The sequence below is a fragment of the Caretta caretta genome, chromosome 1, assembly GCF_965140235.1.
Source record: "Caretta caretta isolate rCarCar2 chromosome 1, rCarCar1.hap1, whole genome shotgun sequence".
Lineage (NCBI taxonomy): Eukaryota > Metazoa > Chordata > Testudines > Cheloniidae > Caretta > Caretta caretta.
The window spans coordinates 30,859,163-30,931,251 of NC_134206.1; positions in this window are offsets into that span (position 1 = coordinate 30,859,163).

Below are 72,089 nucleotides of genomic sequence, written 5' to 3' on the forward strand. Positions count from 1 at the left end.
GGCTATAGATTCTAAGCCATGTATACGTTCACAGGCAGCCAGGTATAGACCAGTGTTTCTTAAGCTTCTCAACACGCCATATTGGAAGTAATATTTTCATGACCTCCTTATATTTATTGTAAGAGTAAGAGTAAAACATTTATCAATGAGTGAATCATTTACCTTTGTGTGTGTGTGTGTCAAGAGACTGGCAGAGAATACTTGACCTTGAAGGGTAAGGGTGTACAGGGAATGAGATTTTCTCTGCTTTAGATTATAATAAAGGTGTTTAACATGTTAGCCCCCTACCCGCCCTGGTGATTGTGACCCACCTGGGTGTTGCAATCCACTCGCTGAAAAACAATGGTCTAAAGAAATTAGTACAAGGCTGGAGCTAGTAGCCCCTCAGTGTCTCAGTTTCCCCATCTGAGAAAGGGATATTGTGATGATGTAGTATCAACCCACTCTACAAAGAGGAAAGAGGTTATTTACTATTTGGTTAGCACTGAGGAAGTTAATGGCACTGTACAATACACCAAAATAAAGATTGTCCCTGCCTACCCTGAAGTACTTAAAATCTAAAAGTTAGACACACCACAGGGTACACTGGGAAATCCAGAGGCGGAGTAGCTTAGTGTGGTTGTATTCTTCTTCATGTAGGCCAAGCTATAAACTAACTTTTGGTGGGACTTGGTGAAGAAATAGGTTTTCACAAAGGATTTGAAGAAGAGAGTATTGAGATAGCTAAATTGCTTGAGATGAGACAGCATGGAAAGATACATGGAGATGGCAGTGGGGGAAACATATGAAGAAAGTGATGAGTGGTATCAATGAAGGCGGGGGTTAGAAAGGTCTCAGTTTATATCTGTAAATGCCTAGTGCCTTTGGGGCATATACAAATAATAATTAATGTGACCACACCAGTGTTTTGAACACTGGGGCATGGCCACTAGGTAACTCGAGGGGATGGAAGACCACGAGTGTCGATGAAGCCCCCTCGCACTAGGCCCCGGTGTCCTTGGCCCCCCTCCTCCTGCCTGGAGGCACTCGCAGCAGCTCTGCGTGCTAGGCCCAAGTGTCCTTGCTCCCCCCCCCCCCGCCTGGAGGCACACACAGCAGTTATGCTGAGAATCTGCAACAGTATGTTGCAGAGTCAGACTGCCTGAAACTAAGCAAGGCCAAACAGGGGAGATATGGAAGAACAATGCTGAATAAAGCAGCTTTATGTATAGTTTAACAAATGATACAGAGAATCAGGGAACTAGCTGGGAACTGGATTGGCTGGCTATATGGATACTTGGAGCAGCTTGCTATTGGATAAGTATGCTGGGAAAAAGGATGTATAAAAGCCTGTGTAACTTCCTGCTCTGTTGTGCAGGATTTGAGATTTTATTCTCCCTGTACCTTTTTGCAGCTGCAAATAAACTTTTCTGCTTCTCCACCCCGTTGTGATTATTGGGTGTAGCGCACCGGGTAACGAACCAACTCAAGCTGTTGTTCAGCCTCTCGGCACTGGGTGCCGGCAACAGCTTTTGGCGTCCCTGGGTGGGCGACGAGGCTGCAATTTAGCCTTGCCCGGACCCCTCCTGGAGGTCGAGGATTGCAGCGAGAACCGACGCCCAGCGCGCACCGGTGAGTTCATCGGGGGCCTCGGAGGAGACGCGATTTGATCGACCCCAGAGGGCACAACGGTGCAACGCACTCATATAGTGGAGAAGCTGTTGTGGACGGCGGTGAAGAACCGGTCCCTTAGACGTGGGGGAGGAGCAGCTGCAGGCCACGGTGAAGAACCGGACCCTTGGATAAGGTAGGAACCTATTAAAATCCGGATTATATGCTCTGTTGGAACCTGGGGACGCCCAGAGTTACCCTGTAGGTATGGGACAGGGACAGAGCTCAGAGGTTAGGGCACGGTGTACGCCCCTAGAGTGCATTCTAGCAAACTGGAAGGTATTTGGTGCGGATCCGATGACTAAGAGCCAATTAAAACGATTCTGTACAGTTGACTGGCCTCAATATCAACTAGAGGACCAGGAGTGGTGGCCACCAGGAGGGTCAATTAATTACAACACGATCCTCCAATTAGTTTTGTTTTGTCAGTGAATGGGTAAATGGAATGAACATATGTATGCGCATTTGTTTCTGACTTTATGTACTCGACCAGATATTTTACAGCGCTGTAATCTGACTCCGACTGGTTCGGTAGCAGCTAATGTTAGTTCCCAGACCCCCACCCCCACTGTAATGGCAGAGCCGGTGTCCCCTTCGGCCCCTACACCCACACCTTGTAAGTCCCCCATGGTTGGCCTATACCCCTTAATCACCGAAACTAAAGTCGCCCGGTCTGGATCAGACAGGCGTCCTGCCACAACTATGCAAGTTTAAACCCATGTGCCATTCAATCCAATAGACTTAGCAGCTTTTAAAACACAGGCTGGGGAATTCTCAACGAACCCAAGCAGGTTTATATCAGTCTTTGAGGGGTGCCTCAGTAGTCACAAGCCGATTGAGACGACTGTAATATCCTCCTGAGAACCCTGTTGTCTGAGGTGGAGAGGGATCAGGTTACAGCTAAGGCAAGGGGAGCGTCAGCTTTCAAGCGAAAGAAAGGAAGCTATCTGTCAAGTTCCTACCCCAAGTAACCGTAAGCGGCTCAGGGCATTTCTGGGTATGGCAGGCTTTTGCAGGATATGGATCCCAGAGTTTGGACTGTGGGCTAAACCCCTGTATGATTGTGTAAAAGGAGCGGATCATGACCCCTTCTATTGGACCCCAGAGGCTGACAGGGCATTTAAAATTCTGAAAAGAAAATTGATGGAAGCCCCGGCTCTGGGCCTGCCAGATCTCTCTAAGCCGTTTCAGTTGTATGTACATGAACGAAGGGGGGTGGCCCTAGGAGTGCTTACACAGCTGTTAGGAGCATGGAAGCGTCCTGTGGCTTATTTTTCTAAGCAATTGGATCAGGTTGCAAAGGGTTGGCCGGCATGTTTACGGGCGGTCGCAGCTACTGCCCTATTGCTTGAGGAAGCCGAGAAGCTAACATTGGGAGGGGTTATGCAAATCTATACTCCCCATATGGTCCGAGCCTTATTGGATGCAAAGGGAGGGCTTTGGCTCACCCAGGCTCGGATTGCTCGGTACCAGGCTAAGCTGTTAGAGAACTCTGAAGTCACCCTACAGCCTTGCCCCTCCCTTAACCCAGCCACTCTCTTGCCAGAAACAGAGGAACAGAAACATGACTGTTTAGAGATCATAGATGTCCAGTACTCCAGCCGTCCGGATTTAAAGGATGTACCTCTCCCAAATGCAGATCATGAGTGGTACACTGATGGTAGCAATACTGTAATAGATGGGCAAAGGAGGGCGGGTTATGCTGTTGTGACCCTCCATGACACTGTGGAAGCTGAAGGTTTGCCTGCTGGGACCTCTGCCCAGCTTGCCGAACTAATAGCCCTGACCCGTGCACTTGAACTGTCAAAAGGAAAGCGGGTCAACATTTTTACTGATTCAAAGTATGCTTTTGGTGTGCTGCATGCTCATGCTGGCCTATGGAAGCAAAGGGGAATGCTGACAGCCCAAGGCTCCCCAGTCAAGTACGGGCCCCAAATCCTCCGGCTCCTAGAAGCCATACAACTCCCCTCGGAAGTGGCGGTGGTACACTGTAAAGCCCATCAAAGGGAGGATCAAGATGTGGCCAGAGGTAACGCCCGGGCAGATAGAGAGGCTAAGCATGCTGCCACCCTGCCATCCCCTCAGGCTGAGAACGCCCATATGCATGCCCTTATCCCATCAGAAAGGGAAACTTCCAACCCCTCATTACTCTGCGGAGGAGAGACAGCTAACTGACAAACTCAGTCTCCGGGAAAAGGAGGGATGGCTCCATTCCCCAGAAGGGAAGGTCCTCTTACCAAAGGGCCTAATCCGGCCAGTGCTGCAGAAACTACATCAAACCACTCATGCTGGCAGGGAAACACTTATCCAGCTAATGGGAAAATACTTTATCACTTCCGGACTCCGACCCCTGGCTGCCCAGGTACAAGCGGACTGCTTAGTCTGCCAAAAGAATAACCCCCGACCAGGACATCCTGTGCCACCAGCTGCCCTAGAACCCACTCCAGGCCCCGGACAAGTGTGGCAAATAGACTTTACTGAGTTTCCCCGGACCCAAGGGTTCAAATATCTCCTTGTTATAGTGGATCGGTTCAGCGGATGGCCAGAAGCCTTCCCATGCTGTAACTGCACTGCCAGGACAGTGGCCCTCAAGTTTGTTAAGGAGCTCATTCCTCGCTTTGGACTCCCCCTGTGGATGGAATCTGACAATGGGACACACTTCACGTCAAAAATCATTCAAAGCATCTCACATGCCTTACAGATCCCCTGGAAACTCCATACACCCTGGAGACCGCAAGCCAGTGGTGTAGTGGAGCGTACCAATCAGACCCTTAAACGGCATCTCTCAAAAGTGTGCCAAGAAGCCTCACTGCGATGGCCTGATGCTTTGCCCCTCGTCCTACTCCGTATCCGCGTTCTCCCAAAGGGTAGATTAGGGCTCAGTCCCTTTGAAATTATGTTTGGAAGGGCATGGCCCATGAATGGCAGCCCGGTTCTGTCAGGGGAATGGGAGTTGGGTAATGTTTTTTTGTCACAGTATATGTGTTCCCTGTCTGCTGTTCTCTTGTCTCTTCACAGGCATACCAAGGATTCCCAGCCTCTCCCGTTCACTCCTTACAGCCCGGTGACTCTGTGCTTGTTCGTACCTGGAAAGACGAGCCTCTCCAGGAAAAGTGGAAAGGACCCTATACCGTCCTGCTGATCTCCCATACAGCGGCAAAGATCGAGGGACACAAGAACTGGATCCATCACTCTCGTCTGAAGGCAGTACCTGCCCCCTCATCAGCAGAACAGTGGACCGTCCAACCTGCTGACTCCTCATCTAGTGAAGATCTCGGGCTAAAGCTACTGTTTAAAAGACACAAATAGCGGGCACCTTAATGCTAAAATGGGCCCACCCAGGTATTGGAGACCTTGGGTTGGGAAGACTTTGGTAATAATTAATTGGGTAACATTGTTATTCTTTGTATTGGTATTTCCAAACTGTGCATATCGGGAGCATAACTCCTTTGTTTTGCTTGCGCACCATGTTGCTAATTTAACAAACCAGACTGATTGCTGAGTATGTGCTCCAACTCCACTATCCCCCAAGACGGGAATGCCCCTTGACATGCTGCCCTTGACCCTAGCAGAATTAGCCACCACCAAAGAGCAGGAAAGAACGAACTCACCGTTCTGGAACAAGACCTCTTTACAGCAAGCCACCTATCAGGACCAGGAGTATTCAGTTGCAGTACTCACTGAGGGAGTGTTATGTTTTACCCGAAACCAATCTGATCCCTATGGGCATCCTGTGGGAAAGAGCTCCTGTGTTATTACACAGTGGGCTGATGGGTATTGGATAAAGACCAACAGGGGAGGCCAACAGTGTGGGTGTAATGGTTGCTCCCCTTTTAGGGAAACACTTACAAATAATCTTACCACAAAAAAGGGGTTTGGAAATGTAACTTGCCGTCCAGTTAATATCTCCAATGTAGCAAGCCAATGGTGGGTTTGTAGTGGTCCCTATGGCGAGTGTAATTTGAACGGGACAATTAGAAATGCCCCCACTTGTACCCAATCAGGAGGATGGGATGCCCCCCTTTGGGGCATATAAATTATTTAAAAAAAAACAGCCAAAGCAGCCCTAAATATCCCAGGAATCCCCTTAAGAAACAGTCCTTACTGGGCCCTACAGGGTCACTATTTTGTATGTGGCCGAAAGGCTTACAAGGTGCTGCCAGCCAACTGGACAGGTAGCTGTTATATAGCTCATGGAGTTTCTCATCTTTCCATAACTGCCACACTGCCCAAAGGAAAGATTAGAAATGCCCGAGACACCTCTGTTGAGTCACGAGAAAAGACCCTGCGGCGACTGACTAAGGCATTGGAGGGCAATATGAAAAATGCCCTCACAACCGAGAAGCTGGTAGGGTGCTCTGTCCTGGGAATAGCGCCACTGTTTACTGGGCCAGCCATGGCATGCATAGGCCGCTATACTATAAGGCTGCAGATGGTACTTGAGAAAGTGGCCTTAAAGTTAGAGGACTCGGTTAGTGATTTAGGGTCAGCAGTAAAAACATTAAATAAAGAGGTACAGCAGCTCAGGACGTTTTCCCTCCAAAACAGGCTGGCTTTGGACTATCTCTTGGCATCCCAAGGAGGGGTTTGTGCCCTCATCGGGCCCCGATGTTGTGTATATGTAAATGATAGCAGTTATGAGATCTATGAAAAGGTGGTACAGGCTGAGGCCCATGCCCGAGCCGGAGCACAGGTTGCCTATACTGCCCCAGAGAACGATTGGTTGCAGACCTTGTTTTCAGGCTGGGGTTTGTCGTCTTGGCTTGGTGGTTTATTTAGCCTGCTATTGAAATTTTTCTTTACTGTATTGATTGTATTACTGGTATTATGCTGTGCAGTATCATGTGTTAGGGCCCTTTTGCAAAAGTTAATAAGTCATTCTCTTCAGGGCTATCACAAAGTGCTTATGCAAAGTCATATTGTAAAGAAATAAGTAGCCCAAGTGAGAAAACTCAGAGCCAAGGCTGTTGAGTGTTCTCAAAGGGGGGAGTTGTTGGGAACACTGGGGCATGGCCACTAGGTAACTCGAGGGGATGGAAGACCACGAGTGTCGATGAAGCCCCCTCGCACTAGGCCCCGGTGTCCTTGGCCCCCCTCCTCCTGCCTGGAGGCACTCGCAGCAGCTCTGCGTGCTAGGCCCAAGTGTCCTTGCCCCCCGCCCCCCCCCCCGCCTGGAGGCACACACAGCAGTTATGCTGAGAATCTGCAACAGTATGTTGCAGAGTCAGACTGCCTGAAACTAAGCAAGGCCAAACAGGGGAGATATGGAAGAACAATGCTGAATAAAGCAGCTTTATGTATAGTTTAACAAATGATACAGAGAATCAGGGAACTAGCTGGGAACTGGATTGGCTGGCTATATGGATACTTGGAGCAGCTTGCTATTGGATAAGTATGCTGGGAAAAAGGATGTATAAAAGCCTGTGTAACTTCCTGCTCTGTTGTGCAGGATTTGAGATTTTATTCTCCCTGTACCTTTTTGCAGCTGCAAATAAACTTTTCTGCTTCTCCACCCCGTTGTGATTATTGGGTGTAGCACACCGGGTAACGAACCAACTCAAGCTGTTGTTCAGCCTCTCGGCACTGGGTGCCGGCAACACCAGGGATTCTGTGTTGAATTCTGGACAGGAATTAAATGAACAACAAAGATGTGCCCAGACCTGCAGCACATACTCAAGTGAGTAGTTTTGCCATTTATGTTAATGGTGCTAAATTCCTTGAATAAAGAAGGGCTGCAGTATCAGGCCCATAGCTTGAAAGCCTGAAGGAACGACTGACGGGGAGACTAACAGAGTGAAATGTTCATAGGTTGTAAATAGCAACAAAGGGAGCATAATCATCTACAAGTATTCGATGGGAAAATGGCTAGTGCAAATATAAATGATTCGGGTTGGTACAATGTGCTATAATGGGATGAAATTAAGGAAAGGAAATATCTTCTTAATACCAGGAAAACTACTTGACAGTGAGATACTGGATTATGTAAAAGTCTCCCAAGGGAAGTGTTTAAAGCCCCATCACTAGAGACATTTATAATGAGAATAGACAAAGCACTACAAGATATAGTGTAGGGAACAATCATGCACTTGTCCCAAGGGGATGAACTAGATGACCTAGTAGATCTTCTCTATTTCTAATTTCTTTTATTTAGAGTCCAGGGAGCTGTAGAAGGTAAAGTACATGCATGTCAATGACTTCTACAAGATTTGTGCTTGTGTGCAAGATAAAGTTCAGGGTTAAAAAGGAAGTCATGCAAATAGGTAAAAAAAAAAATCTTTTCTCTAATATATAGATTTAGGTCTTTGAAACATTCAGGAGGAAGAATGTATGTGGTGACCTAAAGATGAGTGAAAGTAAACACAGCTAGTTCATACAGAGGGATGAGAAAATGTTAAAAGGGATGAAGAGCCCCCATCATCTGTGATAAATTGATGTACAATATTAAAGTTACCAGTGAGATGGTCCAGAGAAAAAAAGATATGATTAGATGATCCAGAAAGGAACCTGGAGGGTTAGTGGGTGAGTAAGGGGAAGATATAAGGGCCATGATCCTTAGCTGGCTAAAATCAATACTGCTCCACTTAAGTGAATAGAAGAACCCCAATAAGAACGAGCTGAGGATCTCACCTAAAGCTTTTATTTAAAAAAAAAAGAATGTTTAAATAAAATGCCATAAATCTGAGTATCAGTGATTATATAAACACAAATAACCCTGCACCATGACACCAGGGCACATTTCTAGGCTAAGCCCATACAGTAATAACATTGTATATAAGTGGCAGTGAGAAGGGAAACACCTCCTAAAGCATAGCTGTAAAATCTTATCTTTAGTCTGCAAAGTACAAATTCAGCTGTCATTAATTATTTGGACAAACTATAGTAAGTGATATATTTCTAGGTGTGACAACTTGTTCTTCAGGGTCCAAGACAAACTACAGTGCAGACTCAAATGGGGTACAAAAGTCCAGGAAGTTTATTGAGACAGTTCCTTTCCTCCTGGCAGAGATTCTCCTTTACAGTCTCATTAGTCCCTGCAGTTCGATGTCAGATAACACAGACAGCCTATGATGCTGTATGATTGAACCATGACCATTTATATCATTAATATTGCCACAATTATTAGATTGTGACTATTGATAGACAATTGCAACACATCTTGTACAAAATATATCATGTAAGGTGTCAATGGAAAAGTTTGATTTGCTAAGTATGATTATCCTGTTTATACTCATGTATCATCACTGTATCTGAAGTTGTGAATATTGACTATGTACTGTGTAGAGAGGCTAGCCGGGGCTCAGCTCTCTCCTGGGCGGCAGGGAACCACACTGCCTCACTCCCTTTGGGAATAGCTTTTGTGGGGAATTAGTCCGGCCGCAGGAGTCTTCCTCTACAGCCTTGGTGCAGGTACAAATAAACACAGTGAGCCCAGGCCCTGGGTCAGGGCAAGACACTGGTGAGTCAGGTGCTCAGGCCCTCAGGCAGGGGCTGAGCAACAACAGTATAGAAACAGTAGACCGAGGCCCTAGGTTCCAAAGGGCCTGGGAAGGGGGGAAGACTGCCACCCACAAGTTGGGTGGCACAGGGGACGCAGGCCCTCCCACTCCACTGCATCCCAGCCCGGGGCCCTAGCAGCAGCAGAAGACCTGCTGCTGAGTTAGTGGGGATCCTGGCCACAACACACTGACATGGGTTCTGGCAGTGCTGCAGCCAGACTAGGGTCGGCTGCCCCCGGGCTACTTCCAGACTCCTCCTCTTGAGGTACCTGGGTTAGGGTGATGTCCTCAGGAGGGTCCAGCACCATGGGTTCCTCGGGATAGCTGGCCAGGGGTAGACTCGGCAACTCTTTCTGGTAGCTGGTGCAGGGCAGGCTCAGCAACTCCTCTGGGTAGCTGGCACGGGGCAGGCCGGGCCAGTCCTCAGGTTTTCCGCAGGCCGCTGGGCTTTCCCATTCGTGAGCTAGGCCAGAGGTATCTGGCCTCCCCGGCAGCTGCTTCCCCAGCGAGCCCTGAGGTCAGGCCTTTATACTTCCGGGGCAGCGTCTGACCCCTTGGGGGGGCGGGCTCAGAGTTCCCTGGCTCCGCCCACTCTGGTGTCTGGAGGGACTCTTCTCTCTTCGGGGCGGCAGGGAACCACACCGCCTCACTACATACTGGCATCCTACATATGTGCTGTATTCCTGAGTAACATCCAGCAGCTAAAATCTACACTAAAGCAAGACAGCACACTGCGAATGAACTATTCAAGTTGATGGCCCATGAAAGAACACCTAACTCTCATAATGGGCCATAAAGAAATTTGTCCCCACCCTTTGAGCCTTCCTGTATACATCTTAGCCAAAGTATGGGTAATGACTGCTCCTATGAGTCATCAAGGCATGCAAGGGCATGTGACTTGCTCATGTGACCCTGGACTCCATCTTGTGCCTGTAATTTTCCACAGACTAAGACTGAGAGCATTCCCTCAACATGGGAGAAGGTATAAAAAACTCTGGAAACACTGACACTAAAAGGAGCATATTGACTATGGACTGAGAACCTCCCAATCTTTGGGAAGTTACCAGACATTTTACAAGCCAACAGTCTGTGACATCACTGCTACAAACCCAATCCAAGAACTTTGCAATGATTTGTATGTACATAATTTCATTGACCATTATAACTTTCTTCTCTTTCTTTTCTCTTATAAATAAACCTTTAGATATTAGATACGAGAGGATTGGCAACAGCGTGATTATGGGTAAGATCTGAGTTATACATTGACCTGGCTATGTGGCTTACCTCTTGGGATTAGAGAACTGGTTCTCAAACTTTTTTTTTGCGGACCACTTGAAAATTACTGAGGGTCTCGGCAGACACTTAATGATCTTTCAAATGTTGTTTGTACCATTAGCTAACTATTGTAAAGCACTTTGGATAAAAGTTATATATATATATATATATATATATATATATATATTTATATATATATATATATATATAAAACTTAATAATTAACATTTTTGTTCTACAAATAAAAGCACACAACTTATTTTAATATATGTAGTCTTACCTTTCTAATGTGATGGATGTGCCCCTCTCTCCCGCACTGTGGCAGCCTCCAAGCTGGGGCTGGGAAGGAGTGGGGTCTTTCCCTTTCTCCCCTGCCACAGCAGCCCCCGCGATAGAAGGAGAGGGGTCTCTCCCCTGCCACAGCAGCCATAGAGATGAGGCTGGGAAAGAAGGCTGTCTCTCCCCGGCAGCCACAACCCTGGAGCTGGGGAAAGTCGCCTCTTTCTCTGGCCGCCATGGCCCTGCACTTCCCAAATTCCTCCCACCCCCTCTTCTCACCCCACTGCCCCCTCCCACCTACCCCCTATTCCCCACAAGGCCACCACCTCACCTTACATGTGCATCTTCTTCAGGGTCCAGGCACCTAATTAATGGAGCCACGCCTGCACGGCTCCACTAATTAGGTGGGTGGCCCTTCATTCTTTCATGTTCAGCTGCCCAGGCATGACCTTAGAGGGAACTATCCATGGACCACCTGAATGGAGGTCTTGTAAATCAATATGTAAACCAATGTGGTGAGACAGAAGTTTACTTTTGTTATTGACTTGGTATATTTTATGATAGAATAACCACCAGTTCAGGGGAGAGAATGCACTATTTCTCAAGGGTTGTCCTGAATCTGGTATTCTCATCTGTGAACTACTGAGGCACAGTAACACAGCCCAATAGTCCTCTTTGTATTCAAGCAAAACCAAACTTAATAGTCTTGGGCCAAGCCTACCTTTCTCTTGAGGGCTCTGCAGAGGTTCTGAGCTGTCCTTTCCTCCTTCCTGGTCAATTCACTAGTGAGCTGTCCTCCCCTTTTAAGGGACCCTTCATTACCAGACAGTGAGTGCAGGTGTAGTGGGGCCCACAGCAGCAGCACTAGGTGCTATCCAGCATCAATGGTGCTGATCTGTCACCATTAGCTGAAGCAGGGAAAAGATAGAGATTTGGGCTCATATAAATTAGTGAAATTGGAGTGGTGACAGTGAAACATAATGATAAGGTGCATAACAATATGTAATTCAGTAATTATAAAGATTTAAATAGTTAATAAAGATTGTTTTAAGTGATCACAGTTAGGGAAAACCCTCTAGGTCAGTGGTTCTCAAAGCCGGTGTGCCGCTTGTTCAGGGAAAAACCCTGACGGGCCAGGCCGGTTTGTTTACCTGCTGCGTCCACAGGTTCAGCTGATCACGGCTCCCACTGGCCATGGTTTGCCACTCCAGGCTTGCCACATCCCTCGGCCTGCGCCACTTCCCGCAGCCCCTATTGGCCTGGAGCAGCAAACCGCAGCCAGTGGGAGCTGCAATCAGCTGAACCTGTGGAAGCAGCAGGTAAACAAACTGGCCTGGCCTGCCAGGGGCTTTCCCTGAACAAGCAGCGGACCGGCTTTGAGAACCACTGCTCTAGGGGTGGGCCATCTCCTGTTACATACCAAAACAGACCAAACTAGGTTATTAGGGTAGGAAGGCCATTGTAGGGCGCCTTAGGTCTGAATTTTGGGGTAACATAGAATTCTCCCTGGCTGCCTCCCATACAAAAATTGAAAGGGGGAAATTCCAGTTGATGATTGGGGCAACTCCCTCACAGCACACAAGAGGAGGGGGGAACAGTTAGTCCCAGTGGCAGAGTTCCATTCCAATACATTCATTTAGCATATTTTTTCACAGTCTGATTAAAACGTTTGACCAACCCATCTGTGTAGGGTTGGGACGAGGAGATCCAAATGGATTTCATTTTTAACATGCCATACCTACTTCATAAGCCATGACAAAGCAGGTTCCCTGATCTGGAAAGGTCTCCTGAAGCACCAGGACCTATGAGAAAACTTATATCAGTTTAGTCATGATGGTCTTTGCATTAGTCAAATGTAAGCCAGCTAGGTACCAAATAACATAATTCAAGATAACCAATATATAGCAATATTCCACTGCACTTTTCTTGATGGGTTTTACCTGGTCATCCCCTAGCCTCTCAAAGGAACAATCTACCTATCTTCAAGGACCTTTGTGACCAAGCTGGTAAATGTTTGCCCCTTCATTACTTGATAGCAAGTGTAAGTGTATTAGGATGGGGCTGATTGTGCCTACAGCAGCTTGTTAACTCTTGCTGGCTTAGTGTGGGTCGGAATACCCCATCACACTAAGCAATTATTGTATTTCTCAGGGGTTGTTGTTAAGCATAATGCCTAAGGGTGAGAGACTGTAATCATCCTAGAAATGAAGTGCCTGGAGTATATTACTGTTATTATGAAATGGAAATTATAAGGGAAAGAGTCTTGCCTGCACATCCTTTGGATGTTACTGACATGGATGTGACAAAATTGACAGCCATTTTCTGAAAGCCTCATTTGTGTCAATTTCTAAGGTCATTTCTTAATGGAAGAAACAATCTGCAGTGTTAGCTTCTCAAACTTTACTCGGAAAAGCTTTTCACACTACATACATCATTCTATGTTTTTTATTTGCAACTTTTATATGAGCTGTCTGATAGATATTCATTGACAGTAGAGAGTCCTCTGGACTAACACAATAGGTTGGATCTTCCCCAAACTTTGGGGAAGTTATTTCTGAATCTGAATCCAAAATTATAGTTTGAGTCCATCTATAGCTGTAATATAGGTATGAACTTAAGATTCCAGGAATTAATGGCCTGATTCTCCTCTGTGTACCCAGTGAACAGGGCACTCTTGACATCAAAAGGTGTGAGCCCCCTATATGATATATCCCCCCTATATGATATATCATATCATATCATATCATAGAGAATGATGGGCCCATCTGTCCCACAACAACTGGTTTTCTGCATATAAAAGCCAGGGCCAGTGTTAGGGTGGAGCAAGCAGGGGACAGGGCCCCCGCAAAGCTAAGTTGCTCAGGCTTTAGCTTCAGCTCTGGGTGGTGGTGCTCAGGGCCCTGGGCTTCAGTCCCATGCAGTGGGGCTTCAGCTTTCTGCCCTGGGCTCCAGTGAGTCTAACTCTGGTCCTGCTTGGATGAGCCCCTGAAACCTGCTCGCGGCCCCCCGTGGAGCCCCAGACCTCTGGTTGAGAAGCATTGCATTAGAAGATGGAGGGGGAGGGTGTTCCTGCCCAGCAGGTTGACAATCACAAATCTCAAAGAGATAGCCATTAGAAACTGTCACTTTTCATCAGGATTCACACTGAATCCATGAGACCCCCACAAACAGCATGATTTTACTGCAAATCCATAGACTGGCCTGGAAATTCTTCAGAAGTTCTCTCCAATTATTTTTGAACCCTGGCAAACTGTACTCTGAATTTAAAATAAATAACAAAGTCTGAAGTTAGGTAGCTTATGTATAGTTTTACTGTGAAGAATTAACACTACTCTACTGATTAATCTTAATAAATTAACTATCATTTAGTTTAATGTTTGACTGATTCCTTGATCCTGAATACTCCTTCCTCTCAAGGGAGGGCTGTGCAGTCCTGTATTTCTCAGAGTGATCATTAGCATCCTACCAATTTCACGGCCATGAAAAATGTGTCGTGGTCCGTGAAATAAGCCCTTCCCCATGAAATCTGATCTCCCCCTTGCTGCTGGGAGCCCCAGTGAGGGGGCTCCTAGCTGGAAATCCAGGCTGGGCTGGGGAGGGAGAAGACTTGTCCTTCCCCTGCATGGTCGCTCTCACTCTCAGGAGGAGATCAGATGCACATCAGAATGCCTCGCCCTGCTGCAGGAAGCTCCATCCCCAGAGGTTCCTGCAGCTGGAGGAGATTTGTGGAGGTGGGTCCAATATCCCCCTGCTCCTGGGAGTGCCCCAGCTAGGGGAGCACCTAGCTGTGAGTCCCTGCTGGGCTGAGGAGGGACAGGATTTGTCCTTCACTTGCATGACAGCTCTGGTGGGGAGTGGGGGATCAGACCCACTTCTGGGTACCTTTTGGATTGGGACTCCAATGGTTACAGCACCATGAAATTATAGATGTAAATAGCTGAAAATGTGAAATTGGCCAATTTTAAATCCCTCTGGCCATGAAATTGATCAAAATGGACTGTGAATTTGGTAGGGCCCTAGTGATCATATATGGCACTGTACCCTTAAATAAGAGAGGACAGGCAGGGAGAAAAAGACAGGAATCTGGAAAAGCAGCAGCAAGAAAAGAGACAGGAATGACTGGACTAAGAGCTGCAGATAGGGAAGGAGCATGACAGTGACAAGTTATGTGATATGCCTAAAGGTATAATCTGGACCAATGACACATAACTGTGGCTATAAATAACTGGAATTTGGCTTGCATTACTTTGCCACATCAGTTTAATCTGACACTAAAGTGATTGTCACCCACTCAAAGCCAGGCCCCCAGGTATGAGGAGAATAGGAGGAAAGAAATTGTGACATATTGTTATTCAGAGGCTGCACAAAGAGCAAACTTTCTGTCTCTATCTGCTAATTACATCTAGTCTCAGAGGACAATTCTTCTGAAGATGAGAAATAACCATCCCTTGTTGTGTGCCTAGAGGTGGGTTATTGCTATAAGTAGTGCAGTTGACTGTGTGATGAATTCTCCCCATGACTAAGGAATAGGACTGAGGAATAGCCTTTAAGGAATAGCTTTTTAAGGACAAGTCAGAGTGATACTCAGTGGAACATTCCACAGCAAGGCCCTAATTCTGGAAAGCACTTAAAAATATACTTAAGTCTGTCCCTATTGAGGATAGCATTTAAGCACTTGCTTAACTTCAGGCACATGTTTAAGTCCCATCTGTACAGTTACAGATAGTGAAAACATGCTTTGTTTTGACTTCAGAGGGACTCAGGCATGTGCCCAAAGTGAAACACATGCTTAAATGCTATCCTGAATCTGGGTGCCTTCCTGGCATAGGATCTGAGTGAGAAGAGCTGTTGAGATAAATTGTATTTATGCCCACTCTGAGGTCCCTTTACATTACCAGAATAGTGTAATGGGGCCTGACTGGAAATGAAAATAAGGTCCTGTGTTTTAATGGGAGAAACAAATATGGAAATGAGATGGTCTGGGGAGTCAGCACAAGAAACAAACATTTAGTGAGATTGATGTGAACAATGAGCTGATGTGACTCATTTCTGCCTCAACCCCCCAAACTCCCATCTGTCTTCAACAGATTTTCCTCAGGCCCCAAGAAACATATAGACGTCTACGTAGTTTCAAGGGTCTTCTGGGAATCCTTTTCCACCATCAGAAAACTCCTCAAGGGGCTGTTACCAGAAAAAATGGATTTTGGGATGCTGCTGTAATAATGCTTGCCTATCGCCCCGTTGGTCTGTTCTTCCCAAGGTAAAAGTTTCCAGGGTTGTTAAGAAAAACAGTAAAGGACACGCATATAACCTTCTGATAAAGTAATTGATACAGGCAGTATTCTTTCCAAACAAAATATCTTTTATTAATGTAACTAATAATCCCTAATGCAGTGGATCCTAAAATTCCTAAACAAAACACAAAATCCCTGAGACACAAATCCCTTATTGTAAATTAAAGAGCATTCAAACTGCAAGAGCATATAATTCAAATGAAAAGTGATTTGTTACATGTGGCCAGTTTGTCGCAAATCGCTAACAGTTCTTAAATTGCTCTAAAGTTTACATAGATATGTTGCAATTAACAACAGAATGTTATGCATTCTTATAAACAGACGCACATGCTAACCCTATTATCTAGCCTACTACATACTATGCTATAATTAAAAGTATAACAGGCTTATTTTATAAATCTGTTGGTATCCCTTTTAAAATCACTGTTGCTGCTTTACACATTTTTTAGTATTTTTCTTTAATCGCTGTTGCTATTCAGCTCCTGGTCAGTCAGCTTTGCTCCATTCTAGTTTTTGTCTCTCTCTCTCTGCAGCAGCTTTTGACTTCTTTCCAGGAGCTTTTCTTTGGCTCCTCTTGCTGACTTTTGTCTTCTCCCAATCGTCTCTCTCGCTCTCAGGATCAGACTCCAAAACTGTCAACTGGTAGCTGGCTTTTTATGCTATATTGTGGCTCTCTTCTAATATACCTTTCTATTTCAAGAAGCAATTACCTCACTCGCACATGACCAGTATCAACCATTACTTTCCTGCTCAGTTAGCTGATCTCTCTGTCACCCCTTACTGCACATGCTCAGTAGTCACGAATCTTGCACATGTTCACTGTTGTCATTTACCTCAGAGCTGTGATTCTGCCCCCCCCCACACACACACATACATGCCTGGCTCTTTGCCAGGGCACCATTTTAGAAATCGTGGGTTTTCACTGAGCATGCTCAGAATCATCAGCGTTCATCTCCGTAGGGAGTGATTGTTTTCTTATTCAGAATAGAGGTCAGACAGACAAAGTGGAGACTGGAGAATTCCTCGTATAACAGGCCCACCGCATAGGGTCAGTTATTCTCCCACTAGGTTCTTCAAATGTGCAGGAAGCATCCTAACCCCACAACAGGGCAAATGAAAATGTGTTGTGTCAAACTACATTGGCTTCATATATGTGTAGGGGATGATAGTGATACCTAGTCCTTGGCTAGCAAGGATACCCCATGACAGTGATACTCAAATCTCAGTGTTTCAGGAGCCAAATTAATGATCAACATTATCCCAAATAGCCAGTGTAGTGTGAATTATTGTTTCATTTATTTTATATACCGTATATACTCGATCATAAGCCGGTTCGTTTATAAGCCAACCCCCCCCGAAGATGGATAAATAAAAATGGAAAATGTTTATGACCTATTCATAAGCCGACCCTCTAATTGAGGGGACAGCAAACTTTGGCTCCGAGGCCATTAGTATAAGCCGCTGGTGGGTCGAGATGGTAAACCTAAGCAAACAAAGTGTCCCGGGGCACCAGCTGCTTACCCTGACAGTCTGGGACAGCAACTGGTCGGGACATTTTTTGGGGGGGGAGAAGCTGAGTAACCCCTGTGACCACCCCCCACATGACCCCACCCCTAGCCTGAGACCCCACACTCTCACCATCCCATCCCTTCCCACCTTATCTGGGGATGGTCAGGGGAGGATGTCTCTGGCCTGGCTGGAGCTGGACCCGATCGAGGTAAGCTCTAGCAGCGGGCGGCAAAGCGTCCTTCACCTCCTGAAGTACGCATCGGGGGGTACGAGGTCTGGAGAGTCCCATGCGCCGAGCGAGCGTCAGGGGATCCAGCCAGTCTCGCCGGTCATGGTCCAGGAGGTCTCCGACTCTTCTGACTTCTGCCAGGATCAAGCTCTGGCGCACTGAGCAGGACTCCACCACTTGCACACGGAGCTGGGGGTTGTGTAGCAGGGGCTCCGTGAGGAGATCTGCCCCCTCGGTGGCCGCCACGGACCTGGTCATTAAAAAACAGTTTCCAAGTCTGGAGGAGGTCCTGGTAGAAGACCGGCAGCCCGGAGAGGTCTCGCGGAAGACCTCCCAGACAGAGATAAAAGAGCTGCCAGTCATATCGGAGCCCTCGGATGCGGCGAAGGATGGCGTGCGCCAGTATGCTCCACACCGAACTGCCTGCACCATAAAGGAGCCTCTGTAGGGCCTGGAGGTGGAAAACGCGGACCTGAGTGTGCAGACACTTCAGGCCCTGTCCTCTTTCCTTCAGGGGTAGATGAAGAAACCCTTCAGGGGCCCAGTGCATCCCTGACCAAAAGAACCCCAGAATCGATGTCCAGAGGTTGGTCAGGAAACCTGGGGCCGGGACCAGGGTGTTGAGCCAGTACCAGAGCATGGACAGGACTAGTTGATTAAGCACCAGCGCTCTCCCTTGGAGGGAGAGACATTGGAGTAGTCCTGTCCATTTCCGGAGCCGCTCTATCACCCCGCCCTCTAAGTTTTCCCAGTTCTCTGGCGGAGAGGGATGAGTGGCAGAAAGGTAAAGGCCGAGGTAGAGCAGCTGACCCGTGCTCCACCAGATGGTCTGAAGCACAGGTGGGAAGGAGCTCGCCTGCCGCCAGTCTTCTACCGCCAAGCCAGAGCTCTTGACCCAGTTGACCCGGGCGGAGGAGGCTGCCGAATAGATGGCCTGGCAAGCCTCCACCTGCGCCAAGTTTCCCGGGTCCTGGACCACGAGGAGGACGTCATCAGCATATACCGACAAGACCAGCCGCAGCTCTGGCTCCCGCAGCACCAACCCTGTCAACCTCCTGCGGAGGAGACAGAGGAAGGGCTCGATCGCCAGAGTGTACAGCTGGCCCAAGAGGAGGCACCCCTGTTGTACTCCTCGTCCGAAGTTGACCAGTTCGGTCAGGGTCCAGTTGAGCTTAACCAGACACTCTGCAGAAGCGTGCAGCACCCGGAGAAAACCCACAAACTGGGGTCCGAAGCCAAACGCCAGCAGAGTGCTCAGGAGGTACCCGTGGTCCACCCTATTGAAAGTCTGCTCCTGATCTAGGTATAGGAGGGTGAACGACAGACCGTCTCTACGCCCGAGTTCCAAAAGGTCCCGAACCAGAAATTGGTTAACAAAGATACTGCGGTCCCGGACGGTGTAGGTCTGGTCTGGGTCGATCACGTCTGCCAGCACAGACCCTAGCCGCAGCGAGATTGCTTTCGCTATGATTTTGTAGTCCGTGCTCAGGAGCGAGACGGGACGCCAATTTCGTAAATCACGGAGGTCCCCCTTTTTCGGCAGTAGGGCGAGCACAGATCACCTGCATGAAAGAGGGAGGACCCCACTCTGCAGAGACTCGGCCCAGACGGTGACTAGGTCTGGGCCGAGGACGTCCCAAAACACGCGGTAGAGCTCCACAGTCAGCCCGTCCATGCCTGGAGACTTATTAGTGGGCATACGACGGGGGGCTTCTGAGAACTTGGCCAGAGTGAGAGGCAACTCTCGCCGGTCTCGGTCACTCGCGCTGACCATAGGGAGCTCCTCCCAGAGCACTCTGCAAGTGCCAGGGTTGGTCGGATCCGGGGAGAAAAGACTTGCGTAGAAGGCTCGGGCCCTCCCACACATCTTCACTAGTTCCGTGAGGGGGGTGCCATCTTCTGCCAGGAGGGAGGTGACGTGTTTCTTGGGCCCCCTCGTTTTCTCCAGGGCATAGAAGAAGCAGGAGCCGTGATCCATCTCCCGAAGGAGGCAGATGCGGGATCAAACAAAGGCGCCCCGGGCCCAATGGTCCTCGAGGGCCCGGAGCCCCTCCCGCTTCTCCTGGCACACTCCCACAAAGGAGTGGCTCCTCGGGGCGGGCGGCCAGACGCCTCTCCAGCTCTAAGACCTCCCGTTCCAACTGCTCTATTGCTGCATTTCTCCATCGGCTGGTGCCCCGGGTGCAGTAGCGGCAGAAAAGCCTGGCGCGTACCTTCCTCAGGACCTACTATCACCGCGCCAAGGGAAAGGCATGCCGCTGCCCTCGCCAGGCCAGCCAGAATTCCCGGAAGGACATCACGAAGCCCTCGTCCTCCAATAGGCTGTTGTTAAAATGCCAGTAGGCCAGCCCCGGCCTCTCCACACAGAGGGAGGCTGTCATGGTGGCTAGATGATGGTCAGAAAACGGGGCCAGCCAAATGCTGGAGGAGTGGGCTCATGAGAGATGGAAGCGTGATAAATAAATGCGGTCCAACTGGGAGTGGCTCGACCGATGGGCTTCCACCTGGACAAAGGTGAATGTGGAAGTGTCATCCGGGTGGTGGTCGTGCCAGATGTCCACTAGGGAGTGATGTTTGACTATTTCCCGGAGGGTGTCTGCGGCGGCCGGGCTCTGCTCGGTCCCTGAGCGGTCCTGTTCCTCGAGGGTGGTATTAAAGTCCCGTCCCAGGACCAGGCACTCGTGAGAATCTAAGGTGCCGAGGAAGGCGGACTCCCGCTGGTAGAATTGCAGCCGCTCCGGGCCCGATGTCAGGGCATAGACGTTAACGAGGTTAACCATGAGCCCCTCCATACGGACCTGGAGATGCAGCAGGTGACCCGGCACGGCCTCAGCAACCCCTAGCACCTCGGGCCATAGGTTGGGGGAGATCAGGGTTGCCACTCCAGCCTGTCGAACCGTGGCATGGCTAAAGTAGACCCTGTCCCCCCACTCCAGCCATCAACTGTCTTTGGCAGTTTTTAGAGGATGTCTGTGGCTCCTGCAACAAGGTACAACTTGCTCTCCAGCGATGGGGAGACTTTTCTCAAGTCCTCCGGGCCACAAGGGCCCTCATGGGGCAAGGTAAAGGGACAGGGGGCGGCAATAACATAAAAAGAAAAGAAAGGGGGGAGAGCATCTGGCCCAGTCAGGGGGGAAGGCGAAAGCAGGGGCAAAAAGCAAGGAAAGCCCAGGCCAGAGGGCAGCAACAGGAGAGCAGGCTAAGTAGGTCCCTTTTCCCTGGGTAAGGGAACCGGGAAGGTTTTTTTTTTTTTAATTCCTGATTCTTTACGAGGTTTTCATTAAATATTGTGAAAGAGAGAAAAGTTACATACATTACATAAATCAATACAAATATTACATATTTATCCAATGTGACAAAGTCGGGCCAGATGGCTACAGGAGAGTAACAGAAGGCAGATATATTAGCCCCAGGCTAAGTAGGTCCCTTTTCCCTGGGTAAGGGAACCGGGAAGGTTTTTTTTTTTTAATTCCTGATTCTTTATGAGGTTTTCATTAAATATTGTGAAAGAGAGAAAAGTTACATACATTACATAAATCAATACAAATATTACATATTTATCCAATGTGACAAGGTCGGGCCAGATGGCTACAGGAGAGTAACAGAAGGCAGATATATTAGCCCCAGGCTAAGTAGGTCCCTTTTCCCTGGGTAAGGGAACCGGGAAGGTTCCAGAACAGTCAGGAACCTTCTGGAGACAATTAAGACAGACTGATTAGAACATCTGCAGCCAAGCAAGAAGCTGCTAGAATCAATTAAGGCAGGCTAATCAGGGCACCTGGGTTTTAAAAAGGAGCTCACTTCAGTTTGTGGTGTGCATGTGAGGAGCTGGGAGCAAGAGGCACTAGGAGCTGAGAGTGAGAATGCGGACTGTTGGAGGACTGAGGAGTACAAGCATTATCAGACACCAGGAGGAAGGTCCTATAGTGAGGATAAAGAAGGTGTTGGGAGGAGGCCATGGGGAAGTAGCAGGGAGTTGTAGCTGTTGCACAGCTGTTCCAGGAGGCACTCTAGACTGCTGCATTCCACAGGGCCCTCGGCTAGAACCTGGAGTAGAGGGAGGGCCCAGGTCCCCCCCAAATCCTCCCAACTCCTGGTCGGACACAGGAGGAGTCAACCTGGACTGCGAATTCAGAAAAATGGCCAAGGTGAGGGCTGCCATGAAGCTCCAAGGTGAGCAAATCCACCAATAAGCGCAAGACCCACCAAGGTAGAGCAGGAACTTTGTCACTATATATATATACATATATATATAATATAAATATTTCTCACAGCAAAATGACTGGCCAAGTATTCTACAATTGGTTAATAATTAAATCACACAGTATTTTAATATCATGTGCTGCAAAGAGTTGCAGGAGACACATTAGAGAGCCTCTTGCAGCTCTTGAGCCTCAGTCTGACCATCACTGCTCCAGGATATTCTGTGGCAACTGTCCACTACCTGACAGATCCATTTCAGAGGATTTTAAAATGCTCCCTGGTCATGCAAAGTTACAGAGCCACTGCGGAAGAAACAGGATTGTTTAATGCTTTCAGGGTCTCTTTTGGGAAATAGGGGAGGGAGTGGCACTGCCTAGCATGCTTTCAAGAGGCTGATAAACCCAAAGTACCTCTGGCAATCCTAGAGGAGGTTGAAAATGGCAAAGTAGACCTAGGAGAATGTGGGAGAAGAGTTGGTCTTCCTGAACCTGTTCAAAGAGTGGTGAGAGATGAAGTATTCCCAGGGGTAGCCATGAGGGATGGGGTTAGGAAGAATCTGGGAGTTCAGATTCAATACAACCATCCTTCAGCATTCAGACTGTTGTAATTTCAAGGAAGAAAGGAAGGTTGCAGTAAAATGTGGATTGGCCATTTAGATGACTAACCAGTTACACCTCCTAGATTTACAGTTTATAAGGGATATAAAGCCAGATCCTTTGAGATATAAGGCAAACACTAACTGCTTGGTGGTAGGAAGAAACTTCCCTCATAGGTATACAGTAATTGTCCACAGAGAGTAATGCTATAGTAGTTGACCATTATGTAATGTTTTATGGCTTCCTTTAAAGCATCCATATACATCATTGCCATGACAGGATATCGGACTATGTGGACCATTGGTGTCACAAGTTAAGACAGTTCCTACATGCCCATACATTAGGAGTACTGTACTATTATCATGTGATCTTAGTCCAATTAACTCCAACCACATATTCAATATCAAATCTCTAACAAAAGCTTATGACCAATGTGATTGTGATGTTTGGAAACACAAGGCAGACATTCAATAAAATAAGAAACCTATCATGCATGTTTTCCCAGATATATCTAGGTCCATCTAGAAGTTGGGGAAAGAGCTGCTCAGGTTGGGAGCTGACTTGTTATAGTTCCTATTTTCATGTTAAAATGTGTACAATTAAACCTAGTAAACAACATATTTTGTTTTGGTTTTTATTATGAATATGTTAGAACTTTCTTGAATGTGCTAATTAATTTACTTGATGAAAATTAAATGGTACTAAGGGGACATTCTATTATATTAAAAGGTGGGAAATCACAACTGATCAAAGGAAATTTTTCACACATCATGTGATTAAACTGTAGAACGTGTTACAAGAGTCAGTGAAACCATGAATTTAACATGATCCAAAAAGGGATTGAACAGTCATATGAATATCAAAAATATCCTGAGTTATCTTAATTAACAACAACAAACAATTCAGAAGGGAGATTAAACTCATGCTTCAGGGATTAACCCAATCTTTAGCTATTAGAGGTCAGGTGAGACCTGATGATTGTGGGGCTGGGGAGGCATAATTATCCCACATCTGCCTGCTGTGGGTTTTTTATACCTTCCTCTGATACTAGCCACTGTGGATGACAAGATACTAGTTTAGATGGACCTTGATTCTGATCCAGTGTAGCAATGTTTATGTTCCTGGGATTTATTAAAGAATTCATTAATCCTTGAACTGAGTAAAATGTATGTGTAATGCTGGCAGATCAGGTGCCAGCTCATACCAAGACCCCAGTCCTCACTGGAAATGCACAGCTGGAAACAAGTCTGGCTTACCTGTGGGCTGGTATAGTTAAAAAGAGAGGAAAAGGGATCAGGAACAGTCAGCATGGATTCACCAAGGGAAGGTCATGCCTGACTAATCTAATCGCCTTCTATGATGAGATTACTGGTTCTGTGGATGAAGGGAAAGCAGTGGATGTATTGTTTCTTGACTTTAGCAAAGCTTTTGACACGGTCTCCCACAGTATTCTTGTCAGCAAGTTAAAGAAGTACGGGCTGGATGAATGCACTATAAGGTGGGTAGAAAGTTGGCTAGATTGTCGGGCTCAACGGGTAGTGATCAATGGCTCCATGTCTAGTTGGCAGCCGGTGTCAAGTGAAGTGCCCCAGGGGTCGGTCCTGGGGCTGGTTTTGTTCAATATCTTCATAAATGATCTGGAGGATGGTGTGGATTGCACTCTCAGCAAATTTGCGGATGATACTAAACTGGGAGGAGTGGTTGATACGCTGGAGGGCAGGGATAGGATACAGAGGGACCTAGACAAATTGGAGGATTGGGCCAAAAGAAATCTGATGAGGTTCAATAAGGATAAGTGCAGGGTCCTGCACTTAGGACGGAAGAACCCAATGCACAGCTACAGACTAGGGACCGAATGGCTAGGCAGCAGTTCTGCGGAAAAGGACCTAGGGGTGACAGTGGACGAGAAGCTGGATATGAGTCAGCAGTGTGCCCTTTGTTGCCAAGAAGGCCAATGGCATTTTGGGATGTATAAGTAGGGGCATAGCGAGCAGATCGAGGGACATGATCGTTCCCCTCTATTCGACATTGGTGAGGCCTCATCTGGAGTACTGTGTCCAGTTTTGGGCCCCACACTACAAGAAGGATGTGGATAAATTGGAGAGAGTCCAGCGAAGGGCAACAAAAATGATTAGGGGTCTGGAACACATGACTTATGAGGAGAGGCTGAGGGAACTGGGATTGTTTAGTCTGCAGAAGAGAAGAATGAGAGGGGATTTGATAGCTGCTTTCAACTGCCTGAGAGGTGGTTCCAGAGAGGATGGTTCTAGACTATTCTCAGTGGTAGAAGAGGACAGGACAAGGAGTAATGGTCTCAAGTTGCAGTGGGGAAGGTTTAGGTTGGATATTAGGAAAAACTTCTTCACTAGGAGGGTGGTGAAACACTGGAATGCATTACCTAGGGAGGTGGTAGAATCTCCTTCCTTAGAAGTTTTTAAGGTCAGGCTTGACAAAGCCCTGGCTGGGATGATTTAATTGGGGATTGGTCCTGCTTTGAGCAGGGGGTTGGACTAGATGACCTCCTGAGGTCCCTTCCAACCCTGATATTCTATGATTCTATGATTCTAAATAGGCACAAGTGTTATAAGAATGTGTTTAGTGGTTAGACTTTATAGAATGCTTGTAGGATGCTGCTGCTACTTATCTGTATCTCACAGTAATCATTTATATTGAGTGTTTGCTTTGTAACTCACCAAACAGGAAACAAAGCATTGATTAAGGTAAAGTGCTCATTCTGCACACAAGGTGGCCCACTGAAGGCATATAAGGCATTATGTAGTGTTGAAGGACAGAGACCTTGTTGATTGCATTCCTTACTCTCTCCAGCCCTGTGCAGTGAACTCATCCAATCAGCTTAAATTCTGGATTAAAGGGGATAAAAATTCCTGACAAGGAGAAACTGGGATCTTCATGCTGTCTGGACTCTGAGGGGCAAAGATTCCTCAATATAAGCAAGAGACTCCCATGCTGTTTGGCATGGGTCAGCCCTACAGGACATTTAGAGCTGCTTATTACAGAAGCTTATATTATCTTTTAAAATCTAAGACTGTAACTTGTGTTTGTGTGTGAATGTTTCCTGTTTTAACTTTGTAAATAACTCATTTCTTTTCTTAGTTAATAAATTTTCAGTTAGTTTATTACAGGATTAGCTACAGTTGTTTTTGGTTTGAGATCTGAGTACAAATGACCCTGGGAAAGTGACTGGTCCTTGGGGACTGGGAGTAACCTGAGTATTGAGGTATAAAGTGACCATCTTTCACACATCCCAGCTTGCCTGGGTGGCAAGTTAGACTAGAATGCCTAAGGGGACTGTCTGTGTCTCCATGGTAAGATTGTTATCGTGCTTTAGGAGTTCACAATTGTTACTGGGTTGGTGAAATCTAATTATAGAATTTACAACTAGTTTGGGGGTTTCTGCCCTGCTTTTTGACAGTCTGCCCTAAGATTGGCACTCACGGTTGTGAACCACTAAAGACAGTGCGACAGTATGACACTGCTGGTTATCATTTTGACATGCCATAGTATTTAAAAGGGTTTCACTTTATTTTCAATTTAACTACTTCTATAATATTTGATGACAACTTGGTTAATGATCTGACTACATGATCAGACAGATTAATGAAAAAAAATCTTGTTGATGAATACTTGATGGTTCTTCATTTGACTTTCTAATTAATTTAGTATTTTTTAATTTGGGGTAAAATTTAAAGTACTGCATCTCCTGTTTTGTGTGTTGTCAAAATGCACTCTATATGTCAAGTACATTATGCTATCAGAATTGTGTTTTTTAAATTTCTCTTCGCTATCTTTATGGTACACTGAATATACAAAGTAATTAGATAGGGTGTTATTTAATAAGCTCACAGTACTTTGCCTAATTTTAAAGAAAAAGGTTTCATTTTGGGCTCGAATAAATAAAAAGCCAATTGACAAGCTCTGAGTTCCCTTTCAATTGTTTAAAATTACAAAAACCAAATGCAATACAATCATCTCATCCTTCTACCAAACTGTGGCACATACTACCACTTTCATACATTGGCCTATACCTCCATCTACTTATCCCTCTTCAAAGGCCAGGTGAAAGCAAATGATATTATTTGACCAGATCCTCTGCTGCTGTAAATGAGACATGGACTTAATAGAGCTATATTGATTTACATTAACTTAAGATCTCATCCATTATTCTTCATCTGTGAACTTGTCTCTCTTTCACATTTATAAACTGACATATTGGAATAAAATGACTACATAAGAATTTTCTCTTACTACTTAGGACAAGATAATGACTTCTTGGAAATTTACAATGGAAGAGATCAGTTAGTTCATCAAATCATCTTCCATTGCCAGATTGTTCCCCGGTGGTACATGTTCAATCCAGTAGCAAATGTCCCATGCAAAGAGCTTTCACTACTTCTCTTAAGATGCAGTTTCAGAGCTTAATACATCTTGTGATGGGTTGGATCACAGAAACCCACTTGGGGACTGTCACCTGATGTACTGAAACTACCCCTGAGCCTGTTTCCCCTGGCAGCTTAGGACTTCAGTGCCCTGCCTGGTTTGAGCCAGACATGCTAGCCTGCTACAAACAGACCCAGGTCTGAACTACATCCCACAAACTGCAGGCTTAACTGAAAACATCTTAAGAAGTGTTCCTGACTCCAACACTCAGATGCCCAACTCCCAATGGGGTCCAAACTCCAAAAAATTCCGTTTTACCCTGTATAAAGTGTATACAGGGTAAACTCATAAAATGTTCACCCTCTACAACACCGATGCAGAGATATACAAAGCAGTTTCCCCCCCCACCCGCCCCCATGTATTATTAATTAATCCAGAGTATGTATTAAGTAAAAAGTGATCTTATTAAATACAAAAAGTAGGATTTAAGTGGTTCCAAGTAATAACAAACAGAACAAAGTGAATTACCAAGCAAAATAAAATAAAACATGCCAGTCTAAGTCTAGTACAGTAAGAAAACTGAATAAAGATAAAATCTCACCCTCAGATTGTTCAATTAGCTTCTATCACAGACTGGACGCCTTCCTAGGCTGGGCACAGTCCTTTCCCCTGGTACAGACCTTGTTTCAGCTTAGGTGGTAGCTAGGGGCTTTCTCATGATTGCAGTCCCCTTTGTTCTGTTCCACAAGGCGGGAATCCTTTGTTCCCCTCTGAGTTCCCACCCCTCCTTCTAAATGGAAAAGCACCAGGTTTAAGATGGATTTCAAGACCAGGTCACATGTCCTGTGAGACCCCAAGCCTTCATTCCTCCCAGCCTGACTCACAGGAAGGCCTGCAAGCAAACAGAGGCTCCCATCAACCAGGACAATCGACTGTGGATGGTATCAAGATTCCAAACCACCATTAATGGCCCACACTTTGCATAACTATAATTGGACCTCAGAGTTATATTTCATATTTCTAGTGTCAGATAAAAGAGTGATACGTTTATACAAATAGTATGACCACATTCAGTAGATTATAAGCTTTGTAATGATACCTTACAAGAGACCTTTTGCATGAAGCATATTCCAGTTACATTATATTCATACTCATTAGCATATTTTCATAAAATCATACAGAGTGTAACGTCACACAGTTCACTAGCAAAAACATCCTAGCTGCATTTATTCTTTCTTAATTTGATTCCATAACACAGGGATACAATTAGGTGTAATCACATCACATATACCAGTTTGTCAATATCTTTCTGACATTGTGGTGCCCATAACTTCATGCAGAATTTCAGGTGTATTAATATCAACTCCCTTCTCAGTGATGTCTCTATGTAGGTCATGTCACAAGGCAATTTGCAGTCCAATTTGCAGTTTCTCCTACACTCCGCTTTTCTTCAGCATTCCTGATTTCCAGATTTCAGCTTCCAGTCGAATATTTGTGGATTATTTCTTTCCCAAACTATATTCACTGTCATTTTTTTCCAAACTGAATCTCATGCTGATGTTTTCTGAATATATTTCCAGCTTCCCTGGGTCATTTTGTTTGATTTTTCTCTCCTAACAAAGCCCCTTCTCCCTCTCCCCCACATGGTAAAACCCAGGGAAAGGGAAAATTTGTGAGACTCCCCTTGCTTCCCCGTAAAAGAGTCTACTCACTGCAGGCATGCCTCTTCGAGGCTGGGCATAGTGTAGAGGCTTTCCTCCACCTTTGGCACCCCCGCCAATAGCTACTTGGGCCCTGCAGTGGTCTGTCTCTTCCTGTGGCTTGGCCATGCAGCCAGGTCACTTTTAGTCTGCTCTTTCTGTGAAAACTTGTATCCAACACACCATTCGTCTGGCAGCATCACATTGGAGGTTCAACCCAACTTCAGGCTTCTGGGCCTGCCAGCCCTTATCTTCTATGTGGGCTGGTAGGGGAACCCAGGCCCACCCTTTACTCTGGGCTCGAGCCCAGGGACTCTATGAAGAGTGTGAGGTCTGTTTGTTCAGAGCCTCTGCTGTATTTTTCTGGGCTGCTTCCTGCCATGGCCTGCAGCAGGTCTTTCTCACAGCCTCTTCCTTGCCTGACTCTTCTGCAGGTCCCAAAACAAAAGGAATCCAAACTAGCTGAGGAACAAAAGAAACAAAAAGGTCTTCACCAGGCCTACCTACCCAAGGCAGCTTTGACACTTAGGAGTCTCTCATTAGGCTCCAGCCCCAGCTGATCCTTCCTTCCAGGCAGCCTTAAGGAGGTCTCTAATTCACTCACAGAGCTAGATCAAGGTGTCTACCCTCCCTCTCAGTCAGCAACCACTGATCTGGAATTTTCCTCTTTTATCTCTTCCCTCCAGGGTTGACATCTTGCACAGTGTAACTGGATGGGGCTAATTTGCCTTACAGACCTAGATTAACCCCTTCCTGGTCAGTGTGGGGTATGTATACCCCATCACACACCCACATGGTTCTTTTGGTAGGTAGACTTTGCTTCCTCCCCCACTTTTCAATTCCTGCAGAATAGGTGGTTATTGGGACTGCCCAGAAATCTTATGGATACTGGGGATTAGCAGAAGTATGGGTTCATCTGGGACCCAATAAACAATAGTCCAAGACCAGTTCACCCTTCTGTCTTCAGTCCCCACACATAAGGTACATCTACACAGCAAAAAAAATACCCATGCCAGCAAATCTCAGACCCCAGGTGTATAGACTCGGTCTTGTGCTCTGATGCTAAAAATAGCTATGTAGACATTCCAGTTTGGGCTGGTCTTCAGCTCTGAACTCCCCGCACACCCTTCAGGCTTCAGAGCCCAAGATCCAGCCTGAGCTGAAACATACATGCAGATTTTCAGCACCATAGCATGAGCCTCATGCGACCCCATCTGCAAACCTGGCCTCTGAGACTTGCTGCTGCATGGGGTAGTGGGGTTTGCTATGTAGATGTACCCATAGATCCCCAGACCAATAATGCTATGTAGGAAGGAAATCCAACAAAATATCAATTCACATGTGAATTTCGGTTGCACGATACCTCACTACTATTTGAGATTTTTAAAAATGTAGGGCCCAATTCTTTGGCCCCACTCCTGTGTACACTTATGCATTTGGGTAAGAGGAGGTCTACACTTAAAATGCTGCATCGGTAGAGTTGCACTGATGCAGCTATGCCACCGTAGCACTTAAATGAAGACCCTCCTCTGCCAAGGGGAGAGGTTTTCCTGTCAGCGTAGTTAATCCACCTCCCCAAGAGGCGGTAGCTATGCTGAAGGGAGAAGCTCTCCCACCAATATAGCACTGTCTACCCAGGGGCCGGGGGATTAGGTCAGTATAACTGCGTCGCTCAGGGGTGTGGATTTTTCACATCCCTGAGCGATGTAGTTATACTGGTAGTATAGTCCGTAGTGTAGACCTGGCCTAACTTTACACACTGAAATCAAAAGGGATCGCTCCTGGTTTTACAGTTATTCACCTATGAAAGTGTTCACATTACTGGGCTACAAGAAGTCCTACTGAAATCAATGGAAGTATTTGCAAAGTATGGTACTGCTCCACGAGAGCAAGGGTGGCAGAAACAAGCCCTTTGGATTAGTTGAACATGTTGTTAATGGGCTGTTAATTCCCTTTTCCACAGATGTTAGAATTTAGAGCCAGTCTACACTGACAACGCGAAAGCGTTGCTGAGGCAGCGCTTTAACGTGCCTTGTGTGGTCGCGGTCTAAAAAAAACCCACCTCAACGAGGGACATAGCTCCCAGCACTGAGAGCACGGCTCCCAGTGCTGGTGCCCTGTCTACACTGGAACTTTACAGCGCTGCAACTTGCTGCACTCTGGGGGTGTTTTTTCACACCCCTGAGCAAGAAAATTGCAGCACTGTTAATTGCCAGGGTAAACAAACCCTTACTGCTGAGGAACTCTTCCTGATTAAGAGCGTCCCCTTGACTTTCCCGTACTACTTTGATGTCTTTTACTCACTAAAGATTATAATCAGACTGTATTAGATGCATTTTGCTTTTGAACCTTATTCAAAGTTTGTTCCACACTGTAAAAAACAGCAGACCCCTTCCCCCCCCCCACAACATTCCTCCCTACTCACCTTGCTTAATTCCTAAACCTCTAGTGTTTTAATACCAAGAAAAGTATTTTTAAAAGTTGTAAATTGACTTCTGATGTTATTGCTTGGCTAAACTCCCATGCTGATATCACTGTATGAAAATCAATTCATCTGTGTCATTTTGGATTCCTTTGTCATTTACTTCCGAAAATTAGATATTTCTTCCAACGTGTCTAATCCCAAGATCATTTTAATGATTCTTTGCTTATCTATTTGTAACATAGGCATATTTTGTCAAATGCCTTGGTATCTCTTAGATGACAAAACTGATTTTTATTTTTTTTTTTGCATTCTAAAAGAGCTTTTGAAAACAAACGGGGGAAGATCCGGGACAGATGTGCTCAGGAAAGCCTGCTGCAAGAAACTGGAGAGATGTTTTAAAGCCTAGGGGTTAAAGTTGGCATTTTGCAACATAACAGCTTCTGAAGAAGTAGGATCTTTGAAAGGATGTGAAATAAATAATTGTGATTGGTGTAAGAGGACAAAGACACCTTTTCAGGCATGATAGAACACCCAAGCTGAGAGCAGATAAAAGGAAACTTAAAACCCAATTCTGCAAGCACCACGAGGTACAGTGCTTACAATTGTGACTAGTACAACTGGGCTCATTTGGGCCTTAAAGCTGGTCTACACTGAAAACTTACATTGACATAGCTACGCCTGCTGAAGGAGTGAAAAATCCACACCCATAAGACGTAGCTATGCCGACCTAACCCTCAATGTAATCCACACTGGAACTATGTCTACACTTGCAGATATAGAGTGCTGGGAGTTAAACCAGCCCTTGGAGACAGCAGCAGGGAAAGCACTGCTGTGAGTTCACACTGTGCTCCTTGGGACTGTGGAGCATGTCCACATTAGCAGCTCTTGCAACGCCACAGAGAGCAGTGCATTGTGGTAGCTATCCCAGTGTGCAAGTGGCTGCAGCTTGCTTTGGGAGGGGTTTGCAATGCGTAATGGGGCAGGCACAGCATCACATGATGCAGGTTTCCCAATCCCATTGTTCCATGGGCATCCCACTAGATTGCCTGCTGCTTTTCAAATGAGGCATTAGGGAGTGTGACAGGGAGTGTGTTGTTTGTATGTGGGGGGAGAGACAGTGTGTTTTGGGGGGCAGAGTGTGTCAGGATGCTATCTTGTAAGTTCAAACAGTGGCAGGGGGAAGGGGGAAACCCGACATCAGCTCCCACCCCCCGCCCCTCTCTCTCTCTCTCTCACACACACACACACGTCTGCCTCTGCAGCAGGAGCATGCCACAGTAACGGTTTGCTTTGTGTCCCGGAGCAGATAAGCATGCAGGCTGTTAGAAACAGGGAGCTTTGAAAGGGGATATCCACATGCCTGCAGCCGAGTTCAAAACCAATGACCAGAGTGGCCACTTGACTTCAGGGGATTATGGGACGTTTCCGGAGGCCAGTCACAATAATGCAACACGTTGTCCACACTGACACCCCGACGTTTCAGCCGGGGCGCAGCACGCTCTCTGCTTCTCACGGAGATAGATTACCAGGAGTGCTCCAGGTGCAGAGTCCAGGCACTCTACGTGCCTTGCTAGTGTGAACATCTCAGGAGGTATGGCGCCTGAGGCTGATTTAATGCGCTCCAACTTGTAAGTGTAGACAGGTTGTAGATAAGTGTAGACAAGGCCTGAGCTGATGGAAGAATTCTTCCTTCGACCTAACTACTGCCTCTGCACCACTATAGTGCTTCAAGTGTACATGTAACCTTTGGGTGGGCTAGAGTTCACTTCACTGCCCTTTCCCAGTGCCTAAAAAAACCCAATTCCCATAGAAAAGCAGCTGGAGACCCAGAATTCAGTCACTAAGGATCTCCAAAAAGGATTGCACAGGGTCAACCTCCTCACATTCAAGTCCCCCCAAAAACAAAAGGAATGAACTTAATTAAGTACAAACTTTATAAAATCTTATGATAAAGAAACATAATAAAAACTAATTTTTTACAACATAACATGGCTACTTCATAATCCACATGCATTAATCTTCACAGTTATATATAAACACAAATAAAGAAAACAAATTAAATCTAAGCATGTCAGTCCCCACAGAAACATAGTGAGAAGAAGCTCAGAGTTCCCAAAAGCCCTGGTTGAGTTCACCTGAATCTCAGTTAGAGTCTTTGATCTCCAAATCTATACAGTCCGCTGAGTCAAAAGCAACTTCTTCCCTTCACTTGCTTGTAGGAATCTTCAGCTGGAATCCGTGCAGACTCTTCTTCCTCTGCTGAAATCATTGTTAGCCAGTCAGCTAACTGATTAACCAACCACACAATTAAGTGCATAGACTTAAAAAAAACTGTTACAAAACTGAGAATAACAAAATATAAACGACTCTTTCCCCATTATCACATTTAAGGAAAAGTTGGTGAATCAGATTAGTTGAGACAATTTAACTAAAACAGTTTGGCTAAAAATAAAACAACATTCAAAGTATACAATTAAAATAAAATAAATTAATTTTCTCTTCCAATTTTGCCTTTTATAATTAACACTGGCCATGCTTCCCTTTTGTAGGGTTAATGATATCACTAACCTGCTGAAAAATGCTTCAGGAACAGGCTCCTTTCTATTCCTGGAGCTCAACTTCTCCCAGGGCACATAGCCTTTTGTAAAGCAGCAGCCTTGACTGCTTGCCCTCATTAAGTCTGACCCCAGCAACAGCCAGGGAACTTATTGGAGTATTACCAAAACTACCAAACCCAATTCCAGAAACTTCTGCATGTGGAGCGATAAATCTGCCTAGCAACAATGACTTAGACACAACACACTCCTATCCCCCCAATAGATCTCTTAAAGAGATATCTCCCTATTAGGCAAGTGGGTTACCTACACATCACCTTTCAGGCACAGGTTAGGTGCATATATTCATAGATTCATAGATGCTAAGGTCAGAAGGGACCATTATGATCATCTAGTCCAACCTCCTGCACAACACAGACCACAGAATCTCACCCACCCACTCCTGCAAAAAACCTCTCACCTATGTCTGAGCTATTGAAGTCCTCAAATCATGGTTTAAAGACTTCAAGGTGCAGAGAATCCTCCAGCAAGTGACCCATGCCCCATGCTACAGAGGAAGGCAAAAAAAAAAACCCAGGGCCTCTGCCAATCTGCCCTGGAGGAAAATTCCTTCCTGACCCCAAATATGGCCATCAGCTGAACCCTGAGCATATGGGAAGACTCACCAGCCAGATACCCAGGAAAGAATTCTCTGTAGTAACTCAGATCCCACCCCATCTAACATCCCATCACATGCCATTGGGCCTATTTACCATGAATATTTAAAGATCAATGAATTGCCAAAATCATGTTATCCCATCATATCATCTCCTCCATAAACTTACTGAGTTTAATCTTTTGTCCCCACTGCTTCCCTTGGAAGGCTACTCCAGAACTTCACTCCTCTGGTGGTTAGAAACCTTCCTCTAATTTCAAGTCTAAACTTCCCAATGGCCAGTTTATATCCATTTGTTCTTGTGTCCACATTGGTACTGAGCTTAAATAATTCCTCTCCCTCCCTGGTATTTATCCCTCTGATATATTTATAGAGAGCAATCATATCTCCCTTCAACCTTCTTTTGGTTAGGCTAAACAAGCCAAGCTCCTTGAGTCTCCTTTCATAAGACAGGTTTTCCGTTCCCCGGATCATCCTAGTAGCCCTTCTCTGTACCTGTTCCAGTTTGAATTCATCCTTCTTAAACATGGGAGACCAGAACTGCACACAGTATTCCAGGTGAGGTCTCACCAGTGCCTTGTATAATGGTACTAACACCTCCTTATATCTACTGGAAATACCTCGCCTGATGCATCCCAAGACCGCATTAGCTTTTTTCACAGTCATATCACATTGGCGGCTCATAGTCATCCTATGATCAACCAATACTCCAAGGTCCTTCTCCACCTCCGTTACTTCTAATTGATGCGTCCCCAGCTTATAACTAAAATTCTTGTTATTGATCCCTAAATGCATAACCTTACACTTCTCACTATTAAATTTCATCCTATTACTATTACTCCAGTTTACAAGGTCATCCAGATCCTCCTGTATGATATCCCAGTCCTTCTCTAAATTGGCAATACCTCCCAGCTTTGTATCATCCGCAAACTTTATTAGCACACTCCCACTTTTTGTGCTGAGGTCAGTAATAAAAAAGATTAAATAAGATTGGTCCCAAAACTGATCCCTGAGGAACTCCACTGCTAACCTCCCTCCAGCCTGACAGTTCAACTTTCAGTAGGACCCGCTGTAGTCTCCCTGTTAACCAATTCCTTATCCACCTTTCAATTTTCATATTGATCCCCATCTTTTCCAATTTAACTAATAATTCCCCATGTGGCACGGTATCAAATGCCTTACTGAAATCTAGGTAAATTAGATCCACTGTGTTTCCTTTGTCTAAAAAATCTGTTCTTTCTCAAAAAGGAGATCAGGTTGGTTTGGCACAATCTATCTTTTGTAAAACCATGTTGTATTTTGTCCCATTTACCATTGACTTCAATGTCCTTAACTTCTTTCTCCTTCAAAATTTTTTCCAAGACCTTGCATACTACAGATGTCAAACTAACAGGCCTATAATTACCCAGATCACTTGTTTCCCCTTTCTTAAAAATAGGAACTATGTTAGCAATTCTCCAATCATACGGCACAACCCCTGAGTTTACAGATTCATTAAAAATTCTTGCTAATGGGCTTGCAATTTCATGTGCCAATTCCTTTAATATTCTTGGATGAAGGTTATCTGGGCCCCCCGATTTAGTCCCATTAAGCTGTTTGAGTTTCGCTTCTACCTCAACTATGGTAATGTCTACCTCCATATCCTCATTCCCATTTGTCATGCTACCATTATCCCTAAGATCCTCTTTAGTCTTATTAAAGACTGAGGCAAAGTATTTGTTTAGATATTTGGCCATGCCTAGATTATCCTTGACCTCTACTCCATCCTCAGTGTTTAGTGGTCCCACTTCTTCTTTCTTTGTTTTCTTCTTATTTATATGGCTATAGAACCTTTTTACTATTGGTTTTAATTCCCTTTGCAAGGTCCAACTCTATTTGACTTTTAGCCTGTCTCACTTTATCCCTACATGTTCTGACCTCAATAAGGTAGCTTTCCTTGCTGATCCCTCCCATCTTCCACTCCCTGTATGCTTTCGGCTTTTTCTTGATCACCTCTCTGAGATGCTTGCTCATTCAGCTTGGTCTACAACTCCTGCCTATGAATTTTTTCCATTTCTTAGGATCCAGGCTTCCGATAGCTTCTGCAGCTTTGAGTTAAAGTAATCCCAGACCTCCTCTGCCTTTAGATCCATAAGTTCTTCAGTCCAATCCACTTCCCTAACTAATTTCCTTAATTTTTTAAAGTCAGCCCTTTTGAAATCAAAAACCCTAGTTGCAGATTTATTTTTGTTAATTCTTCCATTCAGTTTGAACTGAATTAGCTCATGATCACTTGAACCAAGATTATCCCCTACAACCATTTCTTCTATGAGATCCTCACTACTCACCAAAACCAAATCTAAAATGGCATCCCCTCTAGTTGGTTCAGCAACTACTTGCTGAAGGAATCCATCAACTATTGCATCTAGGAAAATCTGAGCCCTATTATTATTACTGGCATTCGTTCTCCAGTCTATATCTGGGAAGTTAAAGTCTCCCATGATCACGCAGTTTCCATTAGTATATACTTCATTAAAAAGGGCTCTATCCATATCCAAATTAGATCCCAGAGGTCTATAGTACACCCCAAACACTATCCCAATGGAGGCTCTAATAGTTTTCTTCCCCAACCTAATTTTTGCCCAGATGGTGCAGAACAAAGCAGTATCACTCCTGGGAGCTCCAGGAGGACTTCTACCTAAGAATAATTATCCTGAGCCCAGGTGAAGGGCACGAACTGCTGCACCCCTTCAGGGTGTGCAGCATATTGCTCCTGCACATCACATCAGCTCCACTGTCAAGAGCATAATGCAGAGTGTGGCTATGGACCCAGTTTCTCCTGGTACCTCCCCACCTTTGGAATATCTCATGCTCCAGATGGTGCACAGAGGGAGAAGCCCCTATGCTCCTGACCTCCAGGCATAAATAAAAATAAAAGACTACACATAACTGGGTCAATGACAGAGGGAAATTATTTTAGCCGTAGTTGTTGAATGGAGTTGAGGGGTGCGATGGCGCAAACAGGAGGCCAGCAAAGAGGTGGCTGCAGTAATCAAGGCAATGATATTTAACAGACCTCGCAAGTTAGTTGTCAGCCTGAAACATTTTGTTTACCTTTAAAAAACAACAACAAGAAAATCATAACTGAATGATTCACAGGGACTTTCTGCCCTGCATATGTGGTGGTTAATTGCTGAGGAAAGCTTTATAACTCATGCAGTCATGGTCAGTCTTATGAAAGCTTTTTATTCAGTGTTTGGTGAACTACTTCTAAAAAGCCTGGATGCAATGAGAATTAATGATTCTTGATGGAACTGGTTTAGATCTCATTTGATAGACAGGAAATCTGTTCTGACTAGGAACTTGCATCCAGATAATCTTCTGTCACACTTGTTAGAGGATTGCCTCAAATTTAGTGCTAGAATTACTACTGTTCTATTCTTCTTCATTCTATGTAACTAACTGTTCTTCTTACATTCTATGTAACTAACCAGAAGGATAGGCACAGTCACTTTTATGTTTGATGGTGCATCTTTTATTGTAAGTTTTCTTTTGTAAAAACTTTTATGAGAATTTTGTAATCCAAATGTAAAAGGTAATTCAGATAGCTAGATTTAATGTGCCTTTCATAGTATTATACATAAACTGGGATGCCTTCTAAGAGCTTCTTTTCATCAGTATAAGAGCACAATGAAGTAAAACAGGGTGCTTCTGGCATTTCCTACTCCAAGCAAAATGAACCTGAGTACCCAGCTAAAGCTGAAAATAGCGGAACTAAGTGAACCCAGATATCTTGGTGTTTGTGTTACTGTTTACATTTTTCCTGGGTTTATTGAAAGTCTCAGGGAGCCACCTTTGGGACCAAAAGAGTGATAGAGCAAAGTAAATGGAATTTAGGCTCCTAGGTTATTTTTGAAAATGGGATTTAGGGTCTTAAGTCACTCAGGCATTTTTGAACATTTTCCCTTTGTCTTTTCACAGCTCTCCACCATCCTGGCACTGCATTGCTAAAGGGCCAGACCTCCGATTATTTCTGTCTGATAAATGTCTGCTGAAGCATTAAAAAAGCTGATGAAAAAAATAATAAAAATAATAATCTGTCCCTACATAGCATCTTTCATCTGAAGAGATCAAAGCTGTTTACAGACATTCATTAAGATTTGCGGTTCACAGAGATTATTATATCAATTTTATTTTATTCTACAGAGATTCTTATCCTGCACTCATCCAATAGTGCATTAAGGAATATGACTAACATCTGTCCTGTGTTTTCCTTCTCATCCTCTCCCAAAAGCGTGTGCAGTGGAGTGTTTTGTTGTGGATTATATATATATATATATATATATATATATACATGTGTGTGTGTGTGTGTTTACATCTATTGCTTATGCTACAGAAAGCCAGGCCAAAGAAACACACCTTGAAATAGAAGGTGAGAGGTTTATGCTAGTCCTTATTTCCCACAGGAGACCATTCTACAGCATTAAGTCAGCTTCTAAGAATGCTTCCAGTCCTGCACAGATAAGCATTACCCCATTGTACAAAGTTCCATTTGCCAGAGGAACAAATCTGTTCATGATAATCTTCACCCTGAAGTTTGAGGTGATCTTTTAGATACTGGGCCCCAGCTACAATGGAATGCGCGCGCAGATCCATCTAACCTGCTCTCCAGCCAGGATCGTTCCAGGGGCAGTCCTGCATACAGTTGCTCCAGATGACTAGAGATTCACAGATGTTAATTAGCTGGTGGGGAGTACAGCAGCTACATTCCAGTTGAGGCAAATATGCTAAAGTCACTTGCCCTGTAGGAGTGAGTATAGTGGAGACCTTAGGAAATGAGTGTGTTTGGGTCTGCTCATTGACAGTTTAATTTCCCTGCCTTTACTTTTTCTCTGTTAGAGGAGTATCTGTGCTCCTGCAAACGCTTACTCATGTGAGTTGTCCTATTGCTTTCGGCAGGACTATGAATATGAATCAGGACTACTCACATGAGAGAAAGGCTTTGATCATTGCACCCCACCCTGTCATGAGTTTTGGTAGGCAATCTGCATCAACAGGGCACAGCAGGTGTTAGGGTCCTTGGCACGTAGCTTGTAGCAGAGGACACTCTCCTGCTATTGGGGTACAGCCCTTCTTTCAGCCTAGCCATATCTCCTTCCCATCCCGCCTTGCTCCATTTGGGGCAGCTGGTGCCCCAAGGGTGGGACAACAGTGCCGGTGCTCAGGAGGTAGAAGGGCTACAAATGTGACTAGCCCATAATCTGGGGGACATGAATCAGAGGAGGCTTCTTTCCTCCCTTGCACACTGATGCCAGGCCCAGCCACATCTTAGTAGATGGCAGAATTTGGCCTTTGACAACATTATTATTGCAAACCTTTAGAAATAAATGTACTCTGATCAGTGCATTGGAAAACCAAGTGCAAATTTATAAATAGCATGGAAGGAAGGATGTTTTTTCCAGTGACAAATTGACTCATCACATTAAAAGGATGAATAATTTGCAAAATATTATTTGTTATGTAGTTAAGGCCTCCTTTTTTGATGAAGGCCTTAACTACATTACAAATAACATTTTGTGAATTATTCAAACAGAATGTTGAGCATCTCACTTACTTTTCACCAGTTATGCTATTTGTTTAACATTCTGCATTTCTTTCTCTGTGTGGTTGTGAATACCCACCTGCTGAAGTGAAGAAACAGACTGACAGAGCCAGAAGAGTACCCAAAAGTCACCTACTACAGGACAGGCCCAACAAAGAAAATAACAGAATGCCACTAGCCATCACCTTCAGCCCCCAACTAAAACCTCTCCAACGCATCATCAAGGATCTACAACCTATCCTGAAAGACAACCCATCACTCTCACAGATCTTGGGAGACAGGCCAGTCTTCGCTTACAGACAGCCCCCCCAACCTGAAGCAAATACTCACCAGCAACCACATACCACACAACAGAACCACTAACCCAGGAATCTATCCTTGCAACAAAGCCCGTTGCCAACTGTGTCCACATATCTATTCAGGGGACACCATCATAGGGCCTAATCACATCAGCCACACAATCAGAGGCTTGTTCACCTGCACATCTACCAATGTGATATATGCCATCATGTGCCAGCAATGCCCCTCTGCCATGTACATTGGTCAAACTGGACAGTCGCTACGTAAAAGAATATGTGGACACAAACCAGATGTCAAGAATTATAACATTCATAAACCAGTCGGAGAACACTTCAATCTCTCTGGTCACTCGATTGCAGACCTAAAAGTTGCAATATTACAATAAAAAGACTTCAAAAACAGACTCCAACGAGAGACTGCTGAATTGGAATTAATTTTCAAACAGGATACAATTAACTTAGGCTTGAATAGAGACTGGAAGTGGACAGGTCATTACACAAAGTAAAACTATTTCCCCATGTTTATTCCCTGTCCCCCCACTGTTCCTCAGACATTCTTGTCAACTGCTGGAAATGGCCCACCTTGATTATCACTACAAAAGGTTTTATTCCCCCCCCCCCCTGCTCTCCTGCTGGTATTAGCTCATCTTAAGTGATCACTCTCCTTACAGTGTGTATGATAACACCCATTGTTTCATGTTCTCTGTGTATATGAATCTCCCCACTGTATTTTCCACTGAATGTATCTGATGAAGTGAGCTGTAGCTCACGAAAGGGTATGCTCAAATAAATTTGTTAGTCTCTAAGGTGCCACAAGTACTTCTTTTCTTTTTGTGAATACAGACTAACACGGCTGCTACTCTGAAATAAGTGGTCAGTGTAATTTTTGTTCATCACCACTTTCAACACCTCTTCAGTATCAGGCTCTTACACACCACACAATCTGGTGCTGTTTGGTTTGCAAATGCCAGATCAGGTAAGACTACAGCATTAAGTACTTAGGTCCCTCTGAACAGAAGTAGTTCATTCCAAATCTTAACTTCTCAGTTTGTTGTGCTCACTTTCAGTCCCTCCCACGGGGTCTTCTGACATACTTCCTCCTTTCTGTTATTCCCATTCTCTAACTTCCTCTTCCCTTGCTATTTTATGCATTTCTGTGCTTTCAACACTAGGTGTTATGCTACATAAACTCTGAAAGGAAATGATCATTTGTTTAAAAGTGAAAAAAACCAACAACCTGTTTCATTGGATTTTTTTTCGTGGAAGCTTTTCCTTTATGGAAAAGGTAACCATTGGATTGAGTGGTTGAAGGAATGTTATAAAGTCATGTCTACTGTTACAGAAGTGTCCTATAGATAGAATAGGGATAAATCCAATAGGCATTCATAGAAATTAGTCCAAATTGATTGCATTGAATAAAATAGAACATTCTTTCTTTACATCCTTTGAGTTATCCTTTGGAATTCTACAGCAGAAATATAATTTCCTACTTTATTCTACAGGGCATTTCAAAAGTTCTATACAAAGTTTATACACATCTAGTAAATTCATAGGTTTTGTGACTGTTTTAAGAAAACCTAGATTCAAGACACAATTTGACCTGGCTACATGTCTCTTTAAATTTAAAAACATCAACATATACATCATATTATATCATACAAAACACTTATATTTATGTATGTAAGTTTAGAATAAAATCACTCACAAAATGCATCAAACTATCTTAGTGCAAAAGGAATGCACATTCCTACAAACTTTACTGCAAACCTTGTCATCAATTGAACCGGCACATGGAAGGGCAAATATGGACAACACACACACAGTGAAGATTCTCTGGGCCACAGAACCATTTTGAAATGGTGCAGTGGGCCCTGTCCACTGCTGCCATCATTGGTTCCAGAATCAGCTGCAATAGGTATCTAAGGCTGAGCATCCAGATCAATAGGTAGGTTCCCAAACCAAGCTTTTTACTTGGACTTTGCATGTGGAGTCAGGTTTTGGTCATTACTCACTACGACCAAGGCAACAGAAGTTACTTCTGAGAAATAACATATTCAGATAAGACTTCAGAGGACCAAGCTGAAATTCCAAACTCCAGGCCAAAGAAAAACGTAATTTATATGGGCAAATAACAAAGTGTTTAAAGAAATTGAACTGTTTCAAGGGGGGGGGAGGGATCATTAATATATGCAGCACCTAACTGCAAGTTAACTGCTAATGTTCTTAATTTGGAATTAAAGGTGAATTTTATAACTTTTTCTCAAAGTTTAGCACTAATTTATTGCTCATCAAATACTTCTGAAATACCACAAAGTCAGTTTGCAAAGGTGATTCAATTTCATGCAGTGTTGGGCCAAGTCTATTATATAGTGTTATCTGCATATAGATGACATCTGGTATCCAGGTTGTAACTACCCTTGTTAATATCATGGACATAAAATGTGAAAAAACAATGGGCCCCTAACTGAGCCTTGCAGAAGTTCCTTTCAGATAATTCCTGATTATCCATTCCCATGGTAAATCAGCTAAAGTCCATTCGATGGCTATTATAATTGACTATCCACTTCCTAGCACATTCTTCCAAGCCCATGGACATCAGTTAATAATGAATATAGAACAATTATGGACTAAAATGCCTTTTTTAAAAATCTGCAAGGATCATTCTACTCTTCATGCAGAACTAATAAGAGATGGATTCTGAGAAATCTGAATGCAGGCCAATCAACCCTTTTACAAATAGCTCAGCCCTGGCCTCTGCTCAGCCATGAGGCTCATGTTCAGCTTGAAGAATTCTAGGCTGAAAGGAAAATAATTTCTTCCAAGGTCATAACCTCTGGTGCTGGGCTCTGTGACCCAATATAAATGAAAGGCTCCCCAGCAGGCACAAGAGGTGAAACTGAAGTGTGGGATTGTTGGGGACAGAGGGGGAGAGATTGAGGGCTGCCTAGCAGCTGGCTCTTAAGGATCCACATCTGAAGAGGGAGAAAATAAAATATAGCAGATGGCAGTAGAGGCTCCACAACAGAGAGGCAGAAATGAATTTTGATGAGACAGGAGCACTTAGTCACTCAGTTCTCTCTTTAACTGAAACAGAAACATTCTGGTTGTTTCTCAGAAAATCTCCAAGGCTCATCGCCTAACTTTCATGCAAGTCCTAACTCTCTAAGAGAATCACTAGTTATTTAAGACTCAGCTTTCATGTCCCAGTAGCTAATACATACTCAAAGCAAGGCCTATGGAGCTTTCACATGCATCCAGCAGCTGCACTTGGGCCTCTCTTTAGCCTTAATTTGGTGGTGCGGACTGCCAAAGAGCAAGGAGGAGTGTGTGAGTTAAAATTATTGTAATGCAGAGGTATGAGACTAGTTGAAATTAAAAAAAACAAAACAAAACAAACAAACCAAAAACTGAAGCAGCATTTAAACTCCATAATTCAACAGAGAGGTTTCATGTCAAGATAAAGAGATTTTATGGCTATTTATTTTTGCTTTACACATTATGCAAATAAATACAAAAATTAGGTGTGGCATTTGTGTTTCAGGAAAGTTGTCACTGAGCCCTTTGATGTTGGCAGAATTTGGGCACTTCACTAAAGAATCTTAATTCTAGCTAAGTACACCGAGAATGGCCAGTGGGCAGTGACACCCTGCCCCACTGATATCAGTGGGAAATCTCCTACTGACTTTTAAGTGTAGCCTGGATTTCACCTTGGATCTAAAATAATTTCTTAATTATCCACTTACTTTCACTTGGTAATCCAGCTCCATGTTTATAAATCAACCTAACAGCTTTTCCTTTAGCACCTTGTTAAGAATGCAAAAACACTGCCAGTTAAATAATCAGCAGTTTTGTACTTTATTTTTGCAATGAAAGCGAACATTTTAAAAGTAGGTGTTATGTGTTCCAGTCAGTAACAGACCCAGAGACCTTTGTTTATTGACAGCAATTCACTTTCAGGATAAAAAGTGACAGTAACTCAGAGGTAATCCAAGGATTTTGCTTCCTCTTAACTCTTAATCTCCTAGAAGGTGTATTTTTATCACAAAAGCACCAAAAATGCTGTTTCAAAATACAGTGAAGAATTCTCAGGTGATAGGATCAAGTCAATTTTTATTCTGGTTTATAATACATCAGATAAATCCATGTTAAATGCTCAAGTGTCAAAACATTTAAAATTCTGACAGTAGTCTTTGTTATTGTTATTGTTCTCCTTCTTTTTAGAGAACAATAACAATAATTTGGCTCTGAGAGAGTTTTGCCAAAGAGCCAGGCTATTTTTTAAGACAATTTATAAAGAACAATAGAATCAGCATTGCAAGCTGTTTTTATGGTGTTTGAGAAGTGTTTTAAAGTTTAAAAACAGTTATTTAACTCAGCTTCAGTTCCAAATGAAGAATATAAGCAATTAACCCAAGGTTTGGTTCTGCATATTTATTTATTGATTTTGATTTCTGAAATATAACGAGTAGAAGAGTCCATCCAAAACTCTGGATTCCCCTTTTAAATATTTAAAATGTACAATATTTTAAACCTACGTTCAATGGCTTTAAACCACTGCCAGATGCCTGTACCGTTATAACCCAATCCAAGCTGCCATTCATATGACAAATGAACTGATACAATTCTTAAATAATAAACTTGTCCAAATGTCATCCTATTTCCTCCCCAAATGCCTGTGAAAAATCATCATTTTTCACAGCATGTAGAGAAAGTTGACAAATCCCATCATCGGTGGGAAAAGTGCAGCCATGCCTTAAATCGAGGGGTGTTCAAAGAATAGCTTGCAGGCAGCTGTGTCTCTTGAAAAAGGCTCAAGTTCAAATTCCTCTGTTGCTCGTTACGGTGGACATTGGTGCAGGGAGAGAGGTAAGTCTGGAATTCCACCTTAGAGTCCAGCTGGTTGAAAAACTCAAAGAAACATTTTGTCCCCCCATAAAAAAGACAAACAAAAAGATTTTGTTAGCAATTTTGTCGTTCCAAATATTTTGTGGGAAATTTCTAAATGAAAATGTCATTTCAATTTAAACAAGAAATTTTCTTTCATTTAGTTTCAGAAAAGGGACGCCTCATTTTTTCTCTGTCCCTGAGGAAAAGGGTTTCTTGGCTTGTTTGTTTTTAAATGTTGTGTAAAGGAAATTAAAAATGAAAATTCAAAAATAGAATTTTTTTCAAAAAACAAACCTGAAGGTATAACTATATGTGCCATTTACCCCACCCCTGCCAACCACAGAAGCATGAGTCTGAAGGCAAATAGAGAGCAAGTAAGCTTGCCTGCCTGAGAGAGTTAAGTACACGGCTCATCTGTGGCATGGCCCTATACCCATACCAGTGTGCAGTGCGGGTGGAGATAAGGGGCGCATGTACCAGGTCTTGAGTTTCAACAGTCTTTCTCCAGGGAATGGCTGAGAGGGGATGGATCACTTGATGATTACCTGTTCTGTTCATTGGCCACTGGTGGAAGACAGGATACTGGGCTAGATGGACCTTTGGTCTGACCCAGTATGGCCGTTTTTATCTTCTTATGACACTGGGTGTTTTTCTGAAAGCAGTCACTTGAACCACTGACCACACCCAGTGCTGATCAATGTGTGGTCAGAGTACACCATCCTCCACAACTTTGCCTGGAGTGGCAGGAACATATACTGTACTGGGAGATTTCATGGAGGCTGGAGCAGGTAGGCCTTCAGTGGACTCTGTCCCAGTGCCAGGAAAGCATCAAGCATTTGAGACACCTGTACTGGAGGGCAAAAGAACAGTCAGTCCAGGAAGGTTCATCGTACATGCCCCTTCTACAAGAAGCTTGACCAGGTGTTGTCAAAGACTCCCAGTTCAGAGCCTGAAATGGCTCATGATCCCCTCTTCAAACCCACTGGACTCATTGTCTGACAGAAAGCTGATGAGGGCCAGAAGGCTATGGGGACCATGATGTATGCCCAAGAAGAGCCAGAGGACAAGGAGCATGTGATTCTGCACATCTACCTGTAGGATCCCCTTGAAGATGGACCCCCGATAAACCCGAGGAGGACCCAGAACTGCACCAGGACCAGAACTGGGGGCTGGTAAGTTACAATGGACTCCCACCCTCCCCACCAGTGTCCCTATGACACTTTTGGGATTAACCAAGATGTACAGGGTGAATCACTACTGCCTTCCTACAGAGCAAGGGAACCTTGATTGTGCGCACCAGGGGAAACTCACCCCAAACTACCAGTGGCTGGTAGCTTAAGCACCTCAGGCTCTGCAAGTCTTCCTCTTCCCCTCTTCAGACCAGCCCAGTCCCTCAACTTTTGGACACCCACAATGCACACAGATTCACTGCTTCCATGGAAGCAATGTCTCCCTGTTCGCTAGCTTCACCTCAGTTCAACACACTCCTTAGCACACAGCTTAGCTGTGTCTATAGTAAAACCAAATAAACTTCTATTTGGAAAAGCTTAAAATAAAGATTCAAAGAGAAGCCAGTATAAGGATCAGAAATATATGGTTACAGATAAAAGAATAATGTAAAATAAGATCTAGAGCTTATGCTTTTTAACAAATTCCTTTCCTGTCTAATAAGGTATTTCTCACCCAATAGTCAGTCCATACCGCACTCGTCCAGTCGAGAGAGCTGGGATCCAGTTTTCACGAGACACTCTGGCATAGCTTTGCCTCTGCAGAGGATACAATCTTGTACCCTCTTTTCCCTATTATACAGTTCCAAGCCTTTTCTCTACTTTCATCACCAGAGTATTTGTTAACATCAATTTTCCCTGTTTGGTTGCCCTATTCATGGTCTTTTTCTTGGGCTCTTTTGTGCTTGATAAAGGTCCAAGCCCACACCTTCTCTAGACGGTAAACCCTTGGCTGGGCTGGGTTGAAAGATACCCTTTGTTCTCACTCTTGACTGAATTAGCAGCTCTGAGAATCACCCCACCCCAGGTGACGAGTTTCATCTCCAGCAGCTTTGGAACATAATCTTCTACATATGCCATAACTCTTAAAATATGTTCCATACCTACATCCTCAATAATCATGACAACCAGCAAGTTCTTAGCTTCTGATGGAGAGCACATATGGCCCCCTTCGGTAAAATAGCATGAAGACACATCTAGGCAAGCCCCTGAGTATAGACTTATAATGGTGTATCTGGGTCACAATCCCCTCTTGTTATTGTGCTAAACTCCCAATTTTAAGATCAAGTGTATTTGGTGCACTTTGCACTGACTTTTCCTCCCTGGGTAATATGCCATACTTTGCTATGCCTCTGTGTGTTTAAACTGCAGCACTGAAACCAGAGCTTGATCTCACCCAACCCCCTTATCAAACTCTTCCAACTTTCCCACACTCCCATCCAGTCCCCACTCCACCCCAGAATGGTCCGCAAGGAAGACAGAGTTATATATCAATGATTGTATTCATTTATGAATCACTATTATGCCTTTGGCTAAAACCTGTCTCTTAAAAATAGATGATTAACAAAACATCATTGGGCCCCTGTCTCTATTCATTTCTCAGCAGTTAGGCAACAATGGTCCAGGGGCTGTGTGGACTGGCATCAAGGAGAGGGGAGGTTGGAAGTGTCCCAATTGGGGAGGGGACAGTTGTAGAAAATGTATACTTGGTGATCTGAAGTTAGCAACAGCTGTCTTTTGTCCCTTGGAATGATTACACAGTTCCAGTACTTTTCCCACCCCTCTGATCTTACCATCCCCTTACAAAGGGAGCCACACAGAATATGGGTGGTGAAATGTGTGGGGAGGAGGGAAAGATCTGGAAATGGGGAGGGAACAGAACACAATTGTAGAATGTTTTGGATGTATGAGAAAAAGTTAGTCACAGCATTTTGTTCTACTTGGAAGACTGCTAAATATTTACCAACCCTCTCTCTCGTGTTTGGCCTTTGCTTGCACTGAGTCAGGGGAAATGGGGGTGGGAGAAGGCTGCAATCTGGAGGTCAAATAAACACAGGGTGGTGTCCCTTTGTGGGGGAGAAGTGAGGGGCTTGTGGTGCTGATCTGAAACTTCTGGGAACCAAATGAAGTTGTGGTGTGTCTCTTCCTTTCCCTGTCCATTTCACTGTTGTGAGGCAGGCACAGAAGCAATATTTTCTGGTGATGACTCAGAGGGTGGAGGTTGGGCACTGTTTGTGGTTTGCTTCTATCTTTTCATAGAAATGCAAGCTGAGAATAGTCAGTTTCCAGTTGAATTGCCTCCCAGTCCTGTAAGCATATTTCAGGAACTTTCTGGTGTAGCAGAAACTCCAGCTATGTCTTGAGGTTCAACAGCTGAGCAAATCTGCTTGGTCCATCTTCACAGCTGATTGACCCTATCCAGTCAGCAATATGTAGAGGGGTGACTGTTAGCAGAAACATCTGTATGACAGATTCCACGGTACTGGAAAGCCACTTCCCTTTTGCATTCAGGTACCTTGAAAACTGCCATTTTGACAAAATGTTGGCCAACCTTTAAAGAAGAAAGTGCAAACTGGTACCTTGGCCCCTGGAAGGAAATACCAATGTCCCCTCTCCCCTTGAGACAGAACGAACATTTTAAGTATTTTAAAATGTTAGTGCAGTTTTTTTTAAACCATTACTAGCCTCTGCTCCTTCCTCACGGGTTGCAAAAGTGGTCCAAGAACCAAGGATAATCTAACAGCTGCATTCTTGGAATGCTGAAAAATAGTAAAACTGTGGCCTTCTACAGCAAAATTATATTATGTGGGGGGATTTTTCAGCTTCTTCCAAAGGGAAAAAAAATATAATGCTACTGTTGTATTCCAATTGTCAGGACCTTTGTCTCCTGAGAGTGAAACCATTCTGCAGGGAAGGCAGGAGCAGCACTCCAGAGGCAGCAGAGGCAGACAGAGAAGGACCCTGGAGGAGATGTTCATTGGGTTAGAAAGGAGAAACCAGGAGCTGTTTCCTCAGGACCAGGGGGGAGTGGGCTTTTCAGCAGGAGGAGAGACTGATGAACCTGTTCATGGACCGGGAGGCACATCTTAGGGAACTAGAGCATTCTGTAATTGAGAGTCTCATAGAGCTGGCAGCCAAAAAGGGAGTGCACCTTCTGGCAAGGCCACAGAACTAGTCTATCAGCAACCGCCACCTCCTCCTCAGGAATCGCAGGTCTCAAACCCAGGTCTGTGAGTCCCCAGACTGCAACCACCACCTCACGGGTCTCTGGAACCAGCATGGGAGTGGGCTAGTGGAATTTTGGCCCATAAAGCTCCTCATTGGAGCAGATGTCCAAACCCACTGACTGGCTCGGATGCACTGCTTAAGCCAGAAGGAGGCACAGGAACTTGTTTGAGCAACTGAGTGAACTCATAATCTGCTGCTGGACTGGACCCTGACTCCAGTTTGACCCTGGTACTACTCCCTGACTCTGGTTTTATCTTTGGTACTGCTATCTGACTCTGACTCTAGCTTGACTTTTGGAACTGTTCCCTGATTCCAGCATGACTCTTAATGCATCTGTCTGACTCTGACCCCAATGCTGACCTTTGGCATGACTTCTGATGCTGATTCTGGTTCAACATTTGATGTGACTTCTGACCCTGACTCCAGCTCCAACCCTTGGCACGATCCCAATTCCAACTCCAGATCTGCTGTCTGACTCCAGCTCTGACCATTAGGCCTGACTGCCCTTACCCCAGTCCCTGTACTCCTCCTTTGCTGGCTGCCACCTACAGTGCTTCTGAGCCAGAAGATCCTGTTTCAGGGACCCCATCCCCATGAGTGAACCAGGAGAACACAGAGCCTGAAGGACCCACAGGACTTTACTCTGCTCTGGCATCAAAATGCCTGACAGGAGGACTCTCCTGAGCATCCAGGAGGGGAATGATGGATCTGCAGGAGTCCTGGAACCTCACCAAATGCCCACCTCGCAAATCCCATGCAGGAGATTCCCCAGTTTCCTCTTAGACTCATTTCCCCGCATCATTCCTCCCCTTGTCAGGAAGAAGGCAAAGAGATAAGTGCAGAGACAGTAATATTTGGCCAGTGATCCTAGTTGCCTTCCCTTAATTTTTTAAAGATTTGTTGCCGACCTTTCTTTTTAAAAAAAAATCAATTTCACATTCCATCTAATTTTTTTTAATAAACGTTGTACTTCCCTTGACTTGTGTGGGGTCTCTCTTTCCTACCTATGATTAACTGAAGATGTTATAAAATTTGGATTGAACCCTGCAATTCATAGCACATGAAATTGAATTTCCACCCACCCACGGTCAGAAATATCCAATAATAAATGGAAGGGTTGGGGAAAAGTGTAGTTAGTGCTACAGAAAGCATCACTATTTTTCAAAGCAGCATAACTCTAAAACACAAAAAAAGGGTAGATGAATGTCTTTATCGCTTAGTTTACATGCAGAAAATTAAAACACAGTTCCAGTAACAATACAGGCAATGGCAGCATCTGTCATTTCCCAATAATTAAACAACCCCTACTTCCCCTTCAAACCTTGGCCAGTTTCAACTTTAGTAGGGATTACTGCTGCATAACACCGGCTAAGTGCAACTAGCACCACTGACAATGAAAAGTTAAAAAAAAATGGAGCATAACCCCCCCCTCACCCAAAGCAAACATTGATAGAGTGGTTAATAGAGATTGAGTATTTCCAATAACAGGTTTGTAAATGTGTGATTAGTAAAGACAAAAGCATTGCACAATAACCTTATTACAACTTGACTGCCAGCCTGCACAGCACAAACCCAACTGTAAGGTGATAGCTGAGTGGAGGTGCCCTGTTATCATTGTCTTTAATGTGACACTAATGAATGGCTAATGACTATCAGTCACAGGGGAACAAAACACTCACAAAAGCTGGAAAAGCACATTAAGGAACACTGGCACAAAATGGTGGGGTTTGTGGGGGGTTTGGTGAAGGTGTCATTTGGTAGAAGCAGTTGTCATCTTCTGCCACCCTGCTGTGCCAAGATGTGTGCATATGTGGCATCCCGGATTTCCCTTGCCTGCTAGGAACCAGGACCAGAGTGCACATGGATAGGAGCTGGCTGCCTGTACAGTGTTTGTAAACCAGACTCATCCTGACCCCACTCGGGATGAAATCACTCCCCTTTACCCTCACAAACGTTATGGAGTAAGCAGCAAGAGATGATTACATGAAGAGTGTTTGTCACATTGGATCTAGATGGGTATGTAGGTAGCGCCAACGAGCTTTCAGACTACCAAATGCACACTCCATGATCATTCTCCAGCTACTGAGCTTGTAATTGAATTCACAGTTTCATGAGCAAAGTTAGGAGTAAGTATGTGGGGTCCCCCAAAATAACAATCGGTACAGACATACCGTAGAGAACCATATCATTTCTGGGGAATAAAGTCCCTTCTTCCCCTTCCAGTATAATCCTGATCTCCTCAGCGCTTTGGTGTCATGTATCTTTGCAGCATTCCATTCATTTATATTCATGACTCTGTTGTCCACTAAGCGCAGCAGAATAATTGAGCAATAGCCTTTTCGGTTCACATACTCACTTGCCCCTTGCGATGGGCAAAGTATTGGGACATGAGTGCTATTGATGACCCCTGCACAGTTCAGAAACCCCAGCTATTAGGTCTGAAACTTTTCTTATGGCAACTGCTTATAAGTAGATCACAGTGTTACTTGCCTCACAAATCTGCACAACCACAAACCTGACAGTGATCTTTCCAATCTCAAAGTGGTTTTCAACTGGACCTATAGCTGTTGGCATAGCCAGCTTCCATGAGACAATAGCAACCCACTTCTGAACCAATATGGATTCCCTGAACTGAGTGTTCTAGCGCTGGAGGTTTGGTGAAAGCTCCTCTCACAGCTCCATGAAGGCCTGTTTCTTCATTTGGAAGTTCTGAAACCATTATTTTTCATTCCAGGTTTCCAAAATGATATAATCCCACCAGACCATTCTAGTTGTCCGGCACCAGAAACAACAGCCCACCCAAGGCCATACCATGGCAATACTGGCATTCACATAACTGTACCATGAGAGCTAAATGAATTGTGATTGACCCTCAAGGTCAGCCATCTTCAACATGTCAGATTATGCTGCTCAAATCCAGAATCTTGCCAATTGCCTACTCCACTGCATAACTGTTCGTGCAGGAACAGATCATCATACCAGTGCTCCATATCTTCTACCCGGTTTTCCAAAGAATAACAGTGAGGGACAACATGACCAGGAAGTGTGAGTGGCAAATGTGTGAAGGCTGAAGACAGAACCAACAAAACACAAGAAAGCTATTTCTGGAGTGGCTCCTTGTGATGCACAGAACACACTGCATAACAGCGGCAGTATGGAGGCAGGTATAGGCCCATATACAGCATTATACCTATGGTCAGCACAACATATGTTGATTTGGCACAGGTATGGGGAGCATGCATGATCCAGTAGTTGAGTATGCACCCAAATGTAGACATAGCTGAACATTGCAATTTGAAATGGAGTGGGGGAAAAAAAAACAACCTTATTTTGTTTTGATATTTCTCATTTAAACAAGAAAAAACATTGATTAGAAAGATCATGTTCCTGTGGAAAACAATATTTTTTGACAAAATCCCAATTTGCAGAAGGATTATTAATTATTATTATTATTATTTTGGTCAATTTTTTTTGCTAGCTCTACCTGGATGACCTCTAGCAATTAGCACTGCTCACTGAACATCAGTCATGTACTCCCAATATAAAGTACTGTACTCACCAAGTAGAGTATCATATTCTGAATTAGCTTCAGCCACTGAATAGCCTCATGTTGTAGTTCCAAACTATGTGCATGGGAGTAAACTAATCTTGTTGTGACAACACAGATAAAAACAGTTCGGCCCATACTTGCCTTTCCAAGCATAGCTAGAAGAATAGGCTCTTCAGTACAACTGCTTCCACAGAAACGTAGGGACTAGTAGCCACTCACCATCAATTAGAATAATGAATACAACTTTTTTCACCCAGTTTTTCCCCTAACCTAACATTGGGTTTGACTCATCCTTCTGGATCCAGTTACCCTGGTCCAAGTGAGGTACCTTATCCAATTTTCCAGTCGACACTGGAACATCCATGGTTGGGTGGTTTCTGCTGAATTTTGCTCATTCAAACTCCAAGAGACAAAGTAAAACTCAGGAGACATGAACCCTCCTGAAGCAAAATTGAAAATAAATAATTTGCATGACTTCCTATAACAGAAAGCACTGAAATTCTTCATTCAGTTCCCACACAGAACTTGAACTGAAACTCATAGGGGTATATTGGGAGTTGATTCTCTGCTAAAGGTGATGTATTATGGATACTGGATTAAACCAAGGTATTTTCTGCACATCGTTAAAGAGAAGCAGGTAACCATGTGTAACGATGCTGCCTCTGGCAGGATACAACTGAGAGTATCAATTCAGGACAAATTTGTTAGAACAGAGCAGTTACAACTGGGTTTCCTTTATTGTTAAGGCACCAAACCAGCCAACAGAGAGGACTTCGGTCTCACCCCACTGGCTAACCATAAGTTATACAAGCAATATATATATGTCCCACATTATGGGGATGAATGGTTATGAAAACCAGTACCCCAGTAAAAGAAAAAAGGTTCTCCTGATCCCAAAGGATCAAGCCTCAGACCCAGGTCAATATATAAGTCAGATCTTACCCACAAATCACGCTGTTGCCAGTCCTTTAGAATCTAACATCTAAAGGTTTATTCATAAAAAGAAATATAGATGAGAGTTAAAATTGGTTAAATTGAATCAATTACATACAGTAATGGCAAAATTCATAGTTCAGGCTTGTAGCAGTAACAGAATAAACTGCAGGCTCAAATCAAGTCTCTCAAATACATCCACAGCTTGCATGGGTCATTCAGTCCTTTGTTCAGCGCTTCAGTTTGTAACAAAGTTCCTCCAGAGGTAAGAAGCAGGATTGAAGACAAAATGTAGAGGGTTCCAGGGCCTTTTATATTCTCTCTCTTGTGGGCAGAAACCCCTTGGTTCTCCTGTGCAAAATCACAGCAACAGATGGAGTTTGGAGTCACATGGGCAAGTCACATGTCCATGCATGACTCAGTTCTTTACAGGCGGACACCATTGTTTACATGTTAGTTTGAACGTTCCCAGGAAAGCTCAGATGTGGACAGGCATTTCCCAAAGTTCATTGTCAGTTAACTGTTTCTTAATTGGGCACTTACTGAGAATAGTTCTTTCTCAAGGAGCTGACCAAATGCTTCACTGAGGCTACTTAGAATCAAAATACATTGAGATATAAGTACATAGCCAATATTCATAACTTCAACTACAAAAATGATACACACATACAGATAGTATAATCATAACCAGCAAATCATTTCTTCTTTATAGACACCTCACACGACAACCTTTGTACAATATTTGCTGCAAATATATAACAGTGGTTGCAACAATAATCTATACGGTCAGAGTTTATGTTAATAACGTCACACCATAGAATTTTATTCTATTCTTTGAGGTAGGCACTGCTTTTAATTGTATTGGGAATTGATACAGTTCTTCACTATTTCATTGTTCCTTCTGATGAATTAATTAATTATTAATCATGATGATGATTGGTTGATGACTGATGATGATGATGATGAAGAAGCCCTAGTCATGGACTAGGACCCCATTGTGCTAGGCATTGCACAAACACAGAAGAAAAAGACATTCCCAGTCCAAAGAGCTTACAATCTAAGTACACAACGAAAGACAAACATAGACTGATGGGGGAGTGCAAGAAAACAATTAGATAATTTGAGTTTTAAGGAGGGATCTGAAAGGGGAATAGTGAAGTGGCTTTGCAGATGTTTATGGGGACTCTTACGAAGCATGAGGGGCTTTTAGTTATTTCTTGAGTTTGCAGTGAGAAGTGTCTGCATTGGTCTGGCAGTGTTTTAAATGAAAAGTCCCCTTGCTGTTTCTGTCTTTAAATTTAGGGGATTAAAAAGAATCTGATGTTTTTAAACTACAGCTTCTGGATCCATCTCAATCACTTAATCTTATTATTTACCTCTTTATCCTTGTTTTTTTCCTCTCCTCGGGAAATCAGTGTCATGACACCCCTTTTGCAAACCAAATCCAAATCAAAGACTGACTGCTGAGCTTTCATGCACAAAGGAGGGATTTGCTTTCTTTCCTTCTGAAGAGCGAACAGCAAAAAGAAAGGGGAGGGATAACAGTCATAGTCCTCAAGTGAGTTTACTTTTACCAGGGGATACCTCTGAATTTACATCATGCAGTACACACTGACGGGAAGCAACGCTTACACCAGAACCCCCAAATTAGATGTTGGCTTAAAAGTAAAATATTTACATTACTTGAGGGGCTAGATCCTCAGCTGGTGTAAATCACCATAGCTCCACTGACTTGAAAAGAGCTATGTTTGTTTACACCAGTTGAGGCTCTATTAAAATGCACAGTCAGGATGGGATTTTCAAAAGTGCTTGGCACTGAATGAACTTCGTTCCCAGTGAGAGGTCTATCATTTACTTCAATGAGAGCAGCATTAGGTCACCACTGCACCCAGCCCATTGCATCTAATGGTCTCTTTTGGCCTTACAAAATCTATGAATCTATTAGCACTTTTGAAAACCCCGCCTACAAATTTTTTTATTTTATTTTATTTTTTTTTGGAAACAGGAAATTCATTGAAATCAACTTTTCCCGACCAACAGTTTTGGTTTCAGTGAATCAGTATTTTCTGATGATAAACGTTTCATCAAAACATTCCCAGCCAGTTCTAGAACTAATTAACAACACTGACACTTAAATGATCATAATAGGAGATCTGAGTTAACACCTCCAAGAGGTGGATGGGGCAGTTCACACCTCTCAGAGCTATGGGTTCAGAGTCAGAGGTGTGTCAAAGTGCAATGTGGAACTTTTTGGGCATGGTGACAGAGTCCACGCTGCCAGTTCGGGCAGGCTAGTGCGCTGTACATTCACATCCTGACTTGCGATGTACACAAGCCCTGAGATTCTGGAGAACATGATTGTATTGCAGTCCCAGACCAGGGACTGTTTTAAAACTGGACTTTTATTAAATGCAATATGACGAACGCAGCTCACATAAGCTCCACTACTGCTAGGTCCACCCCACCGCACGGGCAACCCAAACTCACTTAGAATCAGTCGGTCATTTGCTGTGGGGTGGGGCTTTATCATAGGTTTGTAGGTTCCATTATATCTTCCACTTCCCTCCCACCGCCCAGACTTTGCAGGATAATATAATCACATGTATACTATACGAGGACACAATTTTGCCCCCTCTCCCCAAGTTTTTCTGAAATGATACCTCTGCCTAGAGCCCCCTTTTGATGTCTTCAGTAGAGCTCCAATCCTAAAAGGGATAGGGCCTGTCCCGCTTTCTCTGAAAGGTTCCTGCCACATACTCTGTTACCAGGTAAGAAGGCTGCACCATGCACTTTCTGATCTTAGTGTTTTTTACCATGAGTAGCAGATATTTGAGAACATTCTGATACCAGTCCACAAACTTCTTTCATGTGCTGTTTCCATTCCTCAATGTAATCTTTATGGTCCCGAAGGGCAGAATCAGAGTTTGTAGTGGGTCCCAGCTTTCTAGACTGGACAAGTGCTGTTTAGCATAGATTTGGGTGAGAAATACCTTAATAAACAGGAAAGTAACTTATTAACTAGTATAGGCTATAGTTTGCCTCTTATGTTTTCCTTGTGCTTGTAACCTTCGGTTTCCAAATCCTTTTACTTGCTTTTATTTGAATCTTTATCTTAAGTTCTGTTAAATACACTTTAATATGGTTTTACTACATCTCTCTAAGTGCCTTGTGCTAAGGAGACTTTTGAACTAAAGTGAACTGGGGTGCACTTTTTCCATGGAGGGAGTGGATTAGTGTACATTACGCGGATCCAGAAGGTAGAGTGCTGGGCACTCCAGTGTAACAAAGTGAGGTATGTAAATTGCTAGTCTGCAATGGAAAGCGGAGGGAGGGGCTCACAGAACCCAGAGCGGAGCACCTGCTGGTGGCTGGGGAGTGTTTCCCTGGTGGGCTACTGTTAGCAGGTGTTAGTGATTCATCCCAGACACCTCAGGTAACTCTGAAAACGTTACAGTGAGGGTGAGAACACCTATGAAAATCAGATTGTGTTGTATCTCAGTTTATGTACAATTCTTAGTGTCCATAAACTATGAGACTTATCCTCTTATGAAGAATAAAAGGGCCTTGTGGGAGAGTTAGCAGCAACAGAGTATTAACTGTAATATCCCCCTTTTGTTGTGTTGCTTTGTTGTATTGATTCTGCAACCAACCTGTGCATCACCTCTTCCTTCACCTTTCCCCACTCTAAAATGGGAATAATGATATTTACCTCCTTTATAAGGCACTTTGATATCTATGGAGAAAAGCACTACATAAAACTAGGTGTTATTGTAATGAGAGGGTTAGTAGGACCACTTATGTGAGTGGGGACTACTCATGTGAAAAAGGCTTGCAGGATTGTTCCTTTGGGGTAAGTTTGTGCTCTTTCTTTGACTTTAAGTTGTGTAAATGAAACCACAGCCTTCACATTCTAATAATGATGTGACACAGGGTAAAAGTAGTGGAAGGGTGTGAGGGCAAGCCAATGTTAATGCATTTATCAGACGAGTATCTTCCACCAAATCTTTAATCTACCTAACAATGTTATCAATTAGTAGAGAATATTGATTAGGTAAATCAATACAATTCTTGTTTAACAATTCAGATTCACTATCTAGTCATGCCCTGATAAAGACATCCTGCTGGTACTCACTTTCCCAAAATACACATATTCCAAACAAAAAGGAAGGCAAGTTGTTTTAACATAATATTTTTGAGTGAGATAAGTAAACAGATACTGTGTGTGTTTGTCACTCATTCAAACTCAGACAGTATACCCATTCTTCAATCTTTCATTTAACTTCTCTCTGCCCTTTCTTGACCCTGTGATATTATTTTTCATTTCAGCCTCTGTAAATTGTATTCTCTAAGCTCATGAACTTCAGAATTAGTCTTTGATACTTCCAAATCATGCCTTTTATTTTTATCTTGTCAGTTCAAGGACAAACAGCAAGCACAAAGAATAGCCTGTTTCCCCCCAGTAACAGCAGCCGGTTCGCCTTTGTGTGAGCATGTGAATTACTAAGATAGCCATTGGTTAAAGTATTTTAGTGTCAAACTTGGTGCTATACAAGAAGACTCCAAATGATTAGTGTACAAAATACAAACGTGCTTCTCAGTATCACCTCTAGATCTTTCTCTCAGCATTACTGCTTCCCAAGTTTTTTACTTCAATTGAATATTTGTACTTTGGATTCCCTGCACCCCCCACCACCACCACACACACACACACAATACTGAGCTCACATATTTCCAAACTGAACAGAATTTTAATATTTCTTGCCTTATGTTTCTAGTATAGCCAACTCTCGCTATTTTTGCAAGCCACAAGATTTCACTGGTACTGGAGTCACTCTCATGATGACTCTGCCTGGGGGAAACCTGCCCTCTGATTGGCTGCTTGCCTCATTTCCTGGGGAAGAGCAGCCTATCAGGGCTGTTGTCAGAAGCAGACTGAGTTCTCTTCCCACAGAAGGGGGACCATTCTCACAGAAGGGGAGGGGAGAGGAGGTAGCAGAAAAAGCCCAGCAGCTCTGCTCCCTCCTCCTCTTTATCCCTGTTCCCTTCTGAACAGAACAGAGTGGATTTCTTGCTCCTCCCCCCGCAACACCTGGTCTGGAAAGGGGACCGTGAAGAGAGGCAGTATAACCAACCTCAAAAGACCAAAAATCATGTGTCAGATCCCAAAATCATGAGACTGTCTCAAAAAAAAACCAAAAAAACCCTGGATTTTTTTTTTCCGAAATATTACATTGTGCGGGGTTTTGGTCTGTTCTTTGATTTTTGAACTTCCCCTGGTCCCCCAGTGTGTGTTTGTGTGAGACATGTAGGGTTTCCCATTCTCCCAAACCTATTGTGTGAGGTGACTTTGCTCCCTGCTGCAGGCACTCTCAGCCAACATCTGCCCAGCAATTAGTCCTGTCTCCCAGTTCCCACATCACTTTATTCCCCTTGCCCCAGCCCATCTGTTCAGCTTCCCCATCAGTTCAGTCCTGAGCCCCAACCCCCAAATCACCTCCGCACCTCCTGGGGTTCTTCACACCCTCTTCCAGCTCTGGGGGGCTGCAGCAGAGTTCCCTCTCCCCATTTCAGGCTGGGTGGGTTAGTTCTAGGGGCTCATCACATCCTGCTGCTCACAGTGGGCAGTGGGGAGGAGCAGAGTTACCATGCAGTGCCTGTTGCTCACAGGAGGGGAGGAGAAGAGGAGCTGCCCCAAGTGGCTGGGATCTTTCTGTCACTTCTTTCCCCCATCACCTGTTGTGAGAATGGCTTCCCATTGCTGCAGGGAAGAGGAGAAGGAGAGCTCTCCCTGCAGCAGCCCTGCCCCAGGAACTGGTTGCTCTGCCCCAGGAACTGGGCAAGTGGGGCAGGCAGGGCTCAAAATCACCAGAGAGCTGGAGCTTCTCCCATCATGTCCAGGTGGCTGAGGTCCCATCACTCACGAAAAAAAATTGCAAGACCTGGCAATGCTGGAGCAGCCCCCGCAGGCCTGAGAGAGGAGTGAAGAACCCCCGCAGCTGTAGGAGGAGCAGAGGTCAGTCTGGGGTGGGGGCGGAACAGAAGTGATGTGGGGCTGAGACCTCCTGCAGTGGGGACCAAAATCACATTACTACACACACACACACACAACTCTATTGTTCAACCAAATGCCTCCCAGGGCTTTCAGTCTGGAAGCCTAGATCCTGCCCTATTACCAGGGCTCACCATGGGATCTTGTTCTATCCCAGTGATTGCTCTGTATTTCTCCTGGCCCCTTGCCAGACTTTACTGCTCAGAAGAGGATCCCCCAGGCCAGTTATCCCTCTGGATTTCCTATGCAACCTTGCCAATCTCTCCACTCTTGAATGGCAAAAATATTAGCAGCCTCCTTCTAATCTGTGCTTCCTTTCTTTATAGTCACCATCCAAGTTCTTCCCCCGATGACCTCTTTTTTTTTTTCCTTTTTTTTAAGGCCTGATCTACCTGCTAGGTGCAGCCATATGGGTAAGCAAACCTTTCAGAACCAGGATAGTGTATAAACCCCATCACAATATTTAAACAAACAAAAAAAGATTTTCATGATTTTGGGGACAATCACATGATTTTGGGGTAATTCTGCATTAGACCTCATTCAGATGGATAAACATGGATTGATGACTGATCTGGTTTGTTGGTTTGTCACGACCTAATTTAATTTGCTATGAGCTAACAGAATATGGTCCCAAACAGTCCTAGATATATGCAGTGCTTTGAAATGACTGATTTCCAGTGCTGAAGAGAGTCATGAGCGAAACTGAGTGGGAGGAGAAATTTAAACAACAATGTGAATGATAATTAGGAATTATTTAAAACTGATTTATTAGATTAAAATAAACTCCAATTCCTCAGTCTTCTAAAAAGGCTTCTTTGATTTATAAACGAACAAACAAATAAATAATCAATCAATCCTGATTATGAGGTGAAGTGAAAGCAACCATGAAAAACAATTGGAGAGAGAGAGTGAGATGACACAAAAAATTTTTATTCACATAAAATTATATTAAAATTATTTAAAATGTTATAAAATTACAATATATTCACGAGGAGATATCAGTGAAACAAAGCAAAACTCATCTTAAGTGAACATTAAGGGATCACTAAAGAATCATCATCACCAGGTTCACTCAATATATTGTTCACACACCAAGACAACTGAAAAGTATCCAGGTTACAAGTCAATTTACAAACAATGTACTCAATCCACAGCTGGGCCACAATCGGTGTGCAGAACAGCCCTAGCATGTCACACTGCTCTAGCCTGGCCATTGTTTCTGGTGAGATTTCAAAATGGCTAGATTTGCCTGACCCAACAAAAAGTTAGCCAGGCAGGAAACCAGCCAAATGTGAGAATTATCTCTCACTTCAAGAACAAACAGTTCCAAACCACTGAAAAGCTGGTGCTGCAAAAAAACCACCACCAACAACAACAAAAAGAATGAAATCGGGGCAATGTAGGAAAAAATGAAACACTGTGTCTGAAGCTGAACAGAAGGGGCACTGGCCAGATGCCTCAGGGGTAATATGGTGCATGAAATAATTGGTTGCCATGGTGCTATGCAGATCCTCTAGTGCTTAGGAAGAGGAGATTTGTACAATGTCCTCCAAGCCAGGGACATGAAGTCACCCAGGGACAGGGCCGGACTCCAGGCTGTATCAGGGAGATCACAGAGGGTGGCTTAATGCTGCTCCTTGACACACATGCCATAGAGCTGCTTCTTGGTCATGGTTGCAAAAGGAACATTCACCAAACCCTTCCAGGACAACAATCTGCCTGGTTACAGAAGGATCTCACCCACAGAAGGGGAGACAATTAGTGAGGGGAACACAGAATTCTACCCTGGAAGAACAATCCCTGCAAAAACTTTCTGCAAATACTGAGAAGCCTGATGAGGAAGCACCACTGGAATTCGGCGAAGACCTTATCTAAAAAATGCAGAACGGATTCTGGTCTGAACAGCAAGATCTGTCACTGACTTCCAGCCTGACCAACTAGGAAGAAGCAGGTGGGACAGCACGGTCAACTCAGCCTGAGTAAAGGTAGAAAACACACTCCTGGAAGAGAGAGATTCAGCAGGAAAAAGTGAGTTAAAGAGCAGAAGCTTTTCCAAGAGCCATAAATGGGAAAATGCCTGGTCTGGCCACGCACTTCACAGAAGTCACCAGGCATTAAAAAGTCCATTATAGAATGGAGGCAAATCTAGACTGTGTAATCGACAAGGTGCTAACCAAAATAGGTGAGAGTCAAAGCCCCTCCCCCAGCACAACAGAGGAGAGAGAGAGCAAAGGACTTCCAGGCTTGCAGGGAGTCGAAGTATAGAAAACACTGAACAGACTGGAGGTGAAAGGCTGCCACCCTGCTGACTAAAACAATGAGCCCCTGCCCCGCTTCATATAATGGCAAGAACAGCAAACCAGGGCACAACCCTGGGTAACTATTTTTTAAAATGGTCAATATGCCTCTGAATCCAGTCCAAAAGACCCTGGAGAGAGTCCATACTCACTAGCCAATGCCACAACATTGTTGGCAATCAAAACCCGTCCCCCAAAAGAAAGTCCAGAAAGGAGCCAGCACCATTCCTGCACATGGCCTTGCACCTTATCCTCATCCCCCTCCCAGTTCCTTAGCACATATTGTTCAGATCCAGAAAAGATCCCCACCACCTTAATCCCAGAGGTGCCCCATTACAATTGTTGGGGCAACAAAGGGGGAGCGCTAAACTGCCATGAGCCCAGTAAGATTGAATTGCTATTATCCCAGTTAATGCAAGCAGAAGATGCCTGTTCATACACTTGTAAAGAAGTGTAAAGTGCCTGCATGTAACTGTCAGACATGATAAAACCTGAGGTATCTTCAGCATAGACGGACACATTAACTGGGAAAAGCAACCGGTACCCTGGCACAGAAAGGCCAGACAGACGGGTTTTGAGGATGTGCAGGAATGGTTCCAAACTAAGAGCCTAAAGCATCCCAGACAGAGGACACCCTCAACGAATGCCTCAGCTGCTGCTTCTCAGTTCAAAGACCTCCATTAATTTTTAGGACACTAAAAACATTATGCTACAATAAAGAAGTATATTAACAGAACACTGACACAATCACAAATGCTTCTAATGTTTTGGGGTTTTTTTTGTAATCACTGTGGCCCAGGAGTGAGCCTTCTCCTGGTCCATTCAAACAAGCCCCACATCCAGATTACAAAGTTTGCCAGTAGTAAAATCATCACAAATTGTAACAAATGATCAAAACATACAGTGGTTAGGAATCTAATGTTTGATTCAGTTGAATCAAAGAATCCAGACAGTCCTTCAGCCAGTTAGCTAAGGACTTGGATAAAATCTTATAAATCAGAACAGAGATGAGAAATAGCTCTCCACTTCCGTACATCACAGAGGTCCTCTTTTCTGTTCAGCAGGATGATCACTGCCCTGCAGCAAATGAGGGGCAGTTCTTTCTCCTGGTTACACTCAAGCACCACTGGAAAAAGGTCAGAACCAGTGAGATGCCAGAAATGCTTGTAAAATTCAGATGGCAGCTCATCAATACCTAGCGGCCTTGCCTGTAGAGAGCTGCTGGACGGCAACCGAGAGCTCCTGCAGTGACAGTGGAGTGTCCAGGCACTGCTGTTTCTCACCAGTCATATGCAGTAAAATCCCAGGTGCAGATCCTCCATTGTCAGCACATCACATGCCTCAGGCGAGTACAGAGTACTGTAAAAAGAAACAGCTGCTTTCCAGATCTCAGCCAGGTCAGACATCGGACAATCCAGCAGCCATAGACAAAAATTCTGCCAGTGGTCCATAGACTTTTTCTCTAACCTGAAAGAGCAGCTTATAGGACAGTCAGTTTCACAGAGCTGAGTAATATGGGACCCAGCCAGGCCTCCTTGTACTTCTTTTCCAACAAGCACCTCAGGGGTCAGTACTTCTCAGGTAAGGTTTGGTGAATCTACACTGGGTTTACTACTTCAAGGTTGTCATGAAGGCCCAGATATCTTGTTCCAGGGCAATGCCGGCCTTATTCAAGGACCGCATGGCAATCTGAGTATATTGCTGGCAAAAGAGTTGGATCTGAACCTTTCTTAACATCCCACCACCGTCTCAGGGACTCATGGCTTGGACTGTCGCCCATGCTCCCAAAACACAGCAAACGTCTGAGTGAAATTCCAGTCCAGTAATAATTTGGTATTAAAGGGCCGGGGAAGCTCAGGCATGAAGAGGGAGAGACACACTGACAGAGACATAATAATAATAAGACAAGTGAGTGGGAGACATGGAAGACCAAACAAATATATTCACACTGGCCTTCATGGTGTAAAATTGATCTAGTCTAGCCCCTGAGATCTGGTTGGGAGTAGCCTTCAGCCAAGAGTGCTGCTTAGCAGTGGGGTGAGAGCTGTTGCAAATTAATACATGGGCCCACAGGGCCCAAGCCCCAGGGGACATGCCCCCTGATCCTCCTCTTCCCCACAAGGCCCCGCCCTCTGCTCCTCTTCCTCCTGTCTAAAGCAATCTACAGTGCAGGAAAAACTTGAACAAAAGACTGCTTGATTCAGAGTCTCCCTTGTACCATACACAAACTACTCCTGGGCCAGAAAAATCACTATAGATTTATTCAGTTGAGGGGCTGATTTTATATTAGCATAGCCAATAACCTTACCTACATTCAGCAACACTTCCACCCTGGTGCAGGAGACAGCAGTCACATATCAAACACTGTGCTTGTGGGTCAGATCACTAAATGCATCTGAGGAGGACCCCATGGAGAAACCCTCCCACCCCATCTGGCAAGGAAAAGATCACATGACATAATCTTTAATTAAAGATTAATTTTTAATTCCTTGCATCTCCAGGACAATTCTGGAGGGTTGGCAACTGTAGAGACAAGAGGTATAAGGCTCATTGGGCCCAAAGTCAGTGACCAAAGAGCTGACACAGGGACACTGAAGTATTTGTTGATGGGACTTTTGTTACCCTGGAACAGGGGATTATAAGTGACCTGACCAGAGGACTGAGTCATGAGAAGGAGCCAGCCACCACAGGGTCGGAGCAGCTATTGACAGGGATGCCAGATGAAAGCCTACTGTCAGTGGAAACTATCTGGCTGGTAGGGTGAAAGATAATAAAGAAGGAATACTTTAAATATATCAGGAACAAACAAAATCCTAACAATGTTATAGGTCCAAAATGATATAAGGATGGCAAAATTTTCAGTTATGATGCAGAAAAGACAGAAGTAATGATTAAAAAAAAACCTTACATCCAATAATATTAATATTAAAATAAACAGGCTGAGGAGTTCTCTGAAGCACAAATGTTGATTTTTAACAAATATTGGAAAGTTTAAGAGGACTGGAAAAAATCTACTGCTATGCCAATACTTAAAAAGAAGAAACAGGATGAGTTGGGAAACTATAGATTTATTACTCTGACACTGATCTGAGGCAAAAAGAAAAGGAGTACTTGTGGCACCTTAGAGACTAAATTGGTTAGTCTCTAAGGTGCCACAAGTCCTCCTTTTCTTTTTGCGAATACAGACTAACATGGCATACAGACTAACATCTGAAACCTGATCTGAGGCAAAATCTTGGTAAGGCTGAATTGGAATGGAATGGGCAAAGAATTAAAAGAAGGCACAAATTAAGCACGGGCAATGCTGTTGCCAGCAGTAGCGCAGAAGTAATGGTGGGATGGTATGGCAACCCTTACTTCTGCGTAATTTGTGTGGGGCTTAGCCCCAGCACCCAAATTAAGCACTGGCTGGTGGGCTGCCTACTGCGTATCACTGTTCTAGACCTTTCATCATTTGTGTTGCTCTCCTCTAGACTTTCTCCAATTTGGCCACATCTTTCCCAAAGTGTTGTGCCCGGAACTGGGCACAGGACTCCAGCTGAGGGCTTACCAATGCTGAATAGAGCGGTCTCATGTCTTGCTTACAACACTCCTGATAATACAACCCAGAATGATTTTCACTTTTTTTGCAACAGTATTATGTTGTTGACTCATATTTAGTTTGCGATCCACTATAACCCCCAGATCTTTTTCTGCATTACTCCTTCTGAGGTAGTCATTTCCCATTTTGTATTATTATTCCTTCTGAAATTTACTACTTTGCTTTTGTCCTTTTTGAATTTCCTGTTATTTATTTCGGACCATTTCTCCAGTTTGCCAAGTTCATTTTGAATTCTAATCCTGTCCTCCAAAGCACTTGCAACCCCTTGCCTCAGCTTGGTATCATCCACAAACTTTATAAGTGTACTCTCTATGCCACTATCCAAATCATTTATGAAGATATGGAATACAACTAGACCCAGGACAAATCCCTGTGGGATCCCACTCATTATGCCCTTCCAGCTTGACTGTGAACAATTGATAATGACTCTCTGAGGATCGTTTTCCAACCCATTGTGCATCCACCTTATAGTAAGTTTGTCTAGGCTCTATTTCTCTAGTTTGTTTATGAAACAGTCATATGAGACAGTATCAAAAGCCTTATTGAAATTAATTTTCTAGGTGCCAAAGTTCAGATGACTGGTCTATAATTCCTTGGGTTGTCCTTATTCCCCTTTTTGTAGATAGGTACTATATCTGATCTTTTCTAATCCTCCGGCGACTTTGCTCTCCCCCACAAGTTCTCAAAGATGTTTGCTAAAGGTTGAGAGATCTCTTCTGCCATTTCCTTAAATATTCTAGGATATATTTCTTCTGGCCCTGTCAACTTGAAGACCTCTAACTTGTCAAATAATTCTTTACTTGTTCTTTTCCTATCCTACCCTCAGAATCTTCCCCATTTACACTGGTGTTCACTATGTTAGTTGCCCGATTACTGCTAAACTTCCCCACCTTTTCTAAATAATCTAACAGTCTACTGTGGAGATGGAGGCAGAATATGGGCACAAGAAGGACAGAATGAATGGGAATTACAATCATGCCTGTGGCTTAAGAAGTGAGTCTTTTAAACAAGAATAGTAGTATTAGTTCGAATAAACATCTTTTTCTTGCTTTCTATTACACTTTGTGGGATTCTTCTATATCTCCACCTCAGGGAAAAAAAATCTGATTGCTGGCTGGTACAGTAGCTATTAAATACAAATATTTCACCAAATATGCACAGTTTTATGTGTGCTACTCCTTAACCATCTGTAGTGCAGGCTACATGCCAATTCCTTTATGCCTGGAGTGCTGACAGGGGAATCCATTCAAGAGAGACAGTCTAAAGCAAAGCTAGGAAAGGAAGCCAGAAATAACGGAGCCCAGAAATCACCTGCGTAGTGTTGGAGACGTAGCTTCTCTTATTGAGGGGGAACTAATAAAGGCAGGATGGAGGAAATAATTACCTAAAAAATGAGAGCAACCAGAGCTCAGACACCTAGAGAGAAGGGTTTTCCTTTAAATTAGAGCTTGTCAGGACTATTTGGCAAAATATTTTTAACAAAAAAATACTGATTTGTCAAGGTTCAAACAATATCCTGGAATGGGTCAAATTCTCAACCTGAAAGAATATTGACAAAATGTTTTGAAATGTTTTAGTTTCACATTTTCAAAATGAAAAATTTCAGTTAAAAATTTCTGGTTCAAAATTATATTTTTCCAACATTTAAGCTAATTATACACAAACTATTTTTAAAAAGGTAAGAACCAAAACATAATGTTTAAAAATTATTGAAACTAAGTATTTTGATTGACCCAAACCAAGTTTCCCCCCGCCCCAAATTTTCAGTTTCATAGAATCCTAGAATATCAGGGTTGGAAGAGACCTCAGGAGGTCATATAGTCCAACCCCCTGCTCAAAGCAGGACTAACACGAATTAAATCATCCTAGCCAGAGCTTTGTCAAGCGGACCTTAAAAACCTCTAAGGATTGAGATTATGAACCATTCTGAGATTTTTTAGTGTTCTATAAGAAAAAAGGATTTTCAGAATTGTTATATGTGATAAATAGAGCTGGTTCAAAATGGATTTTCCATCTCATGCAAAAATTTGAGCTCAAAAAAGAATCATCCTCAATGTGAACAAAAAGCCAAACTTTCATTTCTTTCCCTGCAACAGGATTTTCCCCAAATTTAGTTTCAGTTCCATCAAAATGTTTTATTTCAGTAAATTTGAAATGTTTGCTTTTGATGTTGACCTGTAAATTTCTAATCCAAAAGTCATTTCAAAATGAAAAATCAGAACTGTAATTCTAAAAATGTCAACACTAGTCATTTTGGCGTTTTCAAAACTTTCCGTTTGTTTTGACACAAATTTCACTGAAAGCAATTCAATTTCATTGACAAAATTGGTCTAAGTGAAACAGTATTTTCTGATGAAAAACTGTTTTGATGAAAAATGTCCAGCCACCCCTAGTGATAAAGTACAGTGTGCTTGTTGTTATCAATTTTGAGTAAAAACACACTGGTAATCAAAAGTTACATATGGAGAGCAGGAGGGAGTCAGCCATTGACCAAGACCAGCAAGGTCTGACTCAGAGATGCATCTCTGGGGAATACTGGTATTTAATGTTGATTGACGTTATTGACGTGATTGATGTTACCAAATTGACAAGAGTATTGTGGTCATCCTTAAGTAAGGGGGTTACTGAGCTTTAGCAAATCCTTGCAACATTTATGTGGATTCCTTGGCAGACATTGTCCTTAATCCATTACAGCATGCAGCTGGATTGTGTGTGTGCAAGCCTGAATTACTGAGTAAAGCATTTGCCTCAATTGCTATTTGAATGCAGTGTTTCATGCCTGGTAATAAGTGCAAAATCACATCAACCAAATACAGGCCATTTATTTAAATCAGAGGTGATAAAGAAAGCTAACACTGAATTATCTAATGAAAAAGTGTTAAACAAAAAAAGGTTACCTAATCCTGATTAGGTCATGAGTTAATGACCTAGGAGTATTCACTGAATTAGCTTTCCAAATTTATCATCCCATCCATTAGGTAAAATCGCAGAAAGTCAAGCTAGAGGGGATAAAGGAAAGCAGAATAGACTTTGTGTATTCAGGTGGGATCCACAAAGGCACTTAAGCACCTAAGTCCCATTTTTAGGTGCCTATGTCACGTTTTTAGGCACCACTGTGATCCAGAAAACTCACTCAGCTGCTTCCTAACCTGGTAGGCACCTAAAGTTGCTCAGCACCTAAGCTTTTGCAATAAAAGTTCCGAGGAAACCTATGTTTCTGCCTCTGAGCATGTGCACTGCTGCCTCACTCTAGGCTCTAGGATGCCTCTCTCCCACCCAGCCCCCAGTGTGATTCATGAATGAGTTGCAAAATCAGAGTTCAACTACCTAAGTCCTGTGTGGGGCCCAATACTATAGGTGTGCTGAGAGGCCACCTAACTGCACAAAGTAGAGGAGGAGGACCTCTTTCACACCTTTTACCCTAAAGGTTAGGGGACTGACCCAGGATGTGGGACACCTGCAGTTCAAATCTCCCCTCCACCTGATGAGGTGAAGGGATTTACCCACCTTTCAGGTGAGTGTCCTAACCACTAGGCTACAGAGAAATTCAAACACTTCTTCTGGCCCAGCTAATATTTAATTATTCAATTATTGAATTAAAGTGGATCAACTTCAATAGGAGAAATTGAGGGAGACCCACAACAGAATTTTCCATAGCCCAGTGGTTAGGGCACACACCTGTGAGCTGGAAAATCCCCATTTAAGCCCTTTCTTCTCCACAGGAAGAGAGAGGGGACTTAAACCAGGAGTATCCCACATCCCGGGTGAGTACCCTAACTACTAGATGAAAGTTTATGAGAGAGCTCCTCCTCCTTTCCTCCCCTACGGCTGTTTTGTGTTGTTAGGCCTCTGAGAATACCTACTGGCTCAGGACTTAGGCAGGTGAGTGCCCATCTTTCCCTGGTTCATGAATCACAAAGAGAGATAGAATCTTCCCTCCAGTCCAGACTTAGGCACTGAACTCGGAAAGGGGCAAGGCTGAGCACATGCCCTCTCTCATTGATATCTCCCATTGGATAATTTAGGCAGCTTCCCACCTAGCGTGCTGGCTTTGTGGATTGTATTGTAAACAGAGGAGAAAGTAAGCCTCGGCGTACCGGCAAGAGCCAGTACACAGCCGACCGTACCAGCAGGGGGCAGCTTTCCCAGGCCGACAATTTAAAAGGGCCCTGGGCTCCCAGCAGCAGCCAGAGCCCCATGCCCATTAAATTGCTGCTAGAGCCCCAGGGCTCACGGCTGCCGCCACTACCCCAGAGCTCCGGCAGCGGGGCTCTGCTGGTGATTTAAAGGGCCATGGGCTCCGGCTGCTGCTGGGAGCCCCGGGCCTTTTAAATCACCGCCAGAGCCCCAGGGCTCCCAGCTGCTGCTACCACTACCATGGAGCTCTGGTGGCGATTTAAAGGGCCCAGGGCTCCAGCTGTGGTAGTGGCAGCCGGGAGCCCAGGGCCCTTTAAATCACTGCTGGAGCGCCGGGGCTCCCAGCCACCGCCACTGCTACTATGGGGCTTTAGCGGTGATTTAAAGGGCCCAGGGCTCCTGGCTGCCGCTACTGCAGCTGGAGCCCTGGGCCCTTTAAATCGTCACCAGAGCCCCAGGGTAGTGGCAGTGGCCGGGAGCCCTCGGACTCCAACATCGATTTAAAAGGCCTGGGGATTTAAAGGCCCTGCCTTTCCACCTGAGACCCGGCCCACTTGCTCAGGACCCTGGCCCTGTGTACCGGTAAGTCCCTTAAGTTACTTTCACCCCGATTGTAAATTGCCTCTCACTTCCCATTCATTGTATAGGAATCTAGACACTTGCCTAACTCAAGTTTTGTAGGTCACAGTGTCGTTCCTGTGATTTTCTAGGCACCTAGAAGTTAGGTGTCGTAACCATCATAATGCCTAAGTCCCATTTGTGGATCTGAGCCTTAGTATCTAACAAATTATATCTTCATAAATGATATTCAGTATCTTCCTAAATAATTTGGATAATGGCATAGAGAGTAAACTTATAAAGTTTGTGGCCTACACCCAGTTGGGAAGGGTTGCAAGTGCTTTGGAGGCCAGGATTAGAATTCAAACTGTTCTTGACTAACTGGAGAAATGGTCTGAAATAATTAAGATGAAATTCAAGAAGGAAAAATGCAAAGTACTCCACTTCAGAAGAATTAATCAGTTGGACAAATATAAAATGGGAAATAACTACCTAGGAAAGAGTAGTGCAGAAAAGGATATGGGGGGTATAGTGGATCACAATCTAAATATGAGTCAACAATGTAATACTGTTGCATATAAAGCAAACATCTTTCTGAGACTATTATCAGGAGTTTTGTAAGCAAGAAACAAGAAGTAATTCTTCCACTCTACTCAGTCTCAACTGATAAGGCCTCAACTGGAGTACTGTGTCCGGTTCTGGGCACAACACTTTGGGAAAAATATGGAAAAATTGGAACAAGTCCAGAGAAGAGCAATAAAAACAATTAAAGGTTCAAAAAATGGGACCTTTGAGGAAAGATTTTAAAAACTGTGTTTGTTTAGTCTGGGGAAGAGAAGACTGAGGGGGGACATGATAACTGTCTTCAAATATGTAAAAGGTTGTTATAAAGAGGAGGGTGGTTATGGAGAACAATTTAAGAAGTAATGTGCTGAAATTCCAGCAAGGGAGATTTAGGTGAAAATTTCTTAACTGTGAGGTTGGAGGTATTTAAGAAGAGGTTAGGCAAACACCTGCTAGGGACAGTCTAGATAATACTTAACCCTGCCTCAGTACAGGGGACTGGACTAGAGCACCTACGAGATCCCTTCTATTTCTATGAAACTAAGTGTTAGAAAAAAAAAGTCTCATTTATGTCCCGTGAAATGTACATGCTCATTTGATATGACTTAAACTGTAAACAGCCACTTCACAGAGTGCCTGGGTCAAGACAACAGAAGTTATATTTTTCATTGTCATTTATATAGGGGCATATTGGAGGTGTGTATGGCCCTAAAAAGCAAATTAAAAATGACAAGGGGACAAAAATGTCAAACTGACATACGCTGGAGGTCTCATGCTGCCAGTACTAAAACATCCTTGGAATTACTAAATATCATAAACCACAATTTCCTAACACCACAATTGTTGCATCCAGAATGGGGGGATTCTATATTAGACCTCATGTTGACGGATAATGTAGAACGGATCACAAAACTAAAAATTGATGGCCGTTTAGGTACAAGTGAGCATGACGATCACATTTATAATGTATAAATAGAATAAAGTCTGGAGCAGTAATATATATACTTGGTTCTTGAAAAGAAAGCCCCCCATTTAACAAAGCTGAAAAAATTAAAAGCCAAATCTGCTGGCAGGAAGAATTCAAACAAAAAAATGTTAATTATAATTGGAAATTGTTTAAGAACACTAAACTAG